Genomic DNA, 63,089 nt, shown 5'->3' on the forward strand with positions numbered 1-63,089 from the left:
TTTGTGGTGGGGGGGGGGGGGGGGGGGGGGTGGGTCTCGTAACTTAAAATCTTGGGTCCGTCCTTGCAACTACCTACCTAAAAACAATTAGCCTTTTTCATGAAAACAGTTGTAAAAGAGCCAATGGTAGCCAAAAGGAAGATGGAAAGCATTTCTATCAATGACGTTACAATTTAGGGATGGATCCTGTTAAGTTATGGTTTTTCACATAACATTTATGTTGACTTTATCTCATGTCAAAAAATGTTGTAATTTCATTAATTTATTTCTTTGTATTTTGTGGGATTTAATTGCAATGGGTTTAGTATTAAGTTGGTGAAAATCTGTTCAAGACAGATAAAGGTCACATGAAGAGTACATGCTGGAAGCTGAAGAGTCAATGAGTTTCGTGACTCATCTCACGACTTGGAAAAATCGGGAGATGACTCGCAAAATGCACTGATAGTTGGGATTTTAAGTGTGACTCTTATACCCTTTCACTCATACTATATATACCCTCATTACTCACAAAATTGTAAGGAGGCTATTCAGAAGAAATCCCTAAAGAGTTTCTACAACACACCCACCTTGTTAGAGAGAGCTACACATCCTCAAAGACCCCCCCCCAAAAAAAGTCCAAATGAACAATAAAGAGTCAATTTCGTAGTGGAGGTTGTTTCGGTTTAATTAAATGAATAATATATTTCGATACCGATTAATACCAATATATTATTTCGGAATTATCACTATATATATATGTGTATATAAAAGAATTTTAATAAATCACTAAACGGAATGTAAATATTTTTTTTAAAGATATCTCAACCACCCACCAACAATTTTATTAACTCTCTCTTTAAACTCCCTTAATCAAATGTTAAAACTTAAGCCTTCACACGCCTACTTTAGTCTACGTACTGTGATTAGCATTCCTTTTGATTATGTTTTATCTCTTTTTTATTTATTATCATTATTTTTTTGCTTTCAATTTTATTTTCTACACGTTTTGCTTTCTTCAATTCTTGTTACTTTGCTTCAATTTATTGCCTTGACGAAAGACTCACCAGCAAGGAAGTCAATTTCGTACCGTACCGGCCGGTATATAGGTACAAATACCCCCTTGTTTCGTACCAAGAAAAATACCGGTCGTACCGGCAAAATCCGGCTGTTTCGGTTGGTAAATCGATACCAGGCCGAAACACAAAATGCTTTTTTTTTTGGTAATTTTGGCAGTCTTTTAAGGGTAGGATGGTGCAAATCTGAGTAAGCTAAAAAAATCTAGCAGAAAGAAAGAGAAAAATGAAAGAAAAATGCACAATAGCTTTGCAAAATGAAGTTAGAATCACCTCTTCTTGAAGACTTCGACTTCATTATTCTTCACATTTTTCTTTTACTATCTTCTTCTTTAAGGACTCAACGATGACCAAATTGCTTCTTCTGTTTTGTAACTTCGTTCTCTACACTTACTCTTCCCTGGACTTCCCTTTTGCTTTTTCAATGTAAATGCTAAGTAAACTTGGTCAAAAGAGTACACTTGCTTTTGATTTTCTCAAAGCATCAGATGATATTTTGAAAAGTGTCACCAATCTTTTGACATGTGGGACTAGCATTTATTGAGTTTGGTGAGTGTTAGATTATTTAATAGTTTTCACTTTTATACATTTATGTTGATAAGTCCATCAAAAAATATAAAAAGTTGCCAAAGTGATATATTGAGTTATTAGAAATATAACTTTGTATATTGTATAAAATAGTAAAAAGTAGAGGTAAACCCAAAATGGTACATTAGTATTGACTGGTATTTGAAATATATCGTACCGTTGGCCAAACCGATACAGCCTCCGGTACGGTATTAACTCCCTTGCTCATTAGTACTCAAAACTTAGTTTCACGTGAGCGTAGCTATCTTTGTATTAAAAATTCATATGAATTCAATGGTGTAATTAGGTTAAAGACACCCAAAACAAAACAAAAACAAAATAAAAGAAACAAAATGCTAAATAAGATACTGACTGAGAGAGAGAGAGAATAGGGGAGAAATCTTATCTTAGGTGGGGGAAAAATCATAATTTTCTGACTTTCTTTGCTTCGGTCCGCTATCTTAGGTTAAGGATTTACATAGGTTTTTTTGAAGGCTAAATAATTTTTATTATTATTGTTACTCAAAAAAGAATTTATTTTTATTATTTAGGCTTTTATTTATTTTATTTATTTAAAGGGTTAAGGATTATGTTTGAGGGGCCAAAATTATTTTTTGAGAAATGCCACGTCTATAATATTTTTACAACGATCCTACGTGACAAGTTGTTATTGACTTGTAAGAAAGTAATGTCAATGGTTCACCCAGTTTAAAATCAGAAACAACTAGTCACCTATAATTCTTTAAAAAATTATTATAAAAGTATTGTGGACATACATTATTTTATTTTTGTTGAACGCAAATTCTTGAGATGTGGTCAATAACTTTTTGTAGGGTAGACAAAACAGTTTAGTTTAAAACAAATTGTTTATATAAAATATTTTTTTGCAAGAATGATTATTTTTTTGGCAAGTCAAGGTGGTCTTGTAACCACCCTCGCTTAGGATTTATCTTGCTTTCATCTTTGAAATTGTAACATCATTTATGGAACAATTTTCTGACTTAATTTCATAAACCTCTAATGATTTTTCTTGAACAATGTTGATAAGATATGCAGGTTGTTTTGGAGGAAGGAGTTGAACAGTTTCACTTGAAAGCATAGTTGCAACATCTAGCATGGTAGGTCTATCTGTTGCCTAGTTTTGTACGCATAAAAGACCAACATAAATGCATCTCAATATTTCAGATGAAGGGAATGACTCATCTATTATTGTTGGGTCTATTAGCTCCAAACATTTCCCTTCATTCCATAACTGCCATGCCTGATACAAGACCAGTTGTACACACAATGTTAACTATTATATTTAAAATCTCGTGTATAAATTTAGACGAGTTAATTGAGAAACTTACATAGTGGGAGACTGTTAGGATTAGTGCCCTTAAATCCTATTGTATGATGCTATGTACTTTATTATGTATGACATTATGTATGATTTAATATTGTGATTAATAAAGTTGTTTTATTATTATCTAAAATAATGGAAACATGAATATTCGAACATTATCATATAGTCCGTGATATGCATAGTATGTGATTTATGTAAAAAGTCACAGAAGATATAAATCAGAAGTTCTTTGTAAATTCAGAATTTTAGTTCATAGTTGGTGATGAAATTGGGCATTTCATCTGCGAAGACTATAACATATCAATTAAGATGATTTGTCTTGATCATGGAAGTAGAGACTTCTAGTTGATAAGTTGATATGTTTTAAGAGTTAAAACTGGGTCACGTCCTGAACCCAACTATAAAAATAAGCACATGACAATTGTCGCACGATTATAAAGTAAGCACCCTACAAGTGTGCAAGGCATTCTTAGCAACTAAAATTTATCCTCAAAAATTAAATCAAATAAATCCAAAATACCTCAACAAATTCTTTATGAATAGATCTCCAATAATTTAATAGGAACAAATCCAAACCTCATGTACATAGTGCCAATTGGCCAATAAATATAAAACTATTAGAAGACAATCCAATCCCAATATCACAAAACTTCTTTTTCTGCTCACAACACAACATCAAAAACTCTCAAAACTTGCTATTCTTCACAATCTGAAACTGGAGGGGAAAAAGGGTGGTGAGTTGATAACTCAATAAGTAACCAAAATCATAATAAGTTTTATCAAGCAATAGATCTGTAAAGTAATAAGATGTAATATGAGTTTTCAAAAGTTATAATATACTATGGGTTTTCAAGAAGAACTAAGAAGTTTCAGTCTTAAAATAATAAGTTGCAAATAGATCACATACTTTAAGCTTACAAATATATATCATAGATGGTTTAGAAATTAGTCAGTCTTCCATATATCAAAAGCTATAACTTACAATAGGTTCCAAAAATGCATAAGTAGTTTAAGTGACTCAAAATAGTTAAATACTCGAACATTTCCAAAATCGCATATGTAGTTTTAAGGAATCAAAATGGTTCAAATACTCAAACGTAATTTATATTCTTAACAATCTTATGACTATGGTCACACTATATCCCCATGACTGGGTATCAGAGTACCAATGAATAACCCCCATTGGCTGGGTATCAGAATACCACAAAGTACCAATGAATAACCCCCATTGGTTGGGTATCGGAGTACCAATGAATAACCCCCATTGGCTGGGTATCAGAGTACCAATGAATAACGCCCACTGGTTTGGTTATCAGAATACCAATGAATAACCCCCATTGGTTTGGGTATTAGAACACCAATGAATAACCCAATTGGGTGGGTATCAAAATCAATTCATAGTCAGATTGTTCATAATCATATATATGAAATCATAGTTTCTAACAAAAATATATCTTATTCAAGCATGTATGTAAAAATCATATACTTAGTATTAAAATATATTTGTAATAATCCTTTACTTGAAATCAGTAATACAATAGAAATAAAAATTCTATGTATCAGAGTCAAAATATAGTTAGATTGTCTAAAATCATATATATCAAATCATAGTTTGAACAAAAATATATCTCATTCAAATACATATATATTAAACTATGTACTCAGTACTCAATATATTTGTGATAATTATTTATTCTTTACTTTAAATCAATGTAGGTAAAACAATTAAATAAAATAGTAACAATTATAAACAAATTCCAGTAGTTAAAATATAGTAGTATAAGCAAAATAAAACCAATTAGGATAAGGTTACTTACCTCCAAAAGCAATTCCAAAAGAACTTTTCTTAACAATTCCTCTAAAATCTTTAGATATCACCTAGAACAATTTTCAAATATTTTTACTCAATAATCAAATAATTTAAGGACATATAATCAATCATGGAAATATACTTAATATCCTCTACGAGAATATAAAGCTTATAGAACTATACAAATGAACTCACTAGGATTATATTTTGCTGAACTAATAACACTTTAACACTAAATTAAAGTTTCTCTAACCAATGATATTCTAACTAATAATATTCCCTTGCATTAATCGAAACTCATATTGCCATGAAGAAGGCAGTAGCCAAAATATCATTGACCTAGGATTTAATATACAACCCCAAAGAAAACGTTAATTCATCCTAACATATATAATCAAAGAAACGTGGCAAAACTAAAAGGACCTAATATATACAAATCTAATAGAAGACCTGATGGCAATATATATACCTATTCTAGGGACCCGCAGAGAACAAAGTGAGAACCATACACCCACAAAAGCCGATTCCAACCTTTAATATATAACCTCAATGGTTTTACTAGCACAATCTCAATGAAACGGTGGCAGCATCATTGACTTATTTTATATATATATATATATATATTATGTGTACAAAACCGAAGGAAGACTTAAGCCAAAATCATTGATTCTTGAAATTCTGTGGCTCAATCTAGGATTATATATATAAATATCCTAATGAAAACGTAATAGTCATGCCTTTGTTCATGGATACACAGCGGCAAATCTAACCGTAACATATAAGTAGAATTTTAGGACCAAAATCAAACTTCTGAACAATATAATATCACAACTGATTCCAAGATAACCTTATAACTTTTAATTCTTTGTTTCTAATGATGAGAAATCATACCTTGAATAGTCTGATTGCCTCATCAATTGTATGTGCTCTAACTCTAAGGCTCCGCTTGGGAGTTCATAAGGGAATGGAATGGAATGGAACGAGATAATTATAAGAGAATAGAAAGGAATAGAATGGAATTAAATGTATTTAAGTAAGGGAAAGGAATGGAAAAGAATGGAATGGAATGGAATTAAGTAACCTTGTTTGGATGTTTTAAAATAAAGGAATGGAAATGAATGAAAATGAATGGAATGTAAGTAATCCTGTTGGGAGCAACATGGAGGGAATGGAATGGAATCATTTTATGACAATATTACTATTAAACCCCTGTTTTAAAATAAAGGGTTGAATATATAGGGGTATTTTGGGAGTTTTAGTAAAAAAATCATTAAATCTAATTTCATTCCCTCTCATTCCTCCCAATTTCGGGAGGAATGAAAATTTGAGGTTTTAAGGGAATAGAAAGGAATGAGTGTTCCCTCCTACCCATTCCATTCCCTCCCACTTAAACTCCCAAACAAGGGAATGGACTTTCCATTCCCTCCATTAAAACTCCCAAACAAGAGAAATGAAGAATATTCTAAAATTATTCTTTTTATTCCTTTCCATTCCATTCCATTCCCTCCTCCCAAGTGGAGCCTAAGGAAAAACACCTCTTAGCCTCCTTGATAAAACTCTTCCCATGAAAACCCTAATTTATCTTTTCCTCCAACTTATATTTTAACACATCAGAGATGTGGGCTTGGTGGGGTAGTGGGCTGGAATTTAAAATCCACTGAAGCTTATCTCTTTAGTCTCTAAGAAGCCCATAAAACATCTTCATCTTTTATTTGTTTATTTAATATTTTAACTACCGCACTAAAATGTATGCACTAAAACTTTAATTTTTCTCTCTATTTGTAGCACCACAAAATTGTCTAATCCCATCTTATTGTGCACACACATATAGTACATCAACTTTATATTAAAATGATAAGGTATGGTGATAATCATAAAAACAAAATTGGGGTATTACAGGACCCCTGTGAAATTTATTATTCTCCTAACAATTGTCAATTGAATAATAAATCTCACGACTTATATTTACATGAACTCTTAATCTTGAGAGAATAATGGACTTGATCATGAAGTGTAGGTTGCTTTGATATATCAGGAATGGGATCTAAAGTAACGGTCAAAACCTCAGTATGTTGGGCAATCACATCTAGTGTTGATGAAACATATATTCTCAAGATAGAATTCATAGTCTCTAAATGGAGATACAAAATATTCCCTTGAGATAAGTTAATTGGGTTTGTTTTTCAGAATGTTAGGCCTAACTACTTTAGTAAATAGTTACTAAAGTATATATTTATGAAATTAGATTTCATAAATATATAATGAATAACTTAAAGCATTAAACTGAGTACTCAATGATTAAGATATAGTAATCTACAAAGTGGTAGACTACATTTATGACTTTGTGTTACTATAAATATTTTATGAAGGGGTTGCATAAACAATAAAGTCTTGGGATATAATTTATTAATAAAGCCTAGAGTGCAATTATATTTATATAGTGGTATTAAATATAATTAATGGTAACTTTGGACTTGTCAAGAGTTGATAGAAAAGCCTAAGGCCCATTAGACCTAGTGTCTTATTTGTTCCCTTTTGGTCTCACTCCAAGCCACATATTAGAGCCCAATTGGAAAGACCTAAAAGGCTAGCTCAATTAGATAATCAGTTATAAGGAGAAAAGCATATAGAATTTTGTAAGATACATGAAATGGTATGTATGTGAGTGTTGGACACTCCCTAATTCTCTCTTGAACAAATTCATATAACTGATTGAGGGACCACACTTCTTGGGCATTAGTGGAATTGAAGTGAAGATTAAAAGTGTTCTCAAGTACTTCTAATCTTTGTTTTGAAATTCACCACACCAAGGTACAATATCTTGTTCTTGTATTCTAAAATTTACATACTATGTGTTATCAATTGCAAATGAAGTAGATCTGTTAATTTTTCGCTGCGTATGTTTTGTATGCGATACAAACATGTATTTTTCCATCAGTAACAAACTTATTTTTCCACTCTTTCTCTCTCTGTTTTGCTAAGCTATAATGTAAAAGAGAGAATAATCGTAAAGATTTAGATTAGCCAATTGCAATAATAATTTCCACTTTTCTTGAGAAAACTTTCAATCATTGATAGTAAGACAACTTATTGAATGAAAATCTTTTAATATTTACCAAAAAAAATCTTTTAATATTTTCCAATATGTTCCATTTCTCTTATTTGATTTCCCTGCAACAAATAGGAACCTCCCTAAAGTAATAGAATCTTTTACATCATTTCAATTGTTTTTTTTCATGGGCCTTGTGCTTGTCAAAAAGTTCACATTTTTAGTTGAGGGAGTGGTGGCGTTGCCAACCCATATAAGCTGGCCACCGGCCTGTCGTAGCATTGGATTTGGCTGGATTTTTAGTTTTTGAGCTCTTTTGCCATTGGGAGATTTCATTTGATTTTGGCAAAAATACCATTTGGTTCCTTATGTTTTGGAGTCATAGTTAATTTATTCTATATATTTTGAAAGTAGTCAGTTTGGTCCCTACTATTAATTTATTAACGAAAATTAATTTGCTAACAGAAAATACTTACGTGGCAAACAGATTGCATAATTGGCATAGTTGAAGGTGATGTGGCATAGCTACATCTGTTGGAAAATCTGGTTTTGTATCTCATACAAAACACACAGCGGAAGCAATAGATATGGATCTACTTCATTCATGATTGATAACATGCACTATGTAAATTCCAGAATTTAAGAACAAGATAGCGTACCTTGGTATGGTGAAATTCAAAATAAAAGATTAGAAGTTGTTAGGATTTTAGACCCCTTAAAACACAACATTTGGATTAACCTAGTTTACTAGCCAAGTGATTAACTTAGTCAAATTATGCAAATCTAGGTTAACACAATCAAATAATCATATCAAGATATAAAGCAGCGGAAAAACCCCTTAAAACACAACATTTGGATTAACCTAGTTTACTAGCCAAGTGATTAACTTAGTCAAATTATGCAAATCTAGGTTAACACAATCAAATAATCATATCAAGATATAAAGCAGCGGAAATATAAAGAACACAAAGATATGATCACCCAGGAAAACCAAACCGGTAAAAAACCTGGGGAGGATTTAACCTAGCTATCCTCAAGGTAAACTTGAATCCACTATATGAAAGAATCGAAGTTCATACAAAAGGACTTACAAGCACCCACGCTCGACTTCCTAATGCTACCCACCAGTAGAACTTACTGACACGACCACGTGCAAGCTCCGAATCCACGGATTCCTTCTTTCTTGGATTCTTCACAAGATACAAGCACCCCCGCTTGTATTTCTTTAAGTTCCAATGGCAGCAACTGAGTTGATCATCAAGGTGTTGATAATATCTCTATCTTGAAAACCCTAAATTTATGAAAAGGAAAGCTTCTCAAGAATCTCACAAGAGATTCACACAAACAGCAAAATATGAGCAACAAGAGCATCTAGAGCTACTCTAAAAACGTGGCTAGGGTTTCCTTTATATAGTGGGAGAAGTAGATATGAAACCTTAATCCTTAATGGGTTTGGGCTGAGTTGGAAAATTCTGCAGAAAAATGTTCTGCCCGAGATTCGATCGATCGAGTCTAATTTTCGATCGATTGAGCTAGGCCGAAAGTTACTAATACTTCTGCAGCCACTTGATTCCAACTTTACATAAAACGCCCATACTTTGAGCAAGTCTAAACAAGACTAACAGCCTATTTTGATCATGGTTTGCCAACAATACACATTAGAGTTCTAAATACATAAAATCCTAAGTCTTTAGAACCTAACAAACTCCCCCTTTGACAATCCGTGACAAAACACAAATTAAAAGCTCAAAGTTTACAAATAAAAGCTCTTTACAAAAATAATGCTCATAACACAAATTCAATCCTAACTACTATCCATCAGTTGCAAGTGTAGATAGCAGCTCAATTGAATCAACCTGTATATTCCTGAAACACTAAACAAAACGCATAAACGCATGTGTGACAGAAAAATAGTAAATCAACAAATAAATTCTTGACTTCACAAAACACAAAACAAAGACATATATCATGAATAACTCATAAATATAAATCAATGAGCAGTGAACAAGAAATAGAAATAAAAACATAAGTAAACTAGTTCCCCCTAAGTTAGATACAACAAAAAGTTTTCATTTATATTCTCCCCTTTCAAAAATAATTTCAACTCCCCTTAAACAAGACAAACATGTTTCCCATAAATCAATAATTTCTTCCCATTTTTGTCACGTATTGACAAAGACAACTCATACAGAGAGTAAACAGTCACCATACACAATAAAGGATAAGAGAAAATAGAGAATTAATGGGACACAAACCACTTCAACTCTATAGAAAATAGAGACAACTCCTCCTATGAACAACAAAGGTTTAAAAAAAATCTTCCCCTATAAAAATAGGAAAAACAAAACAAGTTTTTGAAAAAAAAAGTTTTGGGGAAACTTTAGGAGGTGGGAAAAATAAAAACACACAAACCAAAGTTAAAAACTAAGGTGAGGATACACATGAAAAAAATATTTTCTCTTTCAATAAATGCAAACATGACACTATGTGACCCATAAATAGTTGCATGAATAGAGAAAAATATTTGCACATTGATTATCTATCATATCTCTTAAGAAAAATATTTTCTGCAGTTCATATATAAGAAATAGCATATACTAGAATGTACAAAACTCAAAAATTAATCAATCAATTTTTAAATCAAGTTGAGTACCCAATTTAGCAAAGTGTATGCATGCTATGTGTGAAAACAATGAGAGATATGACTGTAAAACTGCAAGATGGATACAAAAATCAATATAATGCATGTGAATCCTAAATACAAATAATGCATGAAAAAATATGTCATAATGCATGCTCTAATGTAGTGAAACTAAGTTCAATATACGTTAAATTCACAAAATTGACTTGAGCATAGAGTTTCTAATAAAACTCCAAAAATTTAAAACCACTTGTTAAGTTTTTAGGAAAAATTTGACCAACTGATCATCACACAAGCTAGAATACACAATATAATGATCAATTACATCAATTCAACAAGCCAATTGCATCAATTGAACCCAATTTGAACAAAATCCCCAATTCAGGTACATTCAAGCTCTAGAATTTCTAATTTCTCAAACTTTAAACACATTTTGCATTAAGATCAAGGAACTTTTAATCTTGGATGGCCACAACAAGATCACACACAATAAAACGTACCAAGTTTAGCGAAGAGTAACTTGTGTAGTGTGTGCAACTAGTAAAAACTTGAGATACATGTGAGGTAATATGTGAATAGCAATCAATTACAAAGTCTACAAAATTCATCACATATAATTTGAAAGAGACTATCACCTAAAGAGTTATATCATATAACTTCCACATCTCCTCGAACATAAGCTTGCAAACATTTAAGTTTCTTGAATTTTGCCTCATAATATACACATCAATTTTAATTATGTGATTTGGCATCAAGCCTAATAGTACACACCAATTTTAAGCAGTAAGCAATTAAACCGAGGCTACACCTTATGTTCTTTTTGTGCAAGTGCTACACTTTCTCGAGCACAAAATCTTACGATATGCACTAAGGTGTTCATGATTGGCTAGTGAACAGTAGTGAGATGGTTATTTATGCCTTTCTCAAAAGAATTAAGTCCAACAGTCAAAGACATGTGACTTCAAGATCAAGATCATGTGATCAAAAACTATAAACATCTTCCCACACAACATGCACTACAAAGCTTAACTAGTAAAGTGCAATAAATAAGCTCATCAAAACTAAACAAGGTACATAAACTTGTTATGTAAAGATAATATGACCAATCCTTGATTATAAATCCAAGATGTGAAATACAAATCACAAAAATCTTTTTGGTTTAACAAAAATTTATGACCAAAAACAAGAAGCGCATATTGCTAAATGAACAATGCAAAAGCAATGCATGATAGTGCTTAACTAAGTTATAGAGGGTACACAAACAAGAAATATCAATTTATTAATTAACCCTTGAGTACATGTACAAACTAATACATACTTACACAAAATCAAAAATAGCTTAGCATTTATATAACACATACTTTTCAAGTTTCTCCATAATGTCAAGCATGTTACAAATCAAGAGAGAGATATCATAATTCATGTAATCCTCAAAACAAACAAAACAAGACACAAACTAAAATATTTTTGTCTTTTTGAAAATTTTCAATGTTTTTGGATTTAAAAAAAAAAAAAAAACTAAAAAACAAAACCACCAAAAACAGAAACAAAACATGTCCACAATTAATTGAAAGAATTAAATCAAGGACAAGTTAGCAACACTCACCTTGGAGAATCTTTTCTCACCCATCTAGCACGAGTCTTCGGCTTTGTAGGTGAAAATCCATATGAAGCAAAGTGTATTTGAGAGATTACACCAATCTTCAGAGAAAGACTAAAATCTTGCAAATTCCTTTCACAAGCCAACAAGCTTAAACTTTTCAAAAGTATATGAAACAATTTATTTGGATTTATGGCAAGAGAAATATTATCACATATCCTAAATTGAAACACAGAATGCTTAAATTTCAATTTATGACAATTAAGATGAATGTGACCACGGACACCACAAAAGTGGCAAACAGGAACAAATTTAGGAACATCAGTATTCTTAACAGCAAATCTAGTCTTAGATTTTGGTTTTTGCCTCAACAAGGAACAATTTGGTCTAATATGACCAACAACACCACAACGGTGACAAGTAGGCACAAAAACAGATTTATTATGCTCTTTAACAATAGATTTAGACTTAAGTTTAGAAACTTCAACGTCTATATCAGAACTTTTACCTTTGTCTAACCTAGCAATATAAGCATTTTCTTTTTTATTCCTCTTGAAATGAGGGACATAAACTTTCTCAGTTTTAGGCTTAAGAGAAACAGAAACACTTCTGTTATCAATAGCAGGCTTGGCACTAGTCAAATTTTCAATTTTAGTTTTAGATTCAACTAACTTTTATTCCAAGCTTTTCTATTTCTCATCTTGAGAGGAAATTTGATTTCTCAAAAATTCATTCTTTTTATTAGATTCGTTTAATCTAACAATCAATTCCTCTTTTTCAAGATTAACTAATTTTAACTCTTCTTTAAATTTCTTAGAAATTTTCAAAGATTTAGATAATTCCTTGTGAAGAGTTTCACAGACATCAATAAAATCAACAAAAACAATAGTGTCCTTTTTATTCAAATCATCACAAACATGAGCAAAAAGACACTTCAAATTATCCATGATAACAGGGGTCAAGGATCAGTTCAGAGATCAAAAGATCTACAACAGAAGAGCTACCCGCTCTAATACCACTTGTTAGCATTTTAGACCCCTTAAAACACAACAATTGGATTAACCTAGTTTATTAGCCAAGTGTTTAACTTAGTCAAATTATGCAAATCTAGGTTAACACAATCAAATAATCATATCAAGATATAAAGCAGCGGAAATATAAAGAACACAAAGATATGATCACCCAGGAAAACCAAACCGGTAAAAAACCTGGGGAGGATTTAATCTAGCTATCCTCAAGGTAAACTTGAATCCACTATATGAAAGAATCGAAGTTCATACAAAAGGACTTACAAGCACCCACACTCGACTTCCTAATGCTACCCACTAGTAGAACTTACTGACACGACCACGTGCAAACTCCGAATCTACAGACTCCTTCTTTCTTGGATTCTACACAAGATACAAGCACCTCCGCTTGTGTTTCTTTAAACTCCAATGGTAGCAACTCAGTTGATTATCAAGGTGTTGATAATATCTCTACCTTGAAAACCCTAAGTTTATGTGAAAGAAAGCTTCTCAAGGATCTCACAAGAGATTCACACAAACAGCAAAATATGAGCAACAAGAGTATCTAGAACTACTCTAAAAATGTGGCTAGGGTTTCCTTTATATAGTGGGAGAAGTAGATATGAAACCTTAATCCTTAATGGGCTTGGGCTGAGTTGGAAAATTCTGCATAAAAACGTTTTGCCCGAGATTTGATCGATCGAGTCTAATTTTTGATCAATCGCAGCCACTCGATTCCAACTTTACATAAAACCCCCACACTTTGAGCAAGTCTAAACAAGACTAACAACCTGTTTTGATCATGGTTTGCCAACAATATACATTAGAGTTCTAAATACATAAAATCTTAAGTCTTTAGAACCTAACAGAAGTACTTGGGAACACTTTTAATTTTCACTCCAATTCCACTTTACATCCAAGAAGTGTAGTCTCTCAATCAGTTTCCAAAAGAGAATAATTGAGTGGCTTCACTCGCACATACACACCATTTCACAATGATGTCTCTCTTAAAATAAAATTTTGTATGTTTCTCCATTTATAACTAACTAATTATCTAATTGGGCTAGGCTATTGGGCCTTTCCAATTGGGCTTTAGTGTGTGGCTTGGAGTGGGACCAAAAGGGACCAATAAGACACTAGCTCCAATGGGCCTTGAGCTTTTCTGTCAACTCTTGACAAGTCTAAAGTTACCATTAATTATATTTAATACCACTATATAAATATAATAGCACTCTAGGCCTTATTAATAAATTATATCTCAAGATTTTATTATACATGCAACCCCTTTATAAAATATTCGTAGTAATACAAACTCATGAATGTAGACTGCCACTTTGAAGATTACTATATCTTAATCCTTGAGTACCCGGTTTAATCCTTTAAGTTATTCATCATATATTTATAAAATCCAATTTCATAAATATATACTTTAGTAACTCCTTACTAATGTGGTTAGGCTTAACACTCTGAATAATTAAACTCATTAAACTTATCTCAAGGGAATATTTTATATCTACGTTAAGAGATTATGAATTCTATCTTGAGAAGATACGTTTCATCAACACTAAATGTGACTGCCCAACATACTAAGGTTTTGATTGTGACTTTAGATCTTACTCCTGATATATCAAAGTAACCTACATTTCATGATTAGGTCCATTATCCTTTCAGAATTAAGAGTTCATGTAAATAGAAGTCATGAGATTTATTATTCATTTGATAGTCGTTAGGAGAATAATAAATCTCACAGCAGTCCAGTTCAATATGTCTTAACTCTTAAAACATATCAACATACCAACTAGAAGTCTTCACTTCCATGATCAAGACAAATCATCTAAGTTGATATGTTATAGTCTTAGCAGAAGAAATGCCCAATTTTATCACCGACTACAAACTATAATTCTGAATTTACTAAGAACTTGTGATTTATATCTTCTGTAACTTTTCACATAAATCACATACATGCATCTCATGGACTATATGACAATGTCCAAATATTCATGTTACCATTATTTTAGATAATAATAAATTTTTTTTATTAATTATAACATTAAGTCATACATAATGTCATACATAGTATCATACAATAGGATTTAAGGGCACACATCCTAACAATCTCCCACTTGCCCTAATATGACCAAAACGCAAGTGCCAAAGATATGCATCACTTGTAAAAGAAAACTTTCTCTTTAATGATTTTACATGAGAGTTATTATCTAATTCAGAATTGTATAATTCATGCTTATCAGGAGTTCAAATATAAAGACCATCTATAATATTTCCAGAATAGATAAGCATTTTATTCTTCTTTATTATAACATTGTCTTTTAGGATAACATACCATCCATATTTACCTAAATAAGTTGCAAAAATTAAATTCCTACGAACATTAGGTACATACAAACAGTCTTCTAATATTAAAACTCTAGATTCAAAACATAAATTAAACACTCTAATAGCTACAACTGGAATCCTGCTCCCATCAACCAAGGTAAGAAACATTTCCCCTTCATTCAACTTTCTGGTCTCTTAAAACCCCTGCAAAGATTTGCAGATATGATTAGTACAACCTGAATCCACACACCAGGAATCCGTGAGATTTTATACTAAACATGTTTCAAGAAGGAATGTAATTTTCATACCTTTATTCTTGGCAGCCTTAAATATTGGACAATTCCTCTTCCAATGTCCTTTCTCATCGCAATGGAAACACTTTCCTTTGGTTTTCTTTCCTTTGTTGGCAACTCCTAAGGCAACTTATTTACCATTTTGCTTGGTGAAGTCCTTCTTCTTCTTCTTTTTCTTTTTACCCTTGCCTTTCGACTTAGGTTGAGAAGTAGAAGCTTCAGCCATATTGGCATCAACACTAAGTACCAAGGATGCCTTCCACCACTACCAACTCATTCATCAATTCAGACAATGTATAAACCTTTTTGTTTATATTATATTAAGCCTGAATTCCTTGAATGATTCTAGTAGTGACTGGAGTATCATATCCACTTGGGATTCTCCATCAATATCGGCAACTAAAACTTCCAATGTATTCAGATTAGAGATCATCCTAAGACAATGCTCCCTCACTGAAGTACCTTTAGCCATTCTGGTATTATAAATTTGCCTCATAGTTTCTTGCCTTACAAAACGGCATTGCTCACCAAACATCTCCTTCAGACTTAGCATTATGTCTGAAGCCAGTTCTACATCATGCATTTGATGCTGTAGAACATTTGAAATAGATGCTAGGATAAAGTACTTAGCTATCTCATTAGATTTCTGCCAACGATTATATCGCTATTTTTCCTCAAGAGGAGCATCTAATGATGGAAAGCTAGGACATGGTTGAGTAAGCACATATTTGTGCTCTTCAGCAGTAAGAACAATGTCCAAATTTTTTTTCCAGTCAACATAGTTGGATCCAGTCAGTTTGTTTTAAATAAGAATAGCAACAAGTGGGCTAAATGATGCCATGATTTTAAATCTGAAAATAACAAACATGAATATAATTAGTAAACTAGACATTATCAATTTAGCATATAAACATATAGTATGGAACCTTAATAAAACCATAATATAAAATATGCAACGACAACCCAATCATCCTATATTCAATATCCCTTAACATAGAGTGAATATTAAATACTATGATTGATTGAGAACTATTCTCATTATTAGTGCTATTATGATAACTCTTATCAAATACTAATAATATGCCGTTTTACATTTAGCCTCTAAGTAATAATAGTAAGAACTCAGCATAGAGGATACTATAATACTTAGTCTAGTGTATACCATTGTCTAGAATCAAGTGTAGCCACATTTCATCTCCCTTAACAGGTTTATTTTGTAGTACCATGATACAAAACACCCTCCGCATGGAATGCAAAGCTCAAGGCTAAGACAAGGTGTTTGATCAAACTACTATAAACTAGGTAGTTCAATTTTGTCGCACCATGAAATAAATACTCTTCGCATGGAATGCTAAGCTCAAAGCAAAAACAAAGTATATATTTCATACTACTATGAACAGACAATGGAGGCCGTGAGACCCAACCCTTGTATCTCTCTCCCACTAGATATTTTAAATTAAAAGTTTTTAAGATCAAGAACCATAATAATGCTAGACACCTTGAAAACATAATCCTAATCTCATTAGGAATAAATTTCATAATCCTAGCATTAACAAGATAGCATATATATATATATATATCCATGTGTCTCCATATAAATTGCAACATATGAAACACACTTTAATATACGGATCCAAGACATCCAAGGCATATAACACATGCTAGAAATAGAAACATTGTATTACTTCCTTATATCAATAATCCGAATGCATATGAACCCATATAAATAATAATATATATCAAGCATTAACGTTAAATTGATAACATTGATATATAAATGTATATTGCTAACATTGATGTATCCAAGCCACAATATATCATTGATAACGTGCATCATTGACTTAATATATATATTTAAACCAATTCATGAAGTTAGGCTTTGAATCCTTATATCACTTCCTTAAAGATAACAAAATCATTTAGAAGTCTATCCTGAAACAGTGCGTTGGTCCAAACGGTTAAGTTTTAAACTTCTATCTTGACGGTTATATAACAACACCATCTAGAAGTCTATGGCCAAGAGAAATTCTTTTAAAGACAAAATTCCACATTAAAAGAAATTCACTTCACATCAACGCAAAGTCAATCACCTTTTCTTTAAACAAATTATGAAATCAAAAATCCTACAAACGTGATTATATAGAACAATCATTGCAGATTCAAGAATCCCATAACACAAAGAAAATGATATTCTTTGATTCTAAAACTCAATCACATGTTATACAAGCATGAGATGAAAACCTGGCTCTGATACCAATTGATGAAAAATCTAGTTTTGTATCTCATACAAAATACACAGCGGAAGCAACAAACATGGATCTATTTCATTCATGATTGATAACATGCACTATGTAAATTTCAGAATTTAAGAACAAGATAGCATACCTTAGTGCAGTGAAATTTAAAATAAAAGATTAGAAGTACTTGAGAACACTTTTAATCTTCACTCCAATTCCATTTTATGCCCAAGAAGTGTGGTCTCTCAATCATTTTCCAAAGGAGAATAATCGAGTGGCTTCACTCACACATACACACCATTACACAATAATGTATCTCTTAAAATAAAATTATGTATGTTTCTCCTTTTATAACTAATTGGTTATCTAATTGGGCTGGCCTATTGGGCCTTTCCAATTGGGTTTTAGTGTGTGGCTTGGAATGAGACCAAAAGGGACCAATAAGACATGAGCCTTGGGCTTTTCTATCAACTCTTGACAAGTCCAAAGTTACCATTAATTATATTTAATACCACTATATAAATATAATTGCACTCTAGGCCTTATTAATAAATTATATCCCAAGACTTTATTATACATGCAATCCATTCATAAAATATTCGTAGTAATACAAAGTCATGAATGTAGAGTGCCACTTAGAAGATTACTACATCTTAATTCTTGAGTACCCAGTTTAATCCTTTAAGTTATTCATCATATATTTATGAAATACAATTTCATAAATATATACTTTAGTAACTCCTTACTAAAGTAGTTAGGCCTAACACTTTAAATAACCAAACTTATTAAACTTATCTCAAGGGAATGTTTTATATCTCCGTTATGAGATTATGAATTCTATCTTGAGAATATATGTTCCATTAACACTAAATGTGACTGCCGAACATATTGAGGTTTTAATCGTGACTTTAGATCTCACTCCTGATATATCAAAGTAATCTATATTTTATGATCAGATCCATTATCCTCTCAAGATTAAGAGTTTATGTAAATAGAAGTCGTGAGATTTATTATTCATTTGACAGTCATTAGAAGAATAATAAATCTCATAGCAGTCCAATTCAATATGTCTTAACTCTTAAAACATATCAACATACCAACTAGAAGTCTCCACTTCCATGATCAAAACAAATCATCTTAGTTGATATGTTATAGTTTTCGCAAATGAAATACCCAATTTCATTACCAACTACGAACCATAATTTTGAGTTTACAAAGAACTTGTAATTTATATCTTCTGTGACATTTCACATAAATCACATACTATGCATCTCATGGACTATATGATAATGTCCAAATATTCATGTAACCATTATTTTAGATAATAATAAACAACTTTATTAATTATACATTAAGTCATACATAATGTCATACATAGCATCATACAATAGGATTTAAGGGCACACATCCTAACAACATCAACTAAAAATCCAGCCAAATCCACTTTAGAAACAATTGATGGAATTAACTATTCTCACAGTTACTCATTTGACCCCTTTTACCTCCTCTCTCCAAAATCGATCACTGCCTTTTCTTAGTTTTGTATCTCATACAAAATACACAGCGGAAGCAACAAACATGGATCTATTTCATTCATGATTGATAACATGCACTATGTAAATTTCAGAATTTAAAAACAAGATAGCATACCTTAGTGCGGTGAAATTTAAAACAAAAGATTAGAAGTACTTGAGAACACTTTTAATCTTCACCCCAATTCCACTTTATGCCCAAGAAGTGTGGTCTCTCAATCAGTTTCCAAAGGAGAATAATCGAGTGGCTTCACTCACACATACACACCATTTCACAATAATGTATCTCTTAAAATAAAATTATGTATGTTTCTCCTTTTATAACTAATTGGTTATCTAATTGGGCTGGCCTATTGGGCCTTTCCAATTGGGTTTTAGTGTGTGGCTTGGAATGAGACCAAAAGGGACCAATAAGACATGAGCCTTGGGCTTTTCTATCAACTCTTGACAAGTCCAAAGTTACCATTAATTATATTTAATACCACTATATAAATATAATTGCACTCTAGGCCTTATTAATAAATTATATCCCAAGACTTTATTATACATGCTACCCATTCATAAAATATTCGTAGTAATACAAAGTCATGAATGTAGACTGCCGCTTAGAAGATTACTACATCTTAATTCTTGAGTACCCAGTTTAATCCTTTAAGTTATTCATCATATATTTATGAAATCCAATTTCATAAATATATACTTTAGTAACTCCTTACTAAAGTAGTTAGGCCTAACACTTTAAATAACCAAACTCATTAAACTTATCTCAAGGGAATATTTTATATCTCCGTTATGAGATTATGAATTCTATCTTGAGAATATATGTTCCATTAACACTAAATGTGACTGCCGAACATACTGAGGTTTTGATCGTGGCTTTAGATCTCACTCCTGATATATCAAAATAACCTACATTTCATGATCAGATCCATTATCCTCTCAAGATTAAGAGTTTATGTAAATAAAAGTCGTGAGATTTATTATTCATTTGACAGTCGTTAGGAGAATAATAAATCTCATAACAGTCTAATTCAATATGTCTTAACTCTTAAAACATATCAACATACCAACTAGAAGTCTTCACTTCCATGATCAAAACAAATCATCTTAGTTGATATGTTATAGTTTTCGCAAATGAAATACCCAATTTCATTGCCAACTACGAACTATAATTTTGAGTTTACAAAGAACTTGTAATTTATATCTTCTGTGATATTTCACATAAATCACATACTATGCATCTCATGGACTATATGATAATGTCCAAATATTCATGTAACCATTATTTTAGATAATAATAAAAAACTTTATTAATTATACATTAAGTCATACATAATGTCATACATAGCATCATACAATAGGATTTAAGGGCACACATCCTAACAACATCAACTAAAAATCCAGCCAAATCCACTTTAGAAACAATTGATGGAATTAACTATTCTCACAGTTACTCATTTGACCCCTTTTACCTCCTCTCTCCAAAATCGATCACTGCCTTTTCTTCTCTTCTTATTTCTCACTTTCATCTCTCCCTTCACCTCCTCTACCTAAAAATTCATCTTCCCCACACCAAACGATGTGGTATTTTCCAACACCGTAGACTCCTTTAAATCTTGATCACACCATCTGGGCGAAGTAGCTTTTCCGTATTTGTACTCCAATTGGGCAAATTGAAAAATAAGTGATCTTATTTATTATTTTTCTTCGATGGATTTGGATTTGAAAGAAATATTCTTAATAGAACCCTGCGCAAATTTATTAATAGGGGTATCTCCCTACAGGTAATGGTTTCCAATGTAATTTTGTGGAAAGTTCTGTTTGAATAACTTACAATTGACTCCACGGAAGGCAACATCATCTTGCTAAATAATCCATAGCCCCAAATCTATAACCCATAATCTTGTTACACAGACCAAACCAATTAAAAACTAATTGGTAAGAGTTTATATAAATAATAATAATAATAATAATAATTGGTTAGAGGATTCTTTTGTAGCTCTTGCAAGAGTAGTGAAGATTTGATTTCTCAATAAAAGCCCTGCTAATTTCTTCTTTTGTAGCTCTTCATCTTTCATTCCTCTCCAAACCCAGATCCATGTCGTCCTCGATATCTTTGCCACCGACCACCACCATCACAAACACCGTTGGAGACACTCTTGAGACCAAAAAAGAAAGAAAGAAAGATTAAGTTTCGCTATTGGAAATATCGTGTCGGTTGGTGTGGGGAAGGGGATGAAGAATTTCTGGGCAATGAAGGTAAAGGAAAAGATGAAAGTGAGAAGTGAGAAGAGAGGAAAAAGGCAGTGGTTGATTTAGGAGAGAGAAGGTGAAAGGGTTCAAATGAGAAACAGAGAAAATAGTTAATTCTAACAATTTTTTCTAAAGTGGATCTGACCTGTATTTTTAGTTGACGTGGCTGTGCTAGGTCACCTTCAACTAATGCCAATTATGCAATCTGTTTGCCATATTGACATTTTCTGTTAATGAATTAATGGCAGTGATCAAATTAATTATAAATTGAAAATAATAATGACTAAATTGATTGTGACTCAAAATATAGGGATCCAAATAGTGTTTTTGCCTATTATTTATTGAAATCACGTTAGCTCAAAGAAGTTTGAGTTTTTTCTTTTCGACCATTATACTCGAGTTATGCAACTGGACTGACGATGTGACATGCTCTTAACATTTTATTATAGGAAAAAAATGTTATGATTAATAAAAAAAGAGTTTTTTTTTTTTTTTTTAGAGAGAGAGAGAGAGAGAGAGTTGGAGTACTGAAATTGCTCTAAGGATTTCATTTCAATGCTAGTAATCAATTTTTTATGCCTTTAATTGTAATATAGAGATGGGCTCATAACTTGGCCCATTAGACATTTATTTTTAATAGAGATGGTCTGTTCCACGCTCTTCTTCCAAACGTAGTCCAACTAGCATATCGTAGAGATGGCCAACACAAAACGTTTCATAAAATATTTCACAAATGTTAAGGTCATTAAGTTTTTAATGATAGATAATAAAGTAATATTAGTAATAGTTCTAAATAAGGACCCATAAAAACTTGCAAATTTAATTGTTGTAAAAGTTTTGTGTCTATAACATTATTCTATAATCACCCATTAGGCCATCACCACTATAAAATGGCCACCTAGTCAAGCCACATAGCTAATGAAGCCTTATCTATATTGGCTTCTTTTTCTTGGGAACTAATTTCAAAAGTGAGAAATGTGATGCAGAATGTAAAGTGTAGAAAAAATGGGTTAGTATTTGTTCTAGATAAAAGCAAAGAGATATTTAAATCCACAAATATAACCTCTCCAATTTACTAAAAATAAAGAAAATCTCAATTTTATGGAGAGTGAATTGTTCATTTTTGTTTTACAGCCTATTTAGAAGCTTCAAAACTTAAAACAAAATCATTTAACAAATTCAATTCTTGTGGTACCACGAAAACTTTGTTTTAAGGGATTGAAAATCGGCAGTTTGGTCTTTTCATGTGGTGCCACGTACGCAAAAGGTCATGTGAGTTACACATGATCTTCTTTTCTGTCCAAGTTAATAGACAAAATATCTTTGGAATGTGAAAAGTTTTCCTCAAGGAAACAGGAGTTGCTAAACCATAAGACTTCTAGAAGCTAGGAAAAGATACTACCTACATCACCAAACCCTCCTTCATGTATGGTAATTATGATGAGTAGAACCAATAGCTAGAATTTTATCCATATGTTCGAATTAATCTTTGGGACACCATAAAGTTTGACAACAAATCTCCTTTTGTCATCAAGTAGAATATACATTTTTCATTGGGGCATAACTTTTTCTCTTGAATGTTCGTGAACTAGCTCACACTTGACTTCCATTTTTAGGTTACTTTTCTAATTTTTGTTATAGTAATTAGAAGGTAGCATTACCTCTATGAATTACACGTTTGAGGTGCATGCCTTTGTCATTACTCATCAAAGTTTCTCCAAATTAACCCTTTTTTTTCTATAACTTACAAAAAGAATGCAACTAGGAATGAGCTATTTGCTGATTGTCTCAATCGATATCTTTACAAGATTTCTCAGGAGTTAGAAAAAAATAAATAAAAATCAAATATACCTAGTATTAAACTTTTATATATGTGTGTGTTATTATTTTTAAGTGCATCAATGCCTATGCAAGAAAAAACTTACGGACAATAATGATTTGAATCCTACAATGAATTTCTTGGCTTTTCCTTTTTCAAATTTTTTGGTGATATAATTTAACCTAGTCAATAATGCCCAAACTTTTTTTTTCTTTTTATAGGAAAACTTCTATTTTTTTCCATTAAAATTTTGAAATTTTAAAAGTTTCAATTAAGTTATGTAAGAGGTCACAATAGAGATGCGTTCATTATTAGCTTTGAGTCTCCCTCAGAATCTCTATAGTACCTATTTCCAAAGAAAATTCCAAAGGTTTCACCACTACCACAGCTTCAACTTCTGCAACTAAACGTGGAAGAGCCACTGTCTGAGACATCATGACTCATCCTAGTAAATAATGTCCAAACTTTTTGGTTTTGGTAAACTTCTATTTTGTTACTTTAAAGTTTCATTAATTTCAATTGGATTGAAAATTTTTAAAAAGTGTGGAAAGCCTTCTAAGTATGAGCCCCAAAATTCACCCGAAAAAAGATAATTTTAACACCGAACATATGAAAATTTTACCTGTTACTCGCTGATCCGGATCATTAATAGTGATAAGGCCCGTAATTGTCGATAAGTTAATATATCTTTCTTAAATGAACATAGTCCCTACTATAAATCCTTCTACATTTGAAAATATATAGAAAAAAAAAAAAAATACCATCATGTCTATCCCTACTATAGTACCTATTTCCAAAGAAAATTCCAAAGGTTTCACCACTACCACAGCTTCAACTTCTGCAACTAAACGTGGAAGAGCCACTGTCTGAGACATCATGACTCATCCTAGTAAATAATGTCCAAACTTTTTGGTTTTGGTAAACTTCTATTTTGTTACTTTAAAGTTTCATTAATTTCAATTGGATTGAAAATTTTTAAAAAGTGTGGAAAGCCTTCTAAGTATGAGCCCCAAAATTCACCCGAAAAAAGATAATTTTAACACCGAACATATGAAAATTTTACCTGTTACTCGCTGATCCGGATAATTAATAGTGATAAGGCCCGTAATAGTCCCTACTATAAATCCTTCTACATTTGAAAATATATAGAAAAAAAAAAATACCATCATGTCTATCCCTAAATGAACATACATTTGTAAATGACTATTGCATCTATCTAGGATCTGAAAGCTCGATATTGCAAATAACTAGAGCTTGTTTAGACTCCCAATTTTCATTATGGCTTGATTAATATTATGTTTAACACACTTGATGCGGAATATACGTAATTAGCAAATTAATTAATCAAACCACTCAACAATTGCATGGATGAACAAATAAGTGCAAGCTAAAATGGAAAAGGCAGTGGATAAAAGAATAGCAAACCCAAGATAACACGGCGATGTGTTATCAAAACAGAAGAACTTAGCCAAAACCTATCTGTGACCCTCCAAGTCGAAATGATCCACTAGTGAATAAATTGGAGTACAAGGATACCAAAAAGATCTTCCAAGCCTAATTAACCCAAAGTACTTGAGCCCTCCAAGTTCCAACTACTAACAGACTTCTTAGAGTCTTGTCTTCACTAGCTTCCCAGATCCTGCAATACCGCCCGATTGCATTGCCAAGCCTCACTGGCTTATTTTGGCAAATATCAATGATTTTCAAGCTCCGAAACACTTTCTACATTATGAATAGATGTGAGTTGTGTTTGGGTACAAATCTCCTCTCAATGATATAACAATGGGAGAAGAGAGGAGAAGAGACTAAGGATTTCTCTCTTAAGGATGTGTAGCTCTTTCTAACAAGGTAGGTGTGTTGTAGAAACCTTTCTAGGGTTTTCTTCTAAATAGCCTCTTTACAATTTTGTGAGTAATGAGGGTATATATAGTATGAGTGAAGGGTATAAGAGTCACACTTAAAATCCCAATTGTCAGTGCTTTTCGCAAGTCATCTCACGAGTTGGCCAAGTCTTGAGATGAGTCACAAAACTCATTGACTCTTCAGCTTCCGGCATGTACTCTTCATGTGACCTTTAACTGTTTTGATTAGATTTTTACCAACTTAATACCAAACCTATTACGATTAAATCCCACAAAATACAACGAAATAAATTAATGAAATTACAACATTTTTTGTCATGAGATAAAGCTAACATAAATGTTATGTGAAAAACCATAACTTAACAGGATCCATTCCTGAAATTTTAACGTCATTGATAGAAATGCTTTCCATCTTCTTTTTGGCTACCATTGGCTCTTCTACAACTGTTTTCATGAAAACAGCTGGTTGTTTTTAAGTAGGTAGTGGAAAGGATGGATCCAAGATTTCAAGTTATGAGGAGAGGGGGGGGGGGGGGGGGGGGGGGGAAAAAAAAAAAAAAACAAAAAAACAATTTAACATGAAAGGGAAAAGAAAAGAAGAAGAAGAAGAAGAAGACCAATGTGAAAGGAAAAAGAAAAAAAGAAGAAGAAGAAGACCCAAACTCACCAAACCCTATGAGAAAAAAAAAAAAAAAAAAAAAGTTGCAGCTAACCTCTAACTAGTGGGTCCCTCAGTGTGTGTTTAATTACCAAAATGCCATTGAAAACTGAGATTATGTTTGGTAACAGTTTTTGTTTTCTACTTTCAAAAACTTGTTTTTGAAAATATAAAGAAAAAACAATTTTCTTGTATTTTTGAATTCAAAAACATGTTTGGTTACTTGAAATTAAAAAGATAATTTTTTGAAAAAAAAAATAGAAAATACTAAAATATGTTGTGACTATGATTTAAAATTTAATGTTAACTCATTAAATAAAACATATTCATTAAATTAAATGCGTGTTTTCATTGACTTTTGAAAATTAGAAACTGAAAACAGCTTTTTGCATGTTTTCAGTTTCCTTGAAAACAGTTTTTGTTTTATACCCATTTTGAGTTGCCAAACAAGTTTTTCAGTCTCAAAAATAGAAAATTATTTTTAAAAACAGAAAATAAGGAGAAAAAACGGTTACCAAACATACCCTGAATTTTGGAAACTAAAAACACCTAAAATTTGTTTTCAGTTTCCATAACTCATTACTCAAAAATTAGAGAATTGAGTAATGAAAACAAAAACCAAACATACTTGTCAGCCGTGGGTCCCATCATTTTTGAGTTATGGGTGATGGAAACAGAGTTATGAGCGATGGAAACACAAAAACCAAAAAACCTCTAAGCCTTCACACCTCCTACTTTAGTCTACGTACTATGGTTAGCATTCCTTTTGATTATGTTTTATCTCTTCTTTATTTATTATCATTATTTTTTTGCTTTCAATTTTATTTTCTACACGTTTTGCTTTCTTTAATTCTTGTTACTTTGCTTCAATTTATTGCCTTGACAGAAGACTCATAAGTACTCACTACTCAGTTTCACGTGAGGGTAGCTATCTTTGTATTAAAAATTTATTTGAATTCAATGGTGTAATTAGTTTAAAGACACCCAAAACAAAACAAAAATAAAATAAACGAAACAAATGCTAAATAAGATACTGACAGAGAGAGAGAGAGAGAGAGAGAGAGAAACGAAGAAGATGCAGAACAGTGGCCAGAGAAAACTAAAAAGGAGAGGTGCACAGCAAAGAGAACACAGCGATGAAGAAAAGGTAAGATCGTGATAAGAGAGAGGAACTGGTTCTTGAAATTTAGGGGAAAAATCACAGTTTTTTGACTTTCTTTGCTTCGGTCCGCTATCTTAGGTTAAGGATTTACTTGCTTCGGTCCGCTATCCACAGTACTTTTATTTTTATTGTTAATAAAAAAAATTATTTTATTATTTAGGCTTTTATTTATTTTTATTTATTTAAACTGTTAAAGATTATATTTGAGGGGCCAAAATTATTTTTTGAGAAATGCAACGTCTATAATATTTTCACAACGATCCTACGTGACAAGTTGTTATTAACAGGTAAGAAAGTAATGTCAATAATTGGTCCAATTTAAAACCAGTAACAGCTAGTCGCTTATAATTCCTTGTAAAATTATTATAAAAGTACTATGGATGTAAATTATTCTATTTTTGTTGAACCCAAATTCTTGAGATTCTCAAGTTGGGTGTTCAATAACTTTTTTGTAGGGTAGACTAAACAATTTAGTTTAAAACAAATTGTTTACATAAAATATTTTTTTGCAAGAGTGATTTTTTTTTTTTTTTTTTGGCAAGTCAAGGTGGTCTTGTAACCACCCTCGCTTACTATTTATCTTGCTTTCATCTCTGAAATTGTAACATCATTTATGGAACAATTTTTTGGCTTAATTTCAAAGACCTCGGATGATTTTTCTTGAACAATGTTGATAAGATATGCAGGTTGTTTTGGAGGAAGGAGTTGAACAGTTTCACTTGAAAGCATAGTTGCAACATCTAGCATGGTAGGTCTATCTGTTGCCTGGTCTTGTACGCATAAAAGACCAACATGAATGCATCTCAATATTTCAGATGAAGGGGATGACTCATCTATTATTGTTGGGTCTATTAGCTCCAAACCTTTCCCTTCATTCCATAACTTCCATGCCTAATACAAGATCAGTTGTACACACAATGTTAACTATTATATTCAAAATCTAGTGTATAAATTTAGAAGAGTTAATTGAGAAACTTACATATCCTATGAGGTTGAGTGGATACTCAGAGTGATAGCAACTATTATTTTTCTTGCTGCTCACGATTTCCAATAGTAGGACTCCATAGCTAAATACATCAGTCTTTATTGAAACAACACCATTCATGGCATACTCTGGAGACATATAACCACTGAAATAATAATTGACCAATAAAATTTAGTGTATGAATAAGCACATATACGCATACACACAAATAGAATTAAATTTTTTTACTTGAAATGCTATGAATACTTACTATGTTCCAACAATTCTATTTGTGTTTTCTTCTAATCCTTTCAACCCAAATATTCTAGCCAAGCCAAAGTCAGAAATTTTTGGATTCATATCCTCATCAAGCAAAATATTGCTTGCTTTTAAGTCTCGGTGAATTACTCTTAGTCTTGAATATTTGTGAAGATAAAGAAGTCCTTGAGCAATGCCTTCAATGATGTTGAAGCGTTTTTTCCAATTTAATGAAGACTTTTTAGTAGAATCTGACTCAAAGTAGAAAATAATTGCAAGCAAATGATAAGTAATAATTGATTGCGTATAATAGAAAAACAAATATCCAATAAGAAAATTTTCCTTGTAATGAACATACACCCTACCAAAGAGGAAGAAGTCTAAACTTTTGTTGGGCATGTACTCATAGATTAGAATTTTTTCTTCTTGCTGAATGCAAAGCCCTAACAATCTTACAAGATTTGTGTGTTGGAGTCTGGCAATAAGAATAGCTTCATTCTTGAACTCTATCAATCCTTGTCCAGAACTTCTTGAGAGTCTCTTTATTGCTATTTTCTGCCCATCATGTAATTCACCCTGAAAATATATTTCAATAGTGAAATCTCACTTACATTATCTTAAATCAGTTTCCATTTTTATTATTTAATTTTCTATCAAGATTCTACCTTGCCTTTGACCAAAACTCTAGATCTTAAGTTCAAATTTTGTACTAGAAAAATAAATAAAGAGAGCATTGGGTCATGGTGGTACATTTAGTTTGAATAATAGTTAGATGGTGTAAATTCTTAGATTTCTGCATAAGCTTTGTGTATGGTTGATAATTTATAAGGGTATTAAAATATGCTGTCTTGATTTCAAACCTTATTTCCACTATTCATCATACCACCCATTTAAAAAACTTAAAAATCATTTAATTGTTTAATCATATTCAAATTTAATCATACACGAATTGTGTGACGCTCGAAGAAAATGCTAGTCACATCTGCACTTACACCTCAAAAAGACTAGTCAAGTTGTAATTAGGGCTTCTTGTAATTACTTGTAAATTGAACATCTATCTTGCAAAAACTTGATATGCGACTTAGCCTATGGCCACATAACACAACTCAAAAAATCTAATCAAATCAAATCCACACAATTTGGGATATAACAATCTCCCTCGCTTAAATTTTTGATGACCTTATCAAGGCCCACACTGTATTGCAATGACCCTAAGCCACATGATGTTATGAAATTTGCTTAGTTTCTCTAATATCATGTGTAATAACTCGAGAAAAGCACTAGCTACATCTACTTTGACACTCCAAAACGATTAGTTAAGTTGCAATCGAGGTTCCAGAAACCCAAGATCCACTTTGTAAAGACCCAATATACGACTCATCACACACCCAGACAATACAAACTTAAACAATTCAATCCAATCAAATCAACACAATTTGGTGTATCTCACACACACACACACACAGAGATATATATATATATATAGAGAGAGAGAGAGAGAGAGAGAGAGAGAACCTTATAAACTAGTCCAAAACCACCTTCTCCTAATTTATTTTTTGTTGAAAAATTCCTTGTGGCAGCAGAAATGGTTTCAAAGCTGAAGATTTGCAATTCATGGCTATCTTGCCTATCATTATTTCGTTTCTTCACTTTGTCACGTACAGTGGACGATATTGCATTACCTCTAAGTTCTTGTAGAAGTATCTTTTGTTTCTTCTTTCTCTCCCCTAATTAACAAAAATGCAAAGTATAATTTGAAAATTTTTGGAGAAAATGGGCAAATGCCCTTTTCGCACAAATTACGTAGCGTTTTGCTCCATTTTCCAAACTAATTAGGGAAATGCCCTTCTTTTAAAACTCGATTTGAGATAAATCGAGTTAGGCCTTATGGTGGCGTTTTTAAGAAGCCTATATTGATGTTTTAAGGACCTATAGTGTCATTTTGTAACTCGACCTCCATAAACTCGAGTTATAGGTAAAAAAAATAAATAAATAAAATTGCCTATAACTCGAGTTCATGGAGGTCGAGTTACAAACCGCCTCTATAGATCCTTAAAACCTCACTATAGGCTCCTTAAAACGTCACTATAGGACTCCAAATTTTTTTTTTTTTTAAACTCGATTTATCTCAAATCGAGTTACGAAAAAGGAGCATTTCTCAAATTAATTTGGAAAATGAGGCAAAACACTACAATTTTTTCTGAAAATTTTTTGTTGCTTTATCTTCAATAATATATCCAAAAAAATCTATGGTAAGAATATCAATTACCTTCCGCTATGTGTTTTTTCACTTTTGCATAGCATAATAAGCACAACAAGGCGATGATGATTCCCCCTACTGCCACAATGAGCCATATCCACCACTTATTTGCTCGCCACCTGTTCGTCCTCACGTCCGCATCGCCATCTATGATTAGTCATATAGAGAAATTATGTTATATGACTTCTAATACTAATATACAATTATATAGTGAAAGAATGACATGTACAACTCAAAATTTAATTTTAAAACAAACAATTATAGTAGATTGTTAAAATAATATAAAATAAAATAGCAAAATAAATTTCAAACTTATAAATACTCTTAGTTGTAAAATTTTAATCTGATTTGTATTTTTTTAAAATTTTGAAATTTTGACAATAATGTTTGATTTGAGCAACCGTGTTAATTATTTTATTTTACTTAATTATTGTGTTCTAACTTCTATGTTATAACATAATGGAAAATCAAAAGTATAAAAATAATATTTTTTAAAAAAAAAAAAAAAAAAAAAAAAAAGGCATCGACTTGTTGCAACTACGCCATGTGTGGCAGAAGTTATATTATGTAATATATGATATAATATGATTTGGATATGAACTTATATAATGTTGATTTTATTGTAAATTTTGATGACAACAACTGATATTATTATATAATTTCACAATTCTTATCTCATACAATAGAGGTCTTATAATTTCACCTACAATGATTTTTTTTTTTTTTTTTTTTTTTTTTTGGGTATACCTTTAGATAGGTTTTAGTCAAAATTTATGTGAATATTGGTTAATCTTAGTTAATATTTACTCATTGAGTGCGTGGATTTAATTCATTAAAAATTTAATGATTTTAATTCATATGTTTTATAATTTAAGATTTAATTAGAAACCACTCCAAAAATTCAAAATATTTATATAATTTAAATAAAGGGAATTAACTTGGCTTAAAGAGGATATAACCACTCGTCATAGAGAAAATATTACCACTTTACGTAAACAGACTTCTAGTTTGTGACTTTTATAATATTATTGTATCAGTTACTAACACATGTAATGTACGAGAAAGTTCTATAAAAAATTTTATACGTGATAAATATTTTGTTAATAGGTATAATAAATAAAGAAGTTAATAGAGAGTTTGTATAAAAATAACTTACCTAGTTTAGTTATAATTTACTTAGAAAAGATCAAAAGAAATTAATTAGAATTATTTTAGTGTTTGGTGCTTTAGCCAAAAATATGCTGAATTCTAATTAGTTTAAACTAACATAGTTGAATACTATTTGAAACTCTAAAAACCAAAGTAAAATATATATATCAGAATGATGATGTGGTAAGTGGTAAATCTTCAAAAGCTTTTGCCACTACATTATAAAAAGTTAACAAAAAAATCAAAAGTTTTCATTTTATAGTTTAACAATTGTTACTAACTATTGCAGTGCGGAAGAAAGTTTGACAATATTTATATATAATAAATTTTTACTTGATAAGTATTGATATCTACAAAGCCAAATTAGAGAATTTGTAAAAAAAAATTAAAAAAAAAAAGAGACAAAAAATGATCTAATATAATTAAAATTTGTACTCAAGATCAAACTAATTTAACCAAATTTATTTTATGCTGAAATGCTTTATCCAAACAGACAATAAATTTTAATTATCTAACTTATAAATTCTAAGTATTAGATAAAAGTAACATTTTTTTTTAACCAAAAGAATTTGCAACTCTAAAAAACAAAATTATATATGTATATATATATATAAAAGTTGAGCATGAAGTAATTAGACTTACCAATTGCTAAATTAAGGAAGTATATTGTCCGTGTCATAACAATTCCCCAATAATAATTTTCTTTCACTTATGCTTCATTCTTCATGTAATAAAATTTGCAACACTTTTGATATATTTTTTCTTTGAAATGATTGAGAATAATAGATTTAAATGTATATGATTGCAAAGAAACGCGCTACAAAAAGGGGAAAGAATCACAGATGGATTGCCGAATTTGAATATATAAATCATTTAGTTAATTTAAAAAATAAAATCTACTTAATTTTAACAATAAATATTATAATATGTTATAATCTTATAGTGTTATACAAATTTTTTAATAAAATATGAATTAAGAAAATCAAGTTTCAAAGTATTCAATAATATTGTGGGCAAACATAAATATTATATAACAAAATAAATACAATATATTGGTTTTAATCTATATCTATATATATTTAAAAGTTAAAGCATAGCATTTATTGTTGCTACGCTCCCATTGATCCATATCAACAGCCACATCATCTATTTATTTCCCATTTCTCCCCACTACTTTTAACCATAACTTCTCTTTTACCTTTTTATCTCTTCACTACTCTCAACCTTAATGTCACTCTTCCTCTATCTCTTCCGCTTTTTCTTTTCTTTCACATACACACACACACAAGGGAGAGGGAAATAAGTTCTAATACAAAAGCACATTACAACTCTACTCAAAAGTAATGGTAACTTTTAAGGGAGGGTGTGGCAAGTTATAATACTACACACAACACATTCTCTTAAGCAATGTGAGACAATTATTCATTCTTTTTTTTTTTTTTTTGAGAAACAAATACACACACACACAAGGGAGAGGGAAAGGAGTTCTAATATAAAGGCACACCACAACTCCACTCAAAAGCCATGGTAACTTATCTCCATTCTATTATTATAAATATGACATTTTCTCTCACATTATGTACATATTTTCTCACATCAAATTGGTTGTTACTCTCTCTCTCTCTCTCTCTCTCTCTCTCTCTCTCTCTCTCTCTCATGTTTTATTTTTGTGTTAATTTTTCATTTATGTATCTCTACTTTAGATTAATTCTTTAGAATTTTATTCTGGGCTACAATTTTGTTTTGTGTTATTAAGTTATTATCTTTTTCTTTTCTTTTCTTTTCAATGATTATTAAATGTTATTCTATTACATATAAATATAGTTTACAAGAATATAATGTTATTTTATTATACATCATGGCTTGGATAATTTGGTATTTGACTTATGACTATATTTTTTATTTTAATGCTTCTTTTTATCAATTTATTCTCTCTCTCTCTCTCTCTCTCTCTCTCTCTCTCTTATATATATATATTTTATTTATTTATTTATTTATTAAGTTTTTTTTTTTTCTATGGTTGTTAAATGTTATTCTATTCCATATAAATATAGTTTACAAGAATGTAATGTTATTCTATTGCATATTATGACTTGGATAATTTGGTGTTTTACTTATTGTTAGGGACATATTTGATGTAAATTAACTAATCATTTGATAAAACGCACTTTACTTATATTTAGGTAGATCTATGATGGTTTAAGACTTCAAGAAACATGTTGTTTAAGTCAAGTATTAAAACCATGCAAATTTGTCCAAGAAACAAGTAAAAAAGTGTTGTTCATTAAACTCGACTGAAGCTGTATCTATCGAGATTTAATGTTGAAGCTCAACACAAGTTGTATCTGTCGAGAATTACGAAATCAGACTTTTCAGATCTGATTACACGCATATCCTTGAGTATTTGTGTCGGGTTTCTTTTCTCACAACCTTAGACATATATAAGGATTATTTTAAAGGCCGTCACAATGGGTACTCACAAGGAATTGGAGAATCCCTACATACATTGTGTGACCGGAGACAGAAATTGCTCTAGTTCATCATTCTCTCTGTAGAATCTACTGCGTCTTTGCGCCAAAAGTTTTGTGACCAAGGAGCTTCTTGATCTTCATTGTTAATGAACTGAAAAACTTTGCAGCCAACATCTTCTTCAAGTTTGTGTGTTAATCACATACTGTGATCTATGCATCATTAGTTAGTCAGGTACAGGGATTCGTGCATTGAACAGAGAGATTATCGCTACAATACAAGTCCAATTGGGTATTAGAGAAAGGGTACAACTGTAGGTTGGTATTTCGGGATAGGCCAAAGGGTTTAGTAATATTCCTTATACTTGTAACCACTTGTGATTGATAATAGTGGATACTTGAGAGTGGTGACCTTAAATTCACCNAAACTTTTTTTTTTTTTTTTATAAATAGAAAACTTTTTATTTCTTTTTAGGTTCACAACTTGTCTCAAAGAAAAATTTTCTAGCTCCACCACTCTTCTAGGGGAGAAATTATAATATTTTCATAATGGACCATGTTATTTGTCTACTATTTCACTAAAATATTCTTGTCTATTTACAATTGCTGAGTTAGAAAAAAAAATTTTAAACAGGCAATAACTACTAACTCAACAATTTTAAATGTGTAAGGATTTTTTAATAGAATTATAGATAAGTATTGTGGTCTATCATGAGTATTATATAATTTCTCCCGCGATGGAGTGTTTTAGCCAATAATAAATAAATAGAAGCCAAAGATAGAGAAGGAAGAATGAAGATCAGAAGAATTTTCAAATAGTGATAAGTGACTTTTTGTGGGTAGAGAACAAATTGAATATTTTTAAAAGTTCTGATATTATTAGCTTTGAGCCAAACCTCAGGTATAGTTTGTGTCCTTTGACGTTTTAAATAAAAAGAAAATCAAAGAACGAAATTGTAACTGACTTACCTAAGAAAGTGCTGGTTTTGATCTGTGGTGATTCCAAGGTCGAATCGCCAGCCGAATTTTAACGCTCCAAAGTCAAACGGATAAAGGGACTTGTCCAGAGGCCGTAGCTCCAAGGCAGAAATAAAAGGTATTCCAGACCCAGTGTTTATGAAACATACGTATATGATGTCTGACGTGGGAACATGAATCACATCGAAAAGCCTCAGAGTATATATCTGAACGAGATCGAGATCCAATGTGAACATATAATCAACCCCGACATACACGTCGAAGTTTGGAATTTTATTCTTGTTGTCATAATTTCCATAATAAAAGTAAAAATTAATGAGATAATTACTATTTTTGCCTTGTTCAGGTTTCAAAGTGTAACAATTCTTTTTTCCTTGTGGAAAGCTTCTCAGGTTTCTTGATAGCTGCCCAAAATCCGGATTTGGATAGTAGTTCTCCGGGGATATGTTGGAATTTGTCCCAGTATCTATAAAACCTGTATCTGACTTGTAGAATATACCACTGACATCATCCAAGTAATCTTTGGTAGCCCCACAATCAATGCTTATGAATCCTAGATATATAATGCCAAAGAAGAGAGACATATTTATAAATTTAGAACACACCAATCAATATGGAAAAGTCAAGAAGAATTTGAGTTTGAAATTCAAAATAATTAAATTAAAAAAAAAAAAATTGCGATAGATTATGCACCTACCCTTCCATATGCTTTTTGCGAAAATTTGCTATCCCTTTTAAGTTTTAAGCACAAACGAGTAAATGACAAAACTGTCCAAAACATTACTTGTTTTTTTTTCCTCATAAATTTTTTTTTTTTTTTTTTTTTTTTAGGTATGCAAGATTTAAGCCAAGTTGTGCAAAAATAATTTTAAGGGTAATTAAATTAATAAAAAAATATTTTATATATATAATTTTTTTTTTCAAGTCAGGAGGTTCATTTGATCCCCTTGACTTACAAGTGCAGCCGCCCTTGCTTCTCTCTTGGAAAAATTTTCTACCTCCACCACTCTACTAGGGGAGAAATTATAATATTTTCATGATGAACCACGTTATTTGTCCACTATTCTACTAAAAGATTCTCGTCTATTTAAAATTTCCGAGTTAAAAAAAAAATTTAAACAGACACTAACTACTAACTCAATAATTTTAAATATGTGAGAAGTTTTTAGTAGAATTGTGGACAAGTACCATGATCCACCGAGAAGACTGTATAATTTCTCTTGTGATGGAGTGTTTTAGCCGACAATAAATAAATAGAAGCCGAAGATAAATAAATAGAAGCCCAAGATAGAGAAGGAAGAATGAAGATCAAAAGAATTTTCATATAGTGTTAAGTGACTTTTTGTGGGTAGAGAACAAATTAATTGAATATTTTTAAAAGTTTTGATATAGTTAGCTTTGAGCCAAACCTCAAGTATAGTTTGTGTACTTTGACGTTTCAAATAAAAAGAAAATCAAAGAACAAAATTGTAACTGATTTACCTAAGAAAGTACTCTTGTTGATCTGTGGTGGTTCCAAGGTCGAATCGCCAGCCGAATTTTAACGCTCCAAAGTCAAACGGATAAAGGGTCTTGTCCAGAGGACGTAGCTCCAAGGCAGAAATAAAAGGTATTCCAGACCCAGTGTTTATGAAACATACGTATATGACGTCTGACGTGGGAACATGAATCACATCGAAAAGCCTCAGAGTATGTACCTCATCCTGATCGAGATCCAATGTGAACATATACTTAACCCCGACATACACGTCGAACTTTGGAATTTTATTCTTGTTGTCATAATTTCCATAATAAAAGAAAAAATTAATGAGATAATTACTATTTTTGCCTTGTTCAGGTTTCAAGGTGTAACAATTCTTTTTTCCCTGTGGAAAGCTTCTCAGGTTTCTTATTTGCCGCCCACCAAACAGATATGGATAGTAGTTCCCGGGGGATATGTTGGAATTTGTCCCAGTATCTATAAAACCTGTATCTGACTTGTAGAGTATACCACTGACATCATCCAAGTAATCTTTGGTAGCCCCACAATCAATGCTTATGAATCCTAGATATATAATGCCAAAAAAGAGAGATATATATATATATATATATAAATTTAGAACACACCAATCAATATGGAAAAGTCAAGAAGAATTTGAGTTTGAAATTCAAAATAATTAAATTAAAAAAAAAAAAAATTGCGATAGATTATGCACCTACCCTTCCATATGCTTTGCAAAAATTTGCTATCCCTTTTAAGTTTTAAGCACGAACGAGTAAATCACAAAACTGCCCAACCTTAGCAGAGTTGAGGGTTTTGTGGTTGTCAAATTTCGAGGAACTTGGGCAGTTTTCAGCACTTAATTTTAAAAAATTATAATATTTTCGTGGATATTTTTTTGGGTCATGTAACCATGGTATATAATGCCTCTCTTACATAATATCATAGTTACACTTAACACCATTTTCTCTTTTAGGGCCACTTTATTTTCTTAAAATGATAAAGTGATTCTCGGGTTGTCATTTGTATTTTGGTTTCTGCTACACGTGTTTAGATAGATAAGAAAAGAAACTAGTAACATTTACATATATGTTCTTCCTGAATACGTATTACAAAGGTCCAAGGACAAAAACAAGACTGTACCTAGTATGTAGGCACATACTTTTAATCAATATTTTCAAGGAAAGGGGGAGGGGAGCTATAAAATAAATAAAAAGTCTGTAGGCACATGAAGTTAGTGCACTTTTTGTGTTGTGGCTGGTTCCAATGAAGTGAGCGTGTGATAGAGAGTTAGTATTTATTTATTTATTTTTCTTTTTTGGGTGAAAAATTCAATGTATATATAGTAAAGCTTTCTAAATTTTGAAAAATTTGAAGGAAAGTACATGATAAGAAACTACTCATATTCTGCTATGTAATGGAATCTCTCTCTCTCTCTCTCTAAAAAATTAAGTATATATGTTTTGTTTACCTCCAGTATATATACAAATTACATTATATTGATGCATGAGTTTGACTTACATTCAGTACTTTTTTAACTGAAATCTTTTTTTGTTTTAATGAGAAACTGTTACATCACCCACTAACTAAATAAAATGTGGAGATTAAACCAACTACCACTTGTCATTGTATATTTAAAATAAAAGAAGATGTCCAGTTAAAAAAAGTACTGAAAATAAACTAAACTCTTGATACATAACTTTATTATTATTATTTTTAGATAAATTTATAAATTTAGTGATTAGTCAACATACAAAGTTACCAATGTATTTTTCAAAAAGTGAAAAAATAGTAGAATTTTACATTTCATGATCCAATCCAGTCCGACCCCCAATGATTTGACATAGGATTCCAATTTTAACAAACTTGTGTTAATATATGATATCTCTATCATTAAGATGTTAAGATTCTTGAATAGTTGTCAACATCCTTGTAAGTTAGTGGCATATTGTTAGAAATATGTGGTTAAATAATTAAAATTTTCATTTTTTGATAGTTTAAGCTTTTGGAAGAGCAATTTAACACATATATAATCTACCCTCTTTGATTAAAAGAATCAGAATTTAAACCTTCCCTGATCCATTGTTTTATTGAATTATAAAATTTGAAGAAAAAAAAATCTTAAAAAATCTCATGGGTGTATACTTTCTGCCATTCTATTAGAAGCAAAAATAATATGAAATATTTATGGCTATTTACGGGAATATGTTCAAGCAAGCATGTCTAAAAGCTAGTTTCTGAAGAGAGAGATAGAGAATTGAATGAGGTTTCAAGATGAATGACATACCTGGAACATGATCAACAAGTTTTCTTCCAGCATGCTCATTGTCTCCTTTAGCTAGTTTCCAATTTCCAAGAATACCAATCACCAAAACAACCACACGCCATGCTTTCAGAACGAAAATTAATTCTAGGGTGTAATCCATGATGATCTTTATTGGCATATTATGCTCTACTCAGAAGGAAGATGTATACTATTTAAGGCCCAAATTCTTAGCTACATCAATTACTTGTGTTACTAACAAACGACTTTTAGTCATTGACAATTAATTGCCTACTTTTATTCATAGGAAAGAAATAGAGGATGACCCCACCCATATATTTCTCTAATTTCCAATGACGGCTCTAAGAAATTTGTTTAGGATGATCATTAAAAAAACTTAAATTATAAAAAATTTAAGAAAAAAATTTGAATATATCCACATCACAAAATATGCATGCAAATACATTAAAGTTTTATAATTTCACTCTACGAGTTTTAATATTTTGAATTCGTTACATAATACTTTCCTCTTAATATATAGTAGTTTTTTTTTTAAAAATAAAATAAAAACCTTCGTAGTTAACAAAATGTTGTTTAAAAGACTGTCTATTTTTTTATTATTAAAAAAAGAAAACGTTAATAAATGCCTTAAAGACATTGGTTTAAAAACTATTTTTATAAAAAAATTTATTGGAAAAATGATATAGTAATTAAATTTTTTCCCACGAAAGTGGTTTTAAAAATTTCTTAATATGGTTTATTAATAATTTCTCTAAAAACACCTATTAATATTGTGGGGTCCATGGGCCTGATAGCCTCGGCCCATCATATAGCAGGCCCAAGGCCCATGCCGAGGAGCGCAAGCTATTTCTGAGGAGAAGGGGGGGAAGCCTATTCTCCTGGATCCACGCCGAGGATACCTTGTCCTCGGCCTGACAAAGGTGATTTTGGGGAGAGGTTAACCCCAAAGTAAGCTGTCACTATCGCATTGAATGCACTCAACCAACCCCCCTGGCCGCATTAATGGGGAGGTAACCCCTTGGCAGGATAACGTTGGTTAGAGTGAGCCACTTGAGTGCCGATAAGGCTTCTGATGGGACGGACAACCAGAAGAAAATACAAGTTTTAATATTTTAAATTCGTTACATGATACTTTCCTCTTAATATATAGTAGTTTTTTTATTTAAAAATAAAAACCTTCGTAATTAACAAAATGTTGTTTAAAAGACAATTTATTTTTTTATTATTAAAAAAAAATGTTAATGAATGTTCTAAAAACATTGATCTAAGAACTATTTTTAAAAATATTTTATGAAAAAAATGATATAACAATTAAATTTTTTCCCATAAAAGTGGTTTTTAAAATTTCTTAATATAGTTTATTATTAATTTCTTTAAAAACAACCGTTAACATGATTTTTAAAAAATAATTTTTTATTTGTGTTATTTTATTTATTTATTTATTTTGGTTGAACTGTCTTTTTGTATTAGACAGATATTAGCCCAATGTAATAGGCCCAAGCCCATTCCTGCTTGTACTAGTAGTCTAGGGTTTAGTCGCCTATATATACTCATGTTAGGGTTCATTGTAACATAGGTTATTGTACTACACTCCTACACAATAAAGATGTAGCCCTTAAGGGATTCCTCCGTGGATGTAGGCCGTCAAGACTGAACCACGTAACCTTCGTGTTCTTGATGTTCCTATTCTATGCTTCATCTTCCGCATCCACTCTAGCATACACAACATGGTATAACATATTGCGTTTGATAATATTCTCCATTTAACATGGTATCAGAGCTAATATTCAACATGGTATCAGAGCTAATATTCAACAGTATTACTTGTTGGAGGACTACGTATATCAGTCAATTTTAAATAGGACTTCCAAGTTCGAAGGCAGGAGATTCCTGGGCCTAAATTCAAAGATTCCCATATCACAATGTTGAGGATAAATCCCAAACGCTGGGGGTTTAGCGTGATTTGGGAACTTTTTGAAGAGTACAGGACAATGTTTTGCTTTCTTCTTTTTTTATTTTTATTTTTGTTCTAGGATGCCGAGTCTGAGTCCAAGAGTAGGATAAAAGTCATACCAAGCAAACATTAATTCTTGGCTTTAGGTCCGAGGCCCAGAGAGTAGGTTTCAACTTGACATTTACGCATTTAAGTTGAAATTGTTGTGGGGCCCTTATATTTAACTTTACCGGGTCTATGGGTCTAGGGTGTGGTTAGAAGTTTGAAATTTGACATTGAGTAGGGACTACAAATCAGAAGGAGAGGTCTGAGTCTCAAATTTATTTTACATGGTATATATTATGTTATGTTATATTTTGTAAAAAAATTATTAATATGTTCTACATGCAAAGAAGTATTTTATAAATTGATAGATGTATAAACCCCTATATCAAGCTTAATAAATGTGCTAATAGTAACAAAAATATTACATGTTTTACCTACCAAAATTAAAAGCAAAGTGTAAAAAGAAAAATGAGCTATCATGGCTTAATCTCCTAAGCATAGTGGATTTTCCTCCCTAGAAAAAAAATATATCCAAAGGATAGTGTAAAAATGTGAATTTATTTGACATTTTGGTTAAGTCATGAGAGAGCACATCATTTTAATTTACTTTTAAAATATTTTAAGTGCTTGGAGTTGAGAGTCAAAACAAGATGGTGAACAATGAACCATTACATAAAATTAAAAAAAAAAATTAAAAAAATTAAAAAAAGAAGAAGAAGAAGAAGAAGGCTTTGAGTCTCCCTCAGAATCTCTATAGTACCTATTTCCAAAGAAAATTCCAAAGCTTTCACCACTACAACAGCTTCAACTTCTACAACTAAATGTGAAGAGCCACTGTCTGAGACAACAGGACTCATCCTAGTCAATAATGTCCAAACTTTTTGGTTTTGGTAATTAAAGTTTCATTAATTTCTATTGGATCAAAAAAAATTTAGAAAGTGTGAAAAGCCTTCTAAGTATGAGCCCCAAAATCCACCTGGAAAAAAAAAATGATTTTAACATCGAACATATGAAAATTTTACCTGTTGCTAGCTTGGTTGGTTGATGCATATAGACTTAATTTGCATGTTATTGACTAGGTCTCTGGTCTCATGGTTGCAACTTATTTTAAAAAAAAAAAAGTGTCATTCAAGGTTGCAACTTGCAAATTGATTTCATGGAGCTCACATTTGGATTTTATTGCATGGGCCATTGAACAATTAAATAGATCATTGGCAAACTATTAAGTCACTATCGGCTCGCTGATCCAGATCAGTATAGTGATAAGGCCGTAATAAGCTGTTGGCAGACGCAATGTGTGTAGTTTTCACTTTTCATAGTTGTATCGGAAAAGTTGAGTTTTTTTTTTTTTTTTTTTTTAAAGGAAAAAGATATTCTAAATAACAAGTTGTTATTGATTGTTATGAGTGGGTAAAAAAGTAATTTAAGTTGTGAATTCAAATTAAAATCAATAACAACTTACCTCATATGATTTATTATGAAAGTATTGTGAAAAATATTGTAGATGTAACACTTCCTTATTTGAAAATTTGTACATAAGTAAATAAATTAAAAGAATTTTTTTCCCCCACAAATGCACAGTAACATATCTTTCTTTACAAAAAAATTATATTTTAAAAGTTTCATTTTGATCCTCTGCTTTTGAGTATATTTTGCAAGACGATTCTCTTGTTCATCTTTGTGAGTAACCTGATTGTTAAGTGTTAAGTGAGCAGATGATGCATGCCTAGTCATACAACATGTCACCCAAATACTAAGGGGAAAAGAAAGAATGTCATATTAAGGAGAAAAAAAAAGAAAAAAAAAAAAGAGGCCCACAAAGACTTAGTCGAATAGATTGATTTTCAAATCACAAGAACATACTGAATCTCATTTATCCAATATAACATGACATTTACAATTCAATGTCATAACTACCACACATTTTTTTGACAATCACATTGAAATTAATTAATTTTTTTCATAAATTTAATTAAGTAGACTTTTTTTTTTTTACAAGATAGAATTTTACTCTAACATAATTTAAGTGTATATATGTGTGAAGCTTCCTCCTGGAGACTTAAACCCCGACCCTTGTCCCCCACACCTCAGAAGCATTTATACTTGTATAGTGATCATCACACCAATGGTGTGCGGTGGTAATTAAGTAGACTTACTATGAGTATAATGAGAGAAAAATGAGAATTACTCCTAAAGTATTTAATGAAGACATTTAGTTCAAAGTCATTGTCCCGTAGTCCTTCAGTAACCTAACAATTTTCTTTCATGAAGACATTTCCTGAAGCCTGACGTGCAAGAGGGAAATCTAGGTATATAGAGACCTAGTAAACAGGTTGGATTAGGTCGGATTCCATTTATATTAGTGTCAAAAATGGGTTGTCCCTATACATATTGCAAGTAGGTAGAGGATATTTAAGGAATTTACACGCTAAAAAAATGCAGTGTGAAGACGTGATTGTTGTTTAAAATACAACATTTACCAAAAAAAAAAGGAGTCTCATAGTACCTTCAATTTGAAAATGCAGTTTTTTGGCGTTTTAAAAAACGCAAATTGTTAGAAATTGTAGGGCCAAACACAAGTCACTTTGTGTTTCTATACTACTATTTTCTATACTACTATTTAAGGGGCTTCTCTTGTTTGGACCAGGTTTTTTTTTATCCAAAATGCTCTTATTTCTCTAGGTTTAAGTAGAGATGAAACTAAAAGATAATTTGGTAAAAATACATGTCTAACTTGTACTAAAATATTGCCTACAAAATAGAAACAATCACCCACTAACCTTTTTTTTTTTTTTATTTTAAATACTTTATTTATAATTAAAAAAAAAAAAAAAAAACACCCTACTATGATAGTCATACAAAAACACAAAAACCCACAAAAATCTCCTTTTAACTTTCCACCAAAAAAAAAAAAAAAACTTCCAACGGGCTGTTTCTTTTTTGAAGGCAGCCTGTTTCTAATAACAAAAAAACTTCCCACCCCACTTAAAAAAAAAAAAAATTCCGTTTTTCTTTCTAATTTATATATAAAATATAAAAGACCTTCCATTTTTCTCTCTTCCCTCCACAAATCCACTTTTATCTGATTTTCTCCTTTTTCACCCTTATCATCACATGTCTACACATTCTTTATTCAAAATTTAAAATTAACACAAAACTACTAATAGATATCTTCCACAAATTGAAGACTTATCCATAAAAAAGTCACCAACCCCACGGATTGATCTATTTCTCTCCTTTTCTTTTTTTTTCTTTTTTTTGAATATGGACATCTATTTCTCTTTCTCTACAAGGAACAACCTACAAATAAACTTCTGGGCTTACATTTCAATCTAGGTTGATAACTCTCATTTTTAATAAAAAAAAAATTAATTATTCACTTCACCTCTGATATGAAGTTAATTGGTTGTTTATTTGATTCTCTTTAGTGTTTCAACGATGAGAGGTGTAATTTCATTAAGTTTGGTGGAAAGATTGTGATAAAGAAAGCAATTTGCATCCATATTACATCTCTTTCTTCTCTCTCACACATTCTCTTCTTTAATTTTTTCCTCCTGTACAAGATAAAATTCTTACTCTCAATATCTTTGCTTTTGTTCTGTTGATTGCGTCTATACAACAATATGAAAATTGTCTAAACTTAATGGACAAAAAACTAACTTGGGTGTTGTTGCTCTCTTGATCCATTTGGTCATTTCATTTTCACTTGATTTTTGTAATAAACCTAACTATCTGAGTGTTTGAAAGATAAGGCTTTAGATATCTCATTGCTCACTATATTTAGTTGGAAATTAATCCAACCTTTTACTTTTATGTTTTTCAATGTGCAAAAATTAACTTTATTGGGATGTATGATTTATTGATTCTAAATGATGTTTTAGTCCTTTGCATTGGGTGATGTTGGTCACATTTCATGTGAAATGTGAGATAAGTTTTCATTTTACATCATTTTTTTGAATTAATTTATGACACTAAATCCAAAAAAAAAAAACCCATTGCACGCACGTAATAATTTATACAAGCCCTTTTTATTTCACACGGTATTTTTCCATTGAGTTTGTAGAATTTGTATTTTACTTTGAGTTTTCAAATAAAGTGGTAGCCTATTAGATACTTTTAGTAGCTTTAATTTTGACTAATTTCATAAATTCATGCTTAGTTATTTGTGGTATTTGGTGGTGTGATATTTTTTTAAAGAAATACTAGCCTCTGAGCACGTGTTCACGCGCATACTTAGAGGCCCTTCGATTTTTTGGGTAAAATTTAATAATTTGCATAAATTTTTTGGGATTACTACATTTTCCAATCACAAAAATATCTAGGGGTGTGATGAGTGTTATGCATTTATGGATGAAATATTTTTTTCATCACACCCCTAGATATTTTTATTGAAAAATATAGTAATCTCAAATTATAATTTATACATGGGTTCCAGTTAGCTCAACTGATAAATTCTCTGATGGTTGAATAAGAGATTTGGGATTTAATCCCCGCCTACACCTAAAACTAATTGGTATCTTGGCCTGGTGATAAAGAGCAATCATCAGGAGCAGACGCCATAAGTTAAAATTCTCTAAAAAAAAAAAAAAGACGCAAATTATAATTTATACAAATTATTAAATTTAATCCAAAAAATAGAAGGGCCTTTGAGTATGCGCGTAAGCGTGTGCTCAGAGGCTAGTTTCTTTGAAGCAGGCTTTTAGCCTACACAATTACAGGGCCAAATGCACCCCATTGACTTGTGTTCCTAACAAACAACTTTTCGTCAATTAATTGCCGGCTTATATTCATAGGAGAGAGATATGCACACATTCTCATCCACGTAATTCACCTTTTTCCGCTCACTTTAAATATTGACTTGTGTACCGTGAATTATGGGAGAAAGTATCGTACACGTCGGTTAAATAAAAGATCTGGAGTTCAATCCAAACCCCCCGCCTACACCTAAAATTGATTAGTGTCTTGGTCTAGTAATAAAGAGCTATTATCAAGAGTAGACGCCATAAGTTAAAACTCTCTAAAAAAAAATGCAAATTATAATTTATACAAATTATTAAATTTAATCCAAAAAAATAGAAGGGTCTTTGAGTATGCGCGTAAGCATGTGCTCAGATGCTAGTTTCTTTGAAACAGGCTTTTAGCCCGCACAATTACGGGGCCAAATGCACCCGATTGACTTGCGTTCCTAACAAGCAACTTTTCGTCAATTAATTGCCGACTTATATTCACAGGAGAGAGTATCGTAAACGTCTGGCCAATAAGACATACCCCAACATGTGGGCCCTAACTCACACAAGTGGGCCTATTCCTTTAGCAATCTAACAATTTTCTTTCTTGAAGACATTTCTTGAAGCGTGACGTGTGAGAGGGAGATCACGGTGTAATAGTTAGACTTGGTGAACGGGTTGGATTAGGTCAGGTTATATTCAAATTAGCGTTAGAAATGGGTTGTCCCTAAACATATTGTGAGTAGGTTTGGTTGATTAGTGAGTTTCAATTAATTTAACTGGTAAAATTTTTTATAATTAAATAAAAGATTTGATGTTTAATAAGAGATTTGATGATACTGTCAATAAGTAGAGGACACTTTTGGAATTTATATGCTAAAATAAGGCGTTGTGAAGATGTGATCATTGTTTTAAATATGGGGTTTACCCAAAAAAAAAAACTGGTAGTAGCTTCTATTTGAAAATGTAATTTTAATTTTCGCATTTTCAAAAACACAAATTGTCGGAAGTCGTGGGGCCAAATACAGGTCACTTTGTGTTTTTCTTAAAAAACAGGCATTTAGTCCACGCCAAATGTACCCATGATCATATTATTTTTTACCTTCCTTTCATTACAAGAGAATAAATTACAAAATACTCAGCAATAAAAGTTAAATAATACATAAATTCTTAAGTACACAGTTCAAAAATCATAAATGATATTTTCTCAAAAAAAAAAAAAAATCATAGATAAATATTTTTACCTTCCTTTCATCTATGAATACCGTTTTTGAAAATAATTATAAAGTTTAATTATCAATGTAATATAATTATAGTAGTATGATCATGGGTGAATCCATTATAATTTGAAAATAATTATCAATGTAATATAATTATAAAGTTTAATTACCTAAAAGGAAAATTAAATTTAAAAAATTAAGAATAAAACATAAATATTAGATAAAGAAATATAAAGAATATATTTTATATGAATTGCATATCAATATACTCAACGACAGTAAAAGATCCAAAACTGAAAATATTCATGTTTAAGTGTTGCACCACGATTTACTTCCATAGTTTCTCAGAGTTCACTAATGAACCACCAGAATCCTTATGTGTTCTATAAGCGCAGGAGACCAAGCAAGTTAGAGATTTATAAATGCCTTAATCTCATTCTAAAATATACTTCGCTGTGCAAAGTTAGAAACCTTCTAAGACATGACCTTGGTTGGGTTTTTTCTTTATGCAATTTAACTTGAACTGTATTTTGAAGTTAGAAACCTACCAAGACTTGACCTTGGATGGTTATTTTATTTTATTTTATTTATTTATTTATTTATTTATTTTATTTATTTATGCAATTTAACTTGAACTGTATCTGAAGTTAGTCGAATGGGGACAAGCCACAATGGTTGATGTAGAGAAGTGCTCATTAGCTAATACTCTACTTGATTTTTCCAAAAAGATATTTATGTTACTCTCTGAAACTAGTTTTTTCTTGATTTTGTTTTTGTTTTTAGTTGCCAAATCCAAGAGTAGGATAAGTCAAGTGACTCAAGTCATATGAAGCAGTTATCAATTCTTGAATTTAGGCCCCAGACCCAGACCGGGGCTTTGCCCGACATTTACGAATTGAATTTGTAATTGTTGCGGGGCCCTTATATGACTCTTCTCACTTAGAAATTCAGAACCTGTGCTACCGACCAGTGGCCATTAGTTGCATTTCTTTTTTTCTTTTTTTTTAATAGGATAAATAGAGGAGATATTTAAACTCTAATATTTTATTTAGAAACATTAAAATATACCAACCAATTAAGTTACAAGACTTTTAATTTTTAAAAGTGTTAGAAGTTTTAAGTTAAAGGAGATATAATCACATTTGTCTTCCTCCTGTATCATCTTTTTGTAAAAAAAAAAAATTTAAATTTTCTAATAATTAAGTAATGAAAAGGGAAAAGATATGTTTTAAGATCCTTTAGTCTTCTCATAAAAAAAAGAAGGAAAAAAAAAATCCCTTGGAGTTCCTAGAGAACTCTACTATATTATAAGTTCTTTAAACCTAATATTTATTATCTTTTAATAAATGATTAAGATTATGCCTTATCTCAAAAAAGAATAATAGCTAAATTTTTTTTATGAAAATTATATTTAAAACATACTTAGAGAGAGAGAGAGAGAGCACCACATGACCGTATTTTGGAAGTACTTATTAATTTTCCTAAAAACATCTATAATCAAGGAAATAACCCTATCACCTAAAATAGAAAATACATAAAAATTCAAACATTAACAACCAATAAAAATCTACCCTATAGTTGGTCCTACATCAAAATAGAAATAATGATGATCCAAATCCCTAGACAACTCTGTGAGTCCGTGCAGATGTCATAAACTGTTCGCATAGAAATTTGTCAACCTCTTCCCTTCATAAAGTGGCTGCCTCCTTCACCCAACTGACCAAAGGTTGATACGATGCAGCTTTTGGTTTGAAATGCAAAGCTAGAGTTTAGCAAGGATCATATGGGCAAGCTGGTGTTGAGGAATGCCTAACTACAATCTAAAGATTGAAAATTATATGAATAAGCATTTGATTTTCTAACCTTTAATCTAAGCTTAGAGGCTATGTTACAAGATGGAAAGATGTTAGGCCAACATTCGTATCATATCATCCAATATTTTATCAATCAATTTGCATGTTGAGTTTAATGTATGTGTATGTGATAAATCCAAATTTCATTTATTAATCATTGCATTTTGATTGAAAAATAAATTTTAGTGAGTGTGTGTGAATGGTGAAATCCTAGATTCAAGGATTTGGGAGAATTATGAAACTAACATGTTTTTTTTATATTTTGGACGTAGATTTAAGATTAAAGCTAGTGTTATGCATGAATATGTGATGAACAACCAAGAACATATAAAGATCGCATATGAACATTTAAGAATATTAAGAACATATTCAAAGAATTTAAATAACCATTAGTATGCTTTAATCATAAATTCTCATCATAGCAGTATAAAAAACAAGTTAGAGTGCTTGCACATTGATCGACATGTTGTCAGAATTGTTCACTGCGTTGTTGTAAAGTTTGGACAAAGTTTACTTCTACCTAATTGGATTTCATCCCTCCTCCGGAGCTGGAAAGACTCTGGTTGATGTTAATAGTTTTAAAGTCAGCTTGTGTCAAATTCCTTTTATCCTTGTGTTTGCTTTTCATTGTTCTCTTTTGAAAAAAAATAAATAAATAAAAAAGGAAAAAAAATTCGTTCCTATTTCTTTTTAGAAGATTTCTCCTAAAAATGTATGACATTATGATTCTCGTGGAATGAAAATTGCTATTTTTAATTCAAAACATATAGCTTAATGAGGTGATACTTAAAAAAGTGGTTTCTTTGCAAAATTGGCTTCCATTGGGATATAGGGAGTTAGTGGCTTAATGCATATTAGAATTTTTAGGGTTTTAGGCTGTCACAAAATTAATCAAATTTTAAATAAATAATTACTTATTTAATTATGCTTTTGATTAAAATGATTAACATATCAAACAAGCACAGATCACATAGATAACAAAAATGATGACCTAGCTGGAAAATCAATAAAACTATCTGTTTTGCAATAATAATAAAAAAATAAAATAAATAAAAAATAAAATAAAAAACCTAGGGAGGATTTAATTTAAACAATCCTCAAGGTAATATATCCATTAATATAATTGATGTTTGTACAATAGGCTTTGAATCCACGGGCTATTCTATTCATGACTGTTGCACATGATCTGCCCTATTTGTGACTCTGAGATCTCCACTCAAAGATTTGATCAACAGCTATAGTTAACTAACTACAACAACTTTGCTTTATAACCGGATCTGATGTTTGCATGTAGTGATCTAGTTATAGCTTCAAAATGGTTTGGAAAAACTCTAAATCTGTGTACATTGTACTAAACATTAACCTATTGTATCTTCAAAAATGTGCTCTAGGGTTTGTATTTATATGTACTTAAGATCTATTAAAACCCTAAATCAAACGACTAATAAAAGAAGTTGAGAATCAATTCTGCCTGAGTCTCGATCAATTGAGACATGCAATTTGATTGGTCGAAGTAAGTGGATTTCAACCTGTTGAGTTGCAATCGAATTGCAATATTCCAGTTGTCTCTTTTTTGCAATCTTGAGTCTTCATCTATTCTGAACTTGATTTGTCTTATTTCAGGGATCAATCCAACACTAATCAACTAGACAAACTAATTTATAAAATGTTACACACTGACATTTGTTTATGATTGCCAATCTAAAAATATAGACTACAAAAATTATGGTTAAATGGTATCATGTTAAATTACTAAATGTCCCCAAAACTTAAACTATTAAGAAATGATAAAAATTTATTTATTTAACCATAATTCTAACACCCAGCAATGGGAACAAAAACTAGCTTACATACAGTAATGATTTGGATCATGCAGTGTGTTTCTTGGCTCACGTTCTTCAAATTTATTGGAAATATGGTTTGACCTAGTCAATAATGTCCAAAATTTTTTATTTTGGAAAATTTCTATTTTTGTTCCTTAAAGTTTCATAAATTTCAATTAAATCGAAAAAATTTAAAAATTGTGGAAAGCTTTACATGTTCGACCAAAAAAATAAAATAAAAATTTAACATTGAACATGAAAATTTTACATGTTGGCTAGCTATTGCTAGCTTTGTTGATTGATGCATGTAGACTTGATTTGCATGCTACTATCTACGTTTCATTTCCAAAAACTAGGGGAAAATAGTAAACTAATTTTTTTTTTCTAACTATCTAGTTAGTAGATCTGGTTTGCAAACTATATTATATAGTAGCATCTCGAGTATTTGAGACTCGATTTTGGCTTGTAAATCGAGTCTCAAATACTCGATTTCTATGGTCTGATGTGGCATATTTTTCCACATGGAGACCACCTGGAAATCGAGTCTCTAAAACTCGATTTCCAAACCAAAAATATTTGAAAAAATTTGAACTCTCCAAGTCTCATGTACAAGCCGAAATACCAAAAAAAAAAAAAAAATACAATCAAATCACAGACAAACAATCCAGCCGAAATACCAAAAAAAAAAAAAATACAATCAGATCACAGACAAACAATCCAGAAAAAGATCAAGCTCAAATGCATGTGTTCATCAGAGAAAAAAAAAAACCCCAGAAACAGAAGACCTAGATCGCCGAAATACAATCAGATCACAGAGAAACAACCCAGAAAAAGATCAAGCTCAAGTGCATGTGTTCATCAGAGAAAAAAAAAAAAAAAAAAAAAAAAAAAAAAAAAAACCAAGAAACAGAAGATCTGGGCTGCGCGACCCACGTCGCATGTCGCGCTGCGACTTGGGGCTAGCGCCGACCTGCGGCTCACCGGCCTGGGGCTGCTTCTAGGTTTTTTTTTTTTTTTTTCTTCTTCTGGTTTCGGCTTCTTTCCTTCTTATTCGGTTTTTTTTTTTTTTTTTCCTTTCTGGCTCTGATTTCTTTTTTTTTTTTTCGGTGGAGCTGGTTTGATATATATATTAGCTTAGAAATCGAGTCTCAGATACTCGATTTCCACATGGATGCCACGTGGAAAAAGTGTCAACTCAGACCCAATCAAAATATGAAAATCGATTCAATACTTGATTTATAGCCCCTAAATCGAGTTTGTTAAACTCGAAATGCTAGAAAAAAATATAGTTTGAAACTATTGACAACTAACTATATAGTTGAGATTTTATGGTTATTTACCAATTCCGTTCAACTATCTCATGCATTTGTCCTGAAGAGAGGCACGCTTTATAGGACGGGAAGTCATACCGTCTCCTCAATCTCATAGTTGCAACTTTTTAATTATTTTTAGTTTGGTCTCATTGTTGCAACTTGCAAATTGGTCGTATAAACCCCAAATTTGGATTTTATAGCATTGGCCAGTGGCAGACCGCCACCTACACCTGCACCATCAGTGGGCCAAATTAAATTGCATAGGCTCATTATTGCACGTCAATTGGGCCTACTTGGTAGCTAGGCGGTTGTGGGTCTATTTCACCATTACTCGCTGATCCAGGTCAGTATAGAGATAAGGCCATAATAACTAATAAGGCCCGTAACTGTCAATAAGCTGTACTGTAGGTGGACGCAAAAGAGTTGTTTTTATAGTCCTTTTTGAAATGTCATACGTAAATAAATAAATTAAAAAATTAAAAGAAAAAGAAAATTTGTCAACAAATGCACATTAACATTTCTTTCTTACTAAACTAAGGGCCCGTTTGGATTGAGAGGGGAGGAAGAGAAAGTGGAGGAAAGTAGAGTTGAGTTGACTAAAAATAGGTTAATTTTAGGTCAATTCTACTATATTATACTTTACTCTTCTTCCTTCATTCTCAATCCAAACAGACTATAAAGTATATTTAAAAAGTTTCATTTTGATCCTCAATATTTAAGTACATTTTCAAATTGATTTTCTTGATCATCTCTATTAAGTGTCAAGTGAGTACCTAGTCATACAACACATCATCCAAATGCTAAGAGGAAAAGAAACAATGCCATGTTAAGAGAGGGAAAAAAAAAAAGACTTGGTCAACAAGATTGATTTTCAAATCACAAGAACATACTCCATCTCATATGCCCAATATAATGCAACATTTACAATTCAATGTCATAACAACAACACTTTATTTTTTAACATATCACATTAGAATTTATATTTTTTCTATAAATTTCATTAATGAGACTGACTTTGAGAATGATGTGAGTTGGAAGGAGTATTACTCCTAAATTATTGGATATATACATGTGAATACTAGCCAAGAATTTAGTTTGAGGTAAGGAGTAAAATTAAAAGACAAATTTATAAATAAAAAAATTGTTCCTCAAAATGTTAGTTAATATAAGTAAAAAAAGAAATTAATTAAAAGATTAAATAAAATTTTAATTGTGATACAAATTTAAAATAAATATAAAATGTATTTATGTTAATTGTATAACATAAATATACAAATTAACATAAATTTGTTGGAGTGTTTTTCTTATATTTAAATATCGCTTAAATAATACCCACTTAATCGATTTCTTATATATATTTTTAATCTATTCCTTTTGTATTTTGTGATATAAAGTTGTTGATTATTATTTTTATTCAAATTCGGCAAATATTTCTTTTTCCACGTAAAATATGATTAATCCAATATCTCTTTCATTTATGATTAAATATATTAAACAAAGAGATAAGTGAATAAAGTAGAGCTTAATTTGAGGGCATAAAGTAACTAGAAAAAATGTTTCACTTATTAGCGAACCAAGAACCAGCAGAAAACTACCAAAAAAAAAAAAAAAAAACATTTAAGCAAAAGTTAAAGAGTTTTGTATGTCACCGACATATTTTATGTTTCTAGAGGGAATGTTACATATGAAATCTTCCCCTCCCATTAAAAAAATTGCCCCCCCACCCCCCAAAAAAAAAAAAAAAAAAAGAAGATATTTAGGGACTAGGTGGGGTACCGGGTCCATCACTCCTTGTGACAAACGTCCAAACAACTTGACCGGCAAATAAATCATGAAAGAGTGATCCACCGTACAATACATTAGTACAAAGACAAACGTTTTAAATCAAACATAAGACAATCGTTAAAGTAAACATTGTAAGGAGTAAGCTCTGAATTCTTGTAAAGCCATGATATCACGCTGTTTTAAGATGACCATTTTCATTTTCACGTGTGAATGACAAATTTCATTGAACAACAATATTGGATTGAATGAGTTCAACTACTTTTCCATAATACATATGCAATAAATTTGGAAGATTCAATGCAAAGCAACGTACAGCTCGTACGATGGATAAAGTGTAAATGTCAAAGCCTGAAGCAGGAGCAATTGATTTATAGCCTCTTCCATGTTCTTCTTTAGCTGCTCGACATTATGGGTGGGGTATATGGAAACAAATGGTCTCTGGATTCAATGATGTGGTTAACTTTTGCATCGGTGTTTTCCTTGTGGGCATTTACTGTAAGTTCAGCTAATTTCGTTTCAGAGAGGGAGTTTGGTAATTACAAACATGGTAGAAGGAAACTAGACGACATAGGAGGTAAGTCAATTCCTCCACTGATTGAAGTAGCCAGATATTTGATTTTGAGAAATGAGGTCTGCCTATTTTAGTGTCTTTCTTCTAACTGAATGGCAGTGCTTTCATTTCTGTTGAAACCGAAAAATTTGATCATAGCCCTTAAAATTTTATAGCTAGCAGATTATATACTTGTACCTACTTTTGAGTTCCAAACTTTGCCATAGTTGATATATTTGATCTGCTTAACATACACACGCATGCGCACGCACACACAGAAAGTTATTCTAAAAATTTTGCTGGCTTATAGGTTCCATAAGCATTGGTTGTGGGATTCTGGATGATTTTAAATACACTGATGACAAAACTGAGATAGAATACATTTCCGACAAAGATTTCATCGACTCTGGAGAGAATAAGAACATATCTTCTAAGTTCAATCATGAAACCCTTCAAAAATATCTATGGAATGTGAGAAGTTTTCCGCAGGGAAACAGGAGTTGCTACACCATAAGACCTCACGAAGGCAAAGATACTACCTACTTCATCAGAGCCACCTTCAGGTATGGGAATTATGATGAGCAGGACAAGTTGCCAGAATTTGATCTATATAATGGAGTTAATATTTGGGACAAAGTAAAGTTTGACAATGAATCTCATATTGTCATCAAGGAGATTATACATTTCTCTTTGATGGATCACATAAATGTTTGTCTCTTAAATACTGGCTCAGGAACTCCCTTCATATCAGCACTAGAGCTGAGGCATTTTCATATTTCAAGTTATAGAATCCCACCTACAAAATCCTTGGTTCTGTACAGGCGTTTCGATGTTGGTTCAACAACTGGTCAAATAATCCGGTGAGTTCTTTCTTGTGGTTATTCAGATTAGTTTTCTATTGTCTAAAGCTAACCCTATCAATAGGCCAGACATTAATGATAATATTCAAGTCTACTCTAATTATCTAAATAAAATTACTATTTTCATAGAGCAGTGTTTCATTTGAAATAAGAACTATACCAAGGCAAGAAAAGTAGGATATAATAGGAGACTATTCCACAGGGCTTTTATAAATGTTGAAGAATTTATTTGACTCTTAAACCATTTTGACAAGTGGATCTATCATAGTGATTAAGCCAGGATGGATAAGATATAGGATAATTTGGTACCATTACTTGAAATCTTGAAGTACTTTTGATTAATTTAGACTCTTATTCATAGTATATTCTGTCCATCCAATTTGGATGCTCTGGTTTGGGGCGAGTTCCAAGTTTTTGTTTGCAAGGATGATTAGATAATATGTTCTTTTGCAGTAACTTCTTTCACTAGTACGTGATAATTTTTTTTAATGCCTCAGGTACAAAGATGATGCTTATGATCGAATGTGGTTTCCTTATAACTTTCCTCAATAAATGCCAATCGATACCTCCTCTGCTGTTGATAGTGTGAATCATTCTGAATATAAACTGCCATCAATGGTCATGGACACGGCAGTCAGACCAATGAATAATGACTCCCTTGATTTTGAAGTGGATACTAATGATCCCACTTTAAAATTTTACATATAGCAGCACTTTGCCGAACTTGAAATCATCCAAGAGAACGAACAAAGAGAATTCAACATTAATCTAAATGGCAACTCCTGGAAGGAATCTGTTGTTCCTCTCTACCTGTCCTCAACTACTATAAGTAGTAGCACGCCAGTGAGGGGACCTAAGCTCAAGTTTTCTATTTATAAGACAGAAAATTCCACCCTCCCTCCTATTCTCAATGCAATGGAGGTTTACGTATTTAAAGATTTCTTACAGGCACCAACAGACCAAGAAGATGGTATGTTGTTCTTACACCAAATTTGTTGTCAATCAACTGAGATACAACTTTACTATGTCTCCTCTTTTTGTCGTTCTTATACTTTTATTGGAATGAGATAAAATTTTGATTTAGTTTGAGAATAATGTTGGTGTATATTAGTTAATGCCATCATGGACATTAAAGTTGAAGGAAATGAAGATGAGTGCAGCGGAAATTAAGTTTTAAACGGATCTACTTCATTCGATATTGATAACACGTACTAAGTAAATTTCAGAATTTTGAAAACAAGAGATCGTACCTTGAAGCGGTGAATTTCAAAACCGAAGATTGAAGTACTCAGGAATACTTTTAATCTTCACTCCAATTCCACTAACGTCCAAGATGTGTGGTCTCTCAATTGGTAACAAAGGGATGATTAGAGAGTGACTAGAACTCTCATACACACCATCTCAATGTAGTTTTTCACACACTGAAAAATCTGAACGTTTTTCCCTTTGTATCTAACCAACTTATCTAATTGTGCTAGCCTTTTGGGCCTTACCAATTGGGTTTAAGTGTGTGGCTTGGAGTGGGACCAAAAGGGACCAATAAGACACTAGCTCCAATAGGCCTTGGGCTTTTCTGTCAACTCTTGACAAGCCCAAAGTTACCATTAACTATATTTAATACCACTATATAAATATAGTTGCACTCTAGGTCTTATCTATAAATTATATCCCAAGACTTTATTATACATGCAACCCCTTCATAAAATATTCCTAGTAATACAAAGTCATTAGTGTAGACTGTCACTTTGTAAATTACTACATCTTAATCCTTGAGTTCCCGGTTTAATCCTTTAATGTTATTCATTATATATATTTATGAAATTCAATTCCATAAATATATATTTTAGTCTTACTAAAATGGTTAGGCCTAACTCTCTGAATAACAAACTCATTAAACTTATCTCAAAGGAATACTTTATATCTCCGTTAAGAGACTATGAATTCCATCTTGAGAATACATGTTCCATCAACACTAAATGTGGCTGCCCAACATACTGAGATTTTGACCATAACTTTAGATCTCACTCCTGATATATCAAAGCAACATTTTTTTTTTTTTTTAATGCAATTTAACTTGAACTGTATTTGAAGTTGGTCGAATGTGGACAAGCCACAATGGTTGATGCGGAGAAGTGCTCATTAGCTAATACTGTACTTGATTTTTCCAACAAGACATTTATGTTACTCTCTGAAAAAAAAATTCTTGATTTTGTTTTTGTTTTTAGTTGTCAAATCCAAGAGTAGAATAAGTCAAGTGACTCAAGTCATATGAAGCAGTTATCAATTCTTGAATTTAGGCCCCAGACCCAGACTGGGGATCTGCCCAATATTTACGAATTGAATTTGCAATTGTTGCGGGGCCCATATATGACTCTTCTCATTTAGAAATTTAGAACCTGTGCTACCGACCAGTGGCCATTAGTGGTTATTAATTTTTTTCTAGGTATTTTTTAATTTTTCATTTTTTTATAATAGAATAAATGGAGAAGATATTAATTTAGAAACATTAAAATATACCAACCAATTACGTTACAAGACTTTTAATTTTTAAAAGTGTTAGAAGTTTAAAGTTAAAGGAGAATATTAAGGAGGACATAGTAGACAAACATTTTTTTTCTAAATTTAAAATTCCTAATAATTAAGTAATGAAAAGGGAAAAGATATGTCTTAAGATCCTTTAGTCTTCTCATAAAAAAATAAGAAAAAAAAATCCCTTAGAGTTCCATGAGAACTCTACTATATTATAAGTTCTTTAAATCCTAATATTTATCTTTTGATAAATGATTAAGATTATGCCTTATTTCAAAAAAGAATAATAGCTAAATTTTTTTTATGAAAATTATATTTAAAACATACTTAGAGAGAGAAAGTACCACATCGTATTTTGGAAGTACTTATTAATTTTTCTAAAAAATCTATAATCAAGGAAATAACCCTATCACCTAAAATAGAAAATACTTAAAAATTTAAACATTAACAACCAATAAAATTCTACCCTATAGTTGGTCCTACATCAAAATAGAAATAATGATGATCCAAATCCCTGGACAACTCTGTGAGTCTGTGTAGATGTCATAAACTGTTAGCATAGAAACTTGTCAACCTTTCCCCTTCATAAATTGGCTGCCTCCTTCACTCAACTGACCAAAGGTTGATCCGATGCAACTTTTGGTTCGAAATGCAAAGCTAGAGTCTTAGCAGGGATCATATGGGCAAGTTGGTGTTGATGAATGCCTAACTACAATCTAAAGGTTGGAAATTACATGAATAAGTATTTGATTTACTAACCCTTAATCTAATTTTAGAGGCTATGTTACAAGATGGGAAGATGTTAAGTCAACATTCATATCATATCATCCAATATGTTATCAATTAATTTGCATGTCAAATTTAATGTGTGTGCATGTGATAAACCCTAATTTCATTTATTAATCATTGCATTTCGATTGAAAAATAAATTTTAGTGAGTGTGTGTCAATGGTGATATCCTAGATTCAAGGATTTGAGAGAATTATGAAACTAACATGTTTTTCATATTTTGGATATGGATTTAAGATTAAAGCTAGTGTCATTCATGAATATATGATGAACAACCAAGAACATGTAAAGATTGCATATGAACATTTAAGAATATCAAGAAAATATTCAAAGAATTTAAATAATCACTAGCATGCTTTAATCATAAATTCTCATCATAGCAATATAAAAAACAAGTTAGAGAAATAGATTATACCTGCATGCAAGATCCAAAAGGTGGAGTCGAGAAGACTAACTTTACCTTAGTGGAAGTCCTATGGGTGAAGTGGAGAAGAAGAATTAGGAGAGGGAGAGTGAATCTCACTCAATATCTTGAGTCCCAAGAAAACCAAGATATAACAAAACTAACTCTACTTCACTAGAACTCAAGAGGGGAAAAGAGATGATGCTTTTGTGTGCTTTAGAATGGAGGAGAAGGGGAATTTATATAGTAGTAGTGGAGAAAACATGAATATAAGGGCATTTAATGAGGGTTGACAAATGATCAAAGAGAATCATGAACCTAGACCCTACTTCAGTATTTAGAGAAAGTCTGTGCATTAAATTTGGAGGTTGGTGGGAGTGATAAACAAGCCAAATGTTTAATACCTCGGTTTTTCCTATGGCTCCTAAATTTGAAAAATCATATCTTTCTCAATTCTAATCAGAATTGCCTCATTCTTGTGCTTAAATTGAAGCCCCTAATGTCTAGTTTTTGGAAATATTAACCTCACTAGAAAATTAAAAATATTTTGAGAGATATAAATGAAATGGTGAGCAAAGGTCATTTGTTGGAAAATAGTTTTAGCATAATTGACATTAATAGGCCCCAAATTAGTTTCCAATTAACATTAATAGGCTCTAATTACTTCCATTTCAGAATCAATCAGTTCCAAATTTATCCCAATTAAAAAAGACAATTACACAAATTACCCATTGAATAATTAATGTTTAATCTAATTAATCAAGTGTGTGTGACCTTACCATAAGCTGTAGTCCTAACCAATCAAATTATGACATGCAATTAATTTCAAATTGGTTATAATTATAACTAATTGGAATCAATTGTTCATAATTACATATAGTTGAACTCAATTTGTGATAGTGTATCTCGGCTGTTAAAACTTGATTTGATAATAATTTTCAATCTGATGGTCCGTTTAAGGCTTATGACCATTTAATTTGATCATTATAATGTCAAGATCATTTCGATAAAACAAAATTGAGGATCTAATGGTAATAATTAAGATACCTATTTCCAAAGTGAAATTACTCTTTTATCCTTCATTGAGGTTAAATGTGAGTTGCAAAATGAGGTGTCAATAACTTGATGCTAACTTGCTTGAACATTGATCGACATGTTGTCAAAATTGCTCACTGGATTGTTGCAAAGTTTGGACAAAGTTTACTCCCACCTAATTGGATTTCATCCCTCCAGAACTGGAAAGACTCTGGTTGATGTTAATAGTTTTAAAGTCAACTTGTGTCAAATTGCTTTTATCCTTGTTTTTCTTTTCATTGTTCTCTTTTGAAAACCAAAAAAAAAAAAAAAAAAAAAAATTTTTTTTTTTTTTTTTTTTTTTTTTTTTTTCAAAAACAAAAACAAAAACAAAAACAAAAAAAAAGGAAAAAAAATTCATTCCTATTTCTTTTTAGAGGATTTCTCCTAAAAAAGTATGACATTATGATTCTTGAGGAATTAAAATTGCTATTTTTAATTCAAAACATATAGCTTAATGAGGTGATGCTTAAACAAGTGGTTTCTTTGCAAAATTGGCTTCCATTGGGATATAGGGAGTTAGTGACTTAGTGCATATTATAAGTTTCAGGGTTTTAGGTTGTCACAAAATTAATCAAATTTTAAATAAATAATTACTTATTTAGTTATGCTCTTGATTAAAATGATTAACATATCAAACAAGCACAAATCACATAGATAACAAAAATAATGACCTACCTGGAAAATCTATAAATCCTTTTCGCAGTAAAAAAAACCTAGGGATAATTTAACTTAAACAATCCTCAAAGCAATATATCCATTAATATAATTGAAGTTTGTACAATAGGCTCTGAATCCACAGGCTCTTCTATTCATGACTGTTGCACATGATCTCTCCTATTCATGACTCTAAGATCTCCGCTCAAAGTTTTGATTAACAACTGTAGTTAACTGACTGCAACAACTTTGCTTTATAACTAGATCTAATGTTTGCATGTAGTGATCTTGTTATAGCTTCAAAATGGTTTGGAAAAACTCTAGATCTGTGTACAGTGTACTAAACATTAACCTATTGTATCTTCAAAAACATGCTCTAGGGTCTGTATTTATATGTACTTAAGATCCATTAAAACCCTAAATCAAACTGCTGATAAAAGAAATTGAGAATCAATTCTGCACAAGTCTCGATCGGTCGAGACATGTAGTTTGATTGGTCGAAGTAAGTGGATTTCAACTTGTTGAGCTGCAATCGAATTGCAATATTCCAGCTCTCCCATTTTTGCAATCTTGAGTCTTCATCTAGTCTAAACTTGATTTGTCTTATTCCAAGGATTAATCCAACACTAATCAACTAGACAAATTAAGTTATAAAATGTTACACACTTACATTTGTTTTTGCCAATCTAAAAATATAGACTACAAAAATTATGATTAAATGATATCATGTTAAATTACTAAATGTCCCCAAAACTTAAACTATTAAGGAATGATAAAAATTTATTTATTTAACCATAATTCTAACACCGCGCTTATAATTCTAGCATATTTTCCATGCACATTACATAGTTGATTGTACTCACGACTTCTCAGCAAATGCTTATGTTTCCACATAAATAATGATAATGATAATAATGAGAGCCAAACTCATTCACAATACAAATATATGCATTGTCCTTCTAAAACTATAGAAGTAGTACATTATAACACCACTCACGCTTAACTTTTTGAAATACAATTGTAATGCTATACATGAATTTGACCAAATCAAAGGTTACGCAGTAAGGGTCGAAGAAAGGCAATCACTTGTTCTAAAAACCAACACTCAAGACCAAAAATGGAACTCCAGGCCACAACTTGTTTGATAACTACCTAGCAATGGGAACAAAAAATAACTTACATATAGTAATGATTTAGATCATGCAGTGCATTTCTTGGCTCATGTTCTTCAAATTTATTGGAAATATGGTTTGACCTAGTCAATAATGTCCAAAATTTTTTGTTTTGGAAAATTTCTATTTTGTTCCTTAAAGTTTCATAAATTTCAATTAAATCGAAAAAATTTAAAGTGTAGAAAGCTTTACATGTTGAACCAAAAAAATAAAATAAAAATTTAACATTGAACATGAAAATTTTACATGTTGGCTGTTGCTAGCTTTGTTGGTTGGTGCATGTAGACTTGATTTGCATGCTACTGTTTACGTCTCATTTCCAAAAATTATCTTATGCATTTGTCCTGAAGTGAAACTGGGCCTATAGTGGTGTTTTTGAAACGCCACTACAGGTCCAAAAAACGCCACTACAGGCCCACTTTGGCTATACTGGCGTTTGTAAACGCCACTATTATACCGCTATTATAGGCCTATAGTGGCGTTTCTCAAAAACGCCACTATAGACCCTTTTTTCCCACTACAGGGTAGACCTATAGTGGCGTTTGACAAACGCCATTATAGCATTTTTCAAAAATTAAAAAAAGGGTCTATAGTGGCGTTTACAAACGCCACGATAGGCCTACAGTACAATAGTGGCGTTTATAAATGCCACTATAGAAAACACCGCTATAGCCAAAAAACCACCCAAAAAAATTTTAATTACCAAAAATTAATTTTTGGTAATCAAAAGAATTTTATTTTTGACGTGAAAAAGTTTTTTTTTTAAATTCAATTAAGATTGTAATTAAATTAAAATTAAATTAAAAGATACAAAACAAAACAAAACAAAATACAAACACTATAGCTAGCTATCCCAGCAAATTGAAAGTCAAACACAAACCCACCTAAAAAAAATTCAAAATCAAACACGCTCACATCCAAAAAAAAAATAGCAACTCCAAATACAAACACTATGGTTATCCCAGCAAATTCAAAATGAAAACACAAACCCACCTAAAAAAATTCAAAATCAAACGCACAAAAAAAAAAAAAAAATTATATATATATATATATAGCAACCCCACCCCAACACATTCAGCCGCCACAGACCAATAACTTGCAAAAAGAAATCATCAAATTGATTTTGAATTTTTCACTACTTGAGTAAGATATTAATCACAACACTTGAGATCTCTAAATTAACCTTAGAGACCCACAAAGCAAAGTTGATAGCAGACAGAATAGGCCAAAACTATTATAAAAAAAGGAATAGACTTTACAAGCATTAAAATTT

At 31.3% G+C, this 63,089-nt stretch overlaps 2 protein-coding genes and 1 long non-coding RNA gene across 7 annotated transcripts; 1 reads left to right on the forward strand and 2 right to left on the reverse strand.

Moving 5' to 3' along the window:
* Positions 1-2,524: 2,524 nt before the first annotated feature.
* Positions 2,525-29,254, reverse strand: LOC112003063 (receptor-like serine/threonine-protein kinase SD1-6). Of its 4 annotated transcripts, none has more exons than XM_065761280.1 (4): positions 28,809-29,238; positions 28,457-28,640; positions 28,201-28,351; positions 27,752-28,112 (listed from the first exon to the last, which is right to left on the reverse strand). In XM_065761280.1, the coding sequence occupies exons 1-4, from the start codon at positions 28,840-28,842 to the stop codon at positions 27,798-27,800; spliced, it is 684 nt and encodes a 227-aa protein (XP_065617352.1). In that variant the 5' UTR covers positions 28,843-29,238; the 3' UTR covers positions 27,752-27,797. The 4 variants fall into 4 exon arrangements, with proteins under 4 accessions (XP_065617353.1, XP_065617352.1, XP_023891001.2 ...); XM_024035233.2 differs by having other exon boundaries at positions 28,457-28,694; XM_065761281.1 differs by lacking the exon at positions 27,752-28,112 and adding an exon at positions 2,525-2,880 and having other exon boundaries at positions 28,457-29,254.
* Positions 29,255-36,267: 7,013 nt separating this feature from the next.
* Positions 36,268-39,294, reverse strand: LOC111994290 (uncharacterized). Of its 2 annotated transcripts, XR_010624112.1 has the most exons (3): positions 39,066-39,294; positions 37,118-37,342; positions 36,268-37,001 (listed from the first exon to the last, which is right to left on the reverse strand). It is a non-coding gene; the product is annotated as an uncharacterized LOC111994290 (long non-coding RNA). The 2 variants fall into 2 exon arrangements; XR_010624111.1 differs by lacking the exon at positions 36,268-37,001 and having other exon boundaries at positions 37,042-37,342.
* A 14,896-nt stretch (positions 39,295-54,190) lies between these two features.
* LOC111985006 (putative leucine-rich repeat receptor-like protein kinase At2g19210) lies at positions 54,191-56,209 on the forward strand. Its single transcript, XM_065761269.1, has 3 exons — positions 54,191-54,356; positions 54,643-55,192; positions 55,690-56,209. The coding sequence occupies exons 1-3, from the start codon at positions 54,191-54,193 to the stop codon at positions 55,742-55,744; spliced, it is 771 nt and encodes a 256-aa protein (XP_065617341.1). The 3' UTR covers positions 55,745-56,209.
* Positions 56,210-63,089: the final 6,880 nt, after the last annotated feature.

The sequence above is a fragment of the Quercus suber genome, unplaced genomic scaffold (assembly GCF_002906115.3).
Source record: "Quercus suber isolate HL8 unplaced genomic scaffold, Cork oak 2.0 scaffold_404, whole genome shotgun sequence".
Taxonomy (NCBI): domain Eukaryota; kingdom Viridiplantae; phylum Streptophyta; class Magnoliopsida; order Fagales; family Fagaceae; genus Quercus; species Quercus suber.

Excerpts from the sequence above, each read along its gene's own strand:
- LOC112003063 (XM_065761279.1), bottom strand. The coding sequence starts at position 28,842 with ATGCCCAACAAAAGTTTAGACTTCTTCCTCTTTGGTAGGGTGTATGTT. Across the intron at positions 28,352-28,456 it reads AATAGAATTGTTGGAACATA|TGGTTATATGTCTCCAGAGT; the intron begins GTAAGTATTCAT and ends TTATTATTTCAG. Across the intron at positions 28,113-28,200 it reads CACTCAACCTCATAGGATAT|GCATGGAAGTTATGGAATGA; the intron begins GTAAGTTTCTCA and ends ATCTTGTATTAG.
- LOC111985006 (XM_065761269.1), top strand. The coding sequence starts at position 54,191 with ATGGGTGGGGTATATGGAAACAAATGGTCTCTGGATTCAATGATGTGG. Across the intron at positions 54,357-54,642 it reads GAAACTAGACGACATAGGAG|GTTCCATAAGCATTGGTTGT; the intron begins GTAAGTCAATTC and ends GCTGGCTTATAG. Across the intron at positions 55,193-55,689 it reads ACAACTGGTCAAATAATCCG|GTACAAAGATGATGCTTATG; the intron begins GTGAGTTCTTTC and ends TTAATGCCTCAG.